General features: G+C 40.2%; 2 protein-coding genes and 1 pseudogene across 2 annotated transcripts; all 3 read left to right on the top strand.

The window, feature by feature from the left end:
* Positions 1 to 34,421: 34,421 nt before the first annotated feature.
* On the top strand, positions 34,422 to 38,079 carry LOC147638465 (uncharacterized). The gene is made up of 3 exons (XM_086795769.1): positions 34,422 to 35,107; positions 35,628 to 35,757; positions 36,225 to 38,079. The coding sequence occupies exons 1-3, from the start codon at positions 34,975 to 34,977 to the stop codon at positions 37,579 to 37,581; spliced, it is 1,620 nt and encodes a 539-aa protein (XP_086651895.1). The 5' UTR covers positions 34,422 to 34,974; the 3' UTR covers positions 37,582 to 38,079.
* Positions 38,080 to 48,744: 10,665 nt separating this feature from the next.
* On the top strand, positions 48,745 to 50,380 carry LOC147638464 (DEAD-box ATP-dependent RNA helicase 31 pseudogene; annotated as a pseudogene).
* Positions 50,381 to 62,539: 12,159 nt separating this feature from the next.
* Positions 62,540 to 63,125, top strand: LOC147638463 (DEAD-box ATP-dependent RNA helicase 31-like). Its single transcript, XM_086795758.1, has one exon. The coding sequence runs from the start codon at positions 62,545 to 62,547 to the stop codon at positions 62,896 to 62,898; it is 354 nt and encodes a 117-aa protein (XP_086651884.1). The 5' UTR covers positions 62,540 to 62,544; the 3' UTR covers positions 62,899 to 63,125.
* The last annotated feature ends 8,964 nt before the right edge of the window (positions 63,126 to 72,089 follow it).

Genomic DNA, 72,089 nt, shown 5'->3' with positions numbered 1-72,089 from the left:
GAACTGATAAAGAAAAATCTGTTATCGGTCATATGTCATAGATCTCCAATCAGATCATTGTTTTGTTTAAGAAATTGTTTTCCGAACCTCTTAAGTCTTAGGATCTCGTGGAAGATATCAAAATAAAAATTTAATAATATATAATTTTTGGCAGAATCATGAGACGAGGAATTCGTGGCTGCCTCGTCAGCCAGACCCTCTCTCTGAAGAAGATGAACTTGACCTTGATGTTCGCAAGGCTCTTCATAGGACTCAGCTCTAGGACCCTTCAAAGGAGAAGGGGAGAACCTGGGCGAGACTGTGGAGAAATAGGTGGAAGCCATGAAAGAATATTTTGATGTCACAGGCTACAATGAGCGGAGAAAAATGGCTATTGCCAGGCTGAAAATAGTGGAAACAGCCAGGGTGGCATGGAGGAACCGCTCTGACACCAACTGTCTCTGGACAAAAATACTCAGTCCTGGAATGACCTTAAAACCTATTTGAGAAAGGGATTTTGTTCCCCTGGATTTTTGGAAATCAAAATGAACGAATTCTTAGAGCTAAAGCAGGGGAGCAAAACCATCGAGGAATATCACCACGCCTTTGCTCTTCTACTTAAATATTCACCACCTCTAGATGAAGAGCAACTCATGTGGCTAGGTTCATTCGGGGAATGAACAAACCCTTGGACACACTGGTCAAAAATGCCAAGCCAGTGTCCATGGCTGAAGCTGTTAGAATGGCAAAGGACTTTGCCAAAGCTTTAATCATAAAAGTCCCGCCAAAGCCAGCTCCCTCATCCTTCAAGAGATTTCAGACACACCGAGAAGTTCTTCCAACTTTTTGCCTCCAAAGAGACACCAAGGTCGTAACCAGAATGTGGAGATGAGAAGCTTTAGAAATGAAGGAAGAACTTTCCCCCGAAGTACATTCTCCTGAACTCCGGCTCTCTCCAGAATGCAAAGGGAAGACCTTCGAAGCCAGAACAAATGCTTTGGATGTCAAGGACTTGGGCACCAGCTCAAGGATTACCCATCTCCTTCTGTGGCCCAGGAAGCCAGGGTCCCAAAGTTCCGAGACAGACTCCTTCTTATGAGTCCAATCAGGATCCCCAGCTCCAAAATCAGGGTAACCCCAGAAGAGTGCCAGTTCAGCCTCCTGCAGCCTCCATGCAAAGTAGTCTCCGAACTCCGTCCGAGAATTGGAATAACCAAAGAGAGAGAGTTCCACCTTAGACTGCAGTAGCCAGAGCAGTCACTATAGCTGAGGAAGTGGAGGAAGAGAAAGGACAAATCTATGCAGTAATTGAGCATCGGGGGAATAACCATCAATTCTTAGTCCTCCAGACTCTAGCAGAGTACCAGTGTAAGAAATTCAAGCTTTCGATTGATTCAGGCAGTACTTATTCTTTTATTTTCCCAGGATGTCTGCGTAAATTAGTCCTAAATCAAAAATCAGGGAAACCTATGCAAGTGGAATTAGCCAATGGTGGGAAGATTCTTTTCACTCACCTTGAGACTGACCTTATTCAGTTTAGCTTAGATGGGAGCATAAGAGAGTGCCAGTTCAGAGTCCTACCCCCTGGGAATATATGACGGAGTTCTTGGAATGGATTGGCTCCAAAAGAATCAGGCTGACATTCGTTGTCACAAAGGAACCATCTCTTTCCTAGACCTTCACGAGAGTAAAGTTCAAGGAATTGGAATTTCTAGATCTCGAGTGCTGCAATTAGTCAAGGCTTCCAAATTATTAAAAGGGCTCAAAAAAAGGCAAGCTGTGTATGTTGTTAAAATGAATCCGGTAGACATAAAATGCAAGGCTAAAGAACCAGAGTGGTTAAGTGAGTATGCAGATGTATTTCATAAAAAGCTGACTGAGATGCCTCCCTCTCTTGAAGTAGATCATGAGATCAAATTAACCCCTGGAGCTCAGCCAGTAGCCCAACATGCATACAAAATGCCAGTCCCTAAAGCCATACAACTTAAGGAATAGTTAAAATAACTGTTAGAGCAGGGATTCGTCAGACCCAATGTCTCACCTTGGGGTGCGCCTATTCTCTTTCAAAAGAAGAAAGATGGAACATTAAGACTCTATATTGACTATAGAGGACTGAATCAATTAACAATTAAGAATAAGTATGCTATTCCTAGGATTGATGAACTTCTAGATAGCTTAACTGGTACCCAAGTGTTTACAAAGATAGATCTCAAATGCAGGTACTACCAGATCAGAATCAAGGAGCAGGACATCCCAAAGATAGCATTCAATACTTGCTTTCTATGGGCATTATGAGTTCACAGTCATGCCGTTTGGATTGACTAATGCCCCGGCGACATTCAATCATCTTATGCAAGATATTCTCAGAGAATACTTCGATGATTTTGTTCTTGTCTTCTTTGATAATATCTTAGTATACTCAAAGAATGTTGCAGATCATGAAGATCATGTGCACAAAGTCTTGGAAATCCTAAGGAAACACCAACTCTTTGCAAAGAAGAGCAAGTGTTCCTTCTCTGTTGAACAGGTGGAATACTTGGGATTGGATTTCTCCTGACCCCGCAAAGATCCAAGCAGTAGTTAAATGGCCAGAACCCAATTCAGTAAAGGAAGTTAGAAGATGCCTAGGGTTACCGAATGGTATAGGATCTTTATACCTAGGTATGCTCAGATAGCATCCCCTTTAACTAACCTTCTCAAGAAAAGTACACTTTTTCAGTGGACTGGAATGTGTCAGAGTGCCTTTGATAGGCTGAAGACAGCCTTAGTAACCAACCCTATCCTTAAATTGCCAGAATTTACCAAACCCTTTGAGGTAGTTTTACTGATGCAAGTGGATTTGCCTTAGGTGGTGCTCTAATGAAGGAAGGTCATGCAGTGGCCTAACGAATCTAGAAAACTCAGAACACATGAGAGGAATTATGCCGTCCATAACTTGGAGTTACTCTCAGTACTGTATGCTCTGAAGTTGTTGAGACATTATCTTTTGGGACAAAGATTCACCTTGATGACAGATCATCAAAGTCTGAAGTGGATCTTCACCCAAAGGGATCTCAACATGCATCAAAGGAGATGGATGCTGAAAGAAAGTAACAGGGGTGGGTTAGTCCCTCACCAAGGGAGTGGCTCATGAAGGAGTCACCACTTAGCATCTCACAGGAGAAGCTCACCACTGATTCTTGGAACAGATAACATTATCATGAATGAGCCATAATCCCATTTACATTGGTATTTATACTCCACCCAAGAGTTCACACCTACTTACTAGTTGTCCATGGCCTTGGGCCCATAATGCTTTCTTACAAACCATCCCTTCCCCAATGGTTTCGTCCTCGAAACCTCAAATGAATACCCCAAATTCGGAGAAGAATGTTCCATGTGGCTGAATTTACACCAACCCATATTGCTCTATCAATGCTTCATATCCCTCCAATGCTGAAATAGGTTGCCATGAAGCTTCTTCCTTAGGTAAACCTTTCCATTGAACAAGATACTCCACCAAGGTACGAGTGCGAAGTACCTTTTTCCTTGTACCCAAGATAGCTTCTGGAATGTATTCAATCATTCCCTCTTCATTCATTGGAGGTAACTCAACCATTTGATCGATCATACCCACATATCCTTTCAAGTGAGAGACATGAAACACATCATGAATCTTTGTTGTAGATGGAAGTAAGAGTTGATATGCAACCTCCCCAACTCTTCGTATCACTTGATAAGGACCATAATAGCGATGAGCTAGTTTGGTGTTGGTGCTTCCCTTCAAGGACGCATATCTTGACTTTGGTATTCTCAAAAGAACCCAATCTCCCACTTTGAATTCCAATGGTCTTCGATGAACATTGGCATATTGTCTCATTTTCTCTTGTGCAACCTTCAAATTACTTTTGCATTGTTGCAACAAAGCTTGCATCCTTTCAGCTTCCTCCTTGGCATTATGGTTAGAAGTCTCATATGTACCCACCAACATAGGCAAATTGACCTTGTAACCATATAAAGCCTCAAAGGGTGACATGCCAATGCTCACATGATATGTTGAGTTGTAAGCAAACTCAGCCAAAGGTAACCAATCATCCCATGTGCTTTGAGTATCATGACAATAGTGGCGTAGATATGTTTCCACCCATTTGTTTACTCTTTCTGTTTGACCATCGGTTTCGGGATGATAGGCGGTGCTTGGAGTAAGCTTGGTTCCCATATATTCAAACAATGTTCTCCAAAAAGTGCTCATGAATTTGACATCGCGATCACTCACAATTTGTGACGGCATGTTAAGATTCTAGAAATGGGATTAGTCATGGTGAAGGACATAGATTAAGCATAAGAATTAAGGTGGATTAAACCACACTAAGAACTCCATGACTAGAGAGAGAGGGAGATTGCACACTCAACACTATTCCCTTGTATTGCATATCACAATGAACCATACAATGATATAGGCTCTCAAGCCTTATCCCACTTTACACATCATCATCCATGTGGCAACTCCTTTTCCACTTCTTTTAGTCAACACTCACACACCATACAATATTACATGTGGCATTCCATCTCACCACAATATCTTGCACTTCTAGAGTGCTTTCCCACATACACACAACACCGCGATTATATCTCTCAACACCCCCTCTTAATCGAGGTGTTCCACAACTCACCCATCATCCATCATCCATACAATGTAGCATTGCACAACCGCAACCGCTACCTCTCAACACTCCCCCTCAATGATACATTGGAGTGTCCATCATCCAAACATGTGTGTTCGTGTCTACCATTTAGACACCTAGTCCATTTTGAGCCGACTCATCGCTCACAGCGGAACCACTGAGTCCGATTTGAACGTAGAAGTTCACCAACCCATGCGCATGCACCTCACACGTGCATCGCTCTTGCACACATCACAACAACTACCATTTCGAGCTTCTAGGTGAGCTCGGGCAGCGCGACCCTCATACCATGGATGATTACAAAATTTTGTTTTGAGCTTTAAACTCACGACCCTCATAATCATGGGTGAAAAGATCACAAAGCATTTTGGCCATATAGCCGGGCAGCGGACCCAATGTTTGAACAACAACCACATTCTTCATGTGAACAAGGCATACACCTTGGTGGTGTGAATGCACCCTTTTATTTGATAAAGGGTTAAAATGAACAAAAAAACAAAAAGAAATTCAATTTCTTTATTGTGGCTGCGTCTGACGCCTGCGAATCTGACATGCAAGCTGCAAGCTGCAACTCGACGTCGCTACCTTCAATCCGCGTGCGAGCACAGACGACTGTGGAGGACTCTGCATTACTTTTGCAGGGACCCACTCTGGTCATCGTATTCTTCAACAAGCTCTCGTATTCTTCAACAAGCTCTATTATGCTGCTTTTTGAGCTTCCATGGCGACCTCCATTCTCTCTGGTACAGATACTGCCATATCCAATACTTTGGCGTTCTTCTCTAAGTGTATGTGCTGTCTTATGCCCACTCCTTTTTGCTAACTTGATCTGCTGCCCTCGTATCTATTGTACTCCCTCTGCGGGCTGATGTCATCGCCAGGCTCAATCGCTATAGTTGCTCTTGCTCGCTTTCCTTCTTAGCTCCAACTCTTCCTCGTTGAGCTACAGTATCTCTGCATGTGCGTTCTGCTGCGCTGCTTGAGGCTGCTATGCCTAGTGGAATCACCTCCTTGCTATCTGAGTTTAGCAATGGCGCTTGTACAATTTGCTGCTGCCGATTCATCTTCCGGATCTGCTCTTGGAGCATGCTACAGAGCAGCTATCTGCTCGGGCTGCTGGCGATGCTCTATCTGTACACGCTCTGCTTCTGCACAGCGTTGTTGCTCCTCTTGCTTTGCTGAACTTTCAATATTCATACCTGCAACCTCATTTGCCACGTAGGTTCTTGTAGTCACCATTCTTTCATATTCCATAACAAGCCATTAACATGGCTCAACCAACCTCCACAATGAGGTTCAATGTGACCACTAATTAGGCCACCACGAGCTCCCAATTGAGCTCAAAATTTGCATGCTCCTCCTCTTTGCATGCTAAACTTTCAAGGCTGCTTCTTAACACGGTTTCTCTTGAAACCAAAGGTGCCAAAATAGAATAAATGGCCTTCATTGGCCTCCAAATCAGCATGCTCTTCCTTCAATGCATGCATCCATTCAAGGGTGCTTTTCATTTTGGTTTCTCTCAAGAAACCAAGGTGCAAACCAATGTGAAAACTCCAAAAGCTTCCACCAAACATTGCCCATCTTCTATGAGCAAAACCATGAGCATCACTCTTTCCAATGTGCTCAACCATGGACTTTTTCCAAGCCCATAACCGCTTGTCCCTTCTTAGACAAGCATTGCACCTCTTACACTCTTTGCCCAAGTGCAAAGAACCATGGGATCTACAAATCCCACACATAGCAACCCTTCTCAAATATGAACATTCTTCCATGCTCAAACACAAAACTTTGAGGCAAAACTTCACAAAACCAACCTTCTTGAGGCATAATCAGCAGCATATCTTCTCTTGGCAGCTTTTCCTTGACGGTGATGAAGACTCCATAGCCTTCATAATGCTGAAATCTCCATTTTCAGCTTCCTTGATGATGAGCAGGCTTTCCTTGTTGCAAAACTCCATTTGCAACTCTCTTGGGCAGCTTTTATGCAACCTCCTTGTTGCAAATCTCCTCTCAAATCCTCACAAATACAAATCTCCTCTCAAATCCTCACAAATGCAAATCCAAATGATAATATGAGTGTGCATAATTTTTTTTTTCATAATAACTGAAAATAATGCTTAATCAAAGAAACACACAACCAAACTAATATACATAATAATCACCCATGACCAAGAGCCCATTTGGCTCTGATACCATGTTAAGATTCTAGAAATGGGATTGGTCATGGTGAAGGACATAGATTAAGCATAAGAATTAAGGTGGATTAAACCACACTAAGAACTCCATGACTAGAGAGAGAGGGAGATTGCACACTCAACACTATTCCCTTGTATTGCATATCACAATGAACCATACAATGATATAGGCTCTCAAGCCTTATCCCACTTTACACATCATCATCCATGTGGCAACTCCTTTTCCACTTCTTTTAGTCAACACTCACACACCATACAATATTACATGTGGCATTCCATCTCACCACAATATCTTGCACTTCTAGAGTGCTTTCCCACATACACACAACACCGCGATTATATCTCTCAACACGGCATACCATGCAACTTGAAAACCCCATCAACAAATTGCTTGGCAACATTTTGGGCTGAATATGTGACCTTGGAAGGAATGAAATGGGCCACTTTGGTCAATCTATCCACCACAACATACAAGCTGTCCCACCCTTTCTTTGTGCGCGGAAGGTTAGTAATGAAATCCATTGATATATGACTCCATTTGCCTTCGGGAATGGGCAATGGCTGAAGCAAACCTCCCGGTTTATGTGTAGGATCCTTGTTCAATTGACATGACCGGCACCCACTTACATAAGCATGAATGCTCTTCCACATCCCCTTCCAAAAGAAACTTTTCCTTATTGCATCAAAGGTTTTGTAGACACCCAAATGACCAGCCATAGGAGTACAATGCATCTCTTCCATGATCTTCTTGATAAATGATGAAGTAGGAACCAAGTAGACTTTTCCTTTGTAGTAGAGGAGACCATTTTTTAGCTCATAATGGGGCAACTCTTCACATACACCTTGCTGTAATTTCTGCACTATTTGTGAGGTTTCTTCATCAAACAAGTACTCTTCTTGTATCTCCATGATCCAATCTTTATGCACCTCAGAAATAGCATACAATGAGCAGGCCCACATACGAGACAAGGAATCGGCAACCACATTTTCTTTGCCCTTTGTGTATGTGATTTCAAAATCATAGTTTTGTAGTGTTGCTACCCACCTTCTTTGCTTAGGAGACAAATTGGGTTGTGTGAGGAAATACTTCAGCACCCTATGATCACTTCTCACATAAAAATGACTCCCATATAAGTAATGGTGCCATTTCTTGATAGCATGGAGTATAGCAATCATCTCTTGCTCATACACATGGAGTTCTCTTTCTTTGTCATTCAGCTTTCTACTTTCATAAGCAATGACTCCATGGTCTTGGTAAAGTACCGCACCAATCCCTCTTCCACTTGCATTCGCCCTTATTGTGAAAGGTTTGGTGAAGTCTGGACATACCAAAATAGGTGCTGATGTGAGCATCTTCTTCATATCTTCAAAGCTTTTGTTGGCAATGGCATCCCAAAAGAAGGTTTCCTTCTTCAATTTGTCCGTCACATTGGGGCTGTAATTTCTGCATAGTGGGCAATAAAGCACCTATAGAATGAAGATAACCCCAAAAATCCCCTCAACTGTGTAGTGTTTGAAGGAACCGGCCAATTCCTAATACATTCCACTTTCTTTGGATCCACACAAATGCCATCCTTGCTCACAATGTGACCCAAATATTCCACCTCATGTGCCATGAAGGTACATTTTGTCGCCTTAACATACAACTTGTTTTGCCTCAAGACCTCCAAAACCTCTTTCACGTGCTTCAACAAATGCACTTCCTCATGTTTGCTATAGATAAGTATGTCGTCGAAAAAGACCAATACAAACTTGTAGAGGAAAGGTTGAAGCACTTTGTTCATCAATGCTTGAAAAGTTGCCGGTGCATTGCATAATCCAAACGGCATAACCATGAATTGGTAAAGACCCCTTTCTGTACGAAATGCTGTTTTGAACTCATCACCACTTTTCATCCTTATTTAATGGTATCCGGAACGCAAATCAATCTTTGAAAAGCATGTGGCACCCTTCAACTCATCCAAAAGATCATCCACCCTTGGTATTGGAAAACGATTTTTGATGGTGATCTTATTCAAATCACGGTAATCAATGCACATGCGAAAAGTACCATCCTTTTTCTTCACAAGTAGCACCGGAGAAGCAAAAGGAGATTGACTTGGTTCAACCCATCCCATGTCAATGAGTTCTTTGACTTGCTTTGCCACCTCTTCCTTTTCAACCTTTGACAAACGATAGGGAGGCTTGTTGATTGGTTTGGCATTTGGTTCCAAATCAATAGCGTGATCAACACTCCTCTTTGGCGGCATTGATTTTGGCATGGTAAACACATCTTCATAATCCTTGAGTAGCTTAACCATGTCCACATTTTTGATGCAATTCTTTTTGCTATTATCTTCCTCTTTGCAAAGCTGTAGTACATAAACATAGCCCTCTTTCTTGAACTCTTTCTTCATTTGAGTAGCATTGATCATGAAGAGCTTGGACCCTTGCATTCCATTCAATGTAATAACCCCTCCATGATGCACAAAACTCATGAAACTTTTCTGTAAGTTCATGGTAAAAGAGTTCAAAGTGGACAGCCAAACACATCCAAGTACTATGTCAATTGGTCCCAACTCAATCACCAAAAGATCAACTTTGCAAGAGTAGCTCTTGGACAACTCCAATTCTGTACTTTGACACTTCATATTGCAACCCATTGAATCACCATTGGCCACTTGCACCATGTGCTTGTTTGGTAAAGAAGTTGGTTGCATTTTGAGAGTGTTCAAAGACCTTTTATTGACAAAACTATGCGTGCTTCCAGTATCAATGAGTGCATATGCTGTTCTCCCATTCACCTTGATCTTCAATCTCAATGTGTTGGCACCCTTACTTCTCGCATAAGCATCATGAGAGATTGTACACAAGGTAGTATGTGCACTATTATTTTCATTCCACACGCATAGAGGCATCCCATCATCCATTTTGTCATGAGCAAACTTTCGTTTCCCACCCGGATCAAAAGGAAACTCGGGATTTTCTTCATCAAAACCATCATCATGAGAACCTCCACCCTCATGAGGATCTCCCCATCCTAAGGCATCATTGCATTCAAGGAATTCCTCCTCCTCATGATTAGCATTGTCCTCAGTGATAATGTAGCTTATGGAAATATCCTTGGATTTGCATACTTTGAAGTGATCCTTGTTCCATTTTTCTCCACATTTGAAACATAGACCTTTGAGCCTCATTTCATGCAAACGGTCCTCCTTGATAACCTTGCTTTTTGAACCCCCATTTGCTGGCTTGGACTCATTGTATGTAGCTTTGTTGGACATAAATGGTGGTTTAAATGGAAGTCTATTAGACCCTCTACCATACACGGTAGGAAATCTTGGAAGATTAGGTCTTGTGTTTGCATGAGAACCCATGTCAGTCCTTGTGATCACTTCCCCTTTGATATTCCCTTTGCTAGCCCACTTTGTCAAATACTTCTCTTCATGAATTTCTGCAAGCATCATTGCCTTCTTCAAAGTGGCGGGTTCATGAGACTTGACATCACCACCAATAGGAGCTTTCAAGCCCCTTATATACTTGACAACAAGATAATGCTCATCAAAGTCGTCCAAGTATAATAGAAGCTTTAGAAACTTATGAGAATATTCCTTCACGGTAGTGATTTGCTCTAGCTTGTCCCATTCCACAATGTGATTGTCCCTTTGCATGCGAGAAGTAAACTCTTCTGCCATGTCATTCTTGAATTCTTCCCAAGTAGTGATGACATAACCATGAGATTGCTTCCTCCTCCACCAAGTGTGAGCAAAACCTTCAAGATGAAGTGAGGCGAAGTAGACTTTGGCAATCTCGCTCCTTGGGCTGATTTCGAAGTAGAGATCCATCTTGTTTGCCCACTCTTCAAAGTCTTCGATAGAATTTGATTCTCCTTTGAACTTATTAAATATGATTTTGTCCTTCACAGCATTGTCAAAATCACCATGCATTCTTGAACCCCTCTGCCGTGCTCTTGGATCATCAAATCCTCTTCCTTCACCCAAGTGTCTATGCATTTTCTCATCTTCCAATTCCCAATCACCTGCATCTTTAAATCCCTTCTGTTCATACCCTCTTCTTGCATCTTGCATAAAGGATGAAGTTCTTGGAATACTGGCATTGGATCTCTCATAAGAACCATCACCCATAGGTCTCTTGCCCTTGTCCATGTAAGAAGAATGTGGCATCATTTGAGGTGGCATCATTTGTCTTACTTTGTTCTCTTCTGGCATAGAAGGCTTTCCATCATGTTTGGCATCATAATGTACACCATCCATTGCATTCATATCGGCTTCTTGGTTGAGCTTGAGAGGAGCCAATGCACTAATGGCTTTCTCCAAGTCTTTTAACCCTCTTTGCATCACGTCATCCAGGTAGTGGTGTCGCTTGTCGAACCGTTCCATTAGGTGTTCACCAAATTGTTGTTGCCGATTTGTTTGGTTATTTTCAATCCTTTGAAACATACTCTCCATAGCCATTAACATCATGTCCACTGTTAGCGGAGTAGTTCCCAAAGATTGAGGCATTTCCACTGGCTGAGATTCATCTGGAGATGGTGCTTCTATGGTTGAACTTTCTTCATTCCTCATTGATGAACTCGTTGCCATCATTGCTTCCGGTTGTCTTTGATCATTTTCATTCCGGGCTCCCTTGTTTTGACCTCCTCTAGTCATTTCCATGCGCGTAATGGATCCCTCCTTGCAAAGACCACTTACTTGATTTTTTGTTTCTCTATTCAAACGGTATCCGATTTGGGTGATCTTTATATCGATGCGAAGCTCTTGACGAGACGAATAAGAATCCCCAAAAATAGATCTGAAAAAGTCAACAGCCTTTGACCAGTCAACTGTACCGACTGAAAGTCAACTCTTGATGTTAACCGCTCAATTCTTATCCGATTTGGGTGATCTTTATATCGATGCGAAGCTCTTGACGAGACGAGTAAGGATCCCCAAAAATAGATTTGAAAAAGTCAACAGCCTTTGACCAATCAACTGTTCTAGCTGAAAGTCAACTCTTAACTTTGACCGCTCAATACTACTCCGATTTGAGTGATCTTTAGCTTGTTTGAAAGAGGTTTTCGGGTAGATTGAAGAGCTTTCAGGACAGATTTGAAAAGCTTTTGAAAAACCCTAGAAATTCAAGGATTTGTCCTGGCTGCAAGTAGGCAAATTTTGCAAAAATTTTACCATGGTCTCCCCTCTTTTTGCACCAAATCTCAATCAAATCAAAGCATCTCAATCAAGTATTAAAATCCTTATGCATTTGACCACTGTAAGAAAATCAATCCTCAATCATTTTTCCATCTGAGCATGTGACCTTATGGCATCAATTTTGTCCTTTTGCATAAGAAGTCGATGTAGAGGATTTGCTAGTTTGCTCAAGTCGAATGAAGTGGTCGATGAAGCGCGTCGATGCTTGCCGATCTCCCGGCCAAGCACTTCTCACCCCTTCACCAAGTTTACATCCAAGGTGAAGGTTGAGGCCATTTCTTTACCACCAAGTACCTAATCCTCTTCCTTACCGCGTTACCCGGCACTAACGACAAGGAAGATTCAAGACATTCTCCCCTTGGCCTCTCCTCCAAATGCCAAGGTACCCTTACTTCATTCTCAAATGAATGAGTAGAGTTGACTTACAATTGATTTATAGCATGACTCATGCTCATTTATATCATAATACATGGTTCATAGTGCTTCCTTCATCACATCCACTCATGGCAATGTCAATACATTTCCACATACATCAACAACATCCAAGTGTCACGGAGCGGTGATCTCGGGTCGTGTTCTGGGCGCGAGTTCCTGCTCTCGGGACTAGAAAATCCAGTACAAAAGTGAAAACAGAGAGCACTTGCTGAATCCTGCACCTCAAGACCTATAGCTCCTCTCGAAGAGGACGACGAGCCGGTCGTTTTGAGTACTAGAACTCCAAAAACGGAGTTCGTATGAGAGTGTTATGACCAAAAACGTGCAACCGGCAATGAAAAACGGTGTCACCAAAAAGTGGGCTTCCAACCCAAAACATTTTATTCAATCCCCCAAATGTGCCAAAAGCTATGCTCACTTATGCCAATATGCAAGGCATAGCATTGAATGGCTATGTGTAGCATTCAAGCATTCATAATGCATAAAGAGCAGCATGAATGGCCATGATTAAAGTCCAATTTCTGAAAATTAGTGTTTTATGTGTAATAAAACCCTAATTCACTCCATAGCTTGAAAGAATGCTTCAAAATTGTAAGGAAGTGATGGAGCAACTCACCAATGTCACCTGGGAAGCCTTAATGCTTGAATTTGTTGAAGGAGATGAAGATTAGGGTCACTTTGGTGAAAAACGTGGGCAGCTTTGGTAGTGATTTTCAGCCACATTGGGAGCCCCATTGCTCATGGAAAATAGGTGAAATACTTCATAAAACATTGCTAGATACATGAGAGACTCAATGCCCTTTGCTCATGTTGAGATTCCATGGCTAGGGTTTGCAAGAAAGCTCCCAAACAAAAAAACGTTTTTGATTAACAACTGCTAATCAAGATTAGAAATTTTTCCCAATTTGGTCCACTCATTCAAAAAAAAAAGGTCCATGTGCTCAGATTTGAACCACAAACTCTACCTTAGCCATATCCCCTTCCCCCATGAATCAAATGAAGCAGAAATTTCACAAAATGAGAAGAAGAAAAGAAAAATTAAAAATCATGGATCAAAAGCCATGCTCTAATACCAATGAAAGAAAGTAACAGGGGTGGGTTAGTCCCTCACCAAGGGAGTGGCTCATGAAGGAGTCACCACTTAGCATCTCACGGGAGAAGCTCACCATTGATTCTTGGAATAGATAACATTATCATGAATGAGCCATAATTCCATTTACATTGGTAATTATACTCCACCCAAGAGTTCACACCTACTTACTAGTTGTCCATGGCCTTGGGCCCATAATGCTTTCTTACAATTGATACCAATGAAAGAAAGTAATGGGGGTGGGTTAGTCCCTCACCAAGGGAGTGGCTCATGAAGGAGTCACCACTTAGCATCTCACGGGAGAAGCTCACCATTGATTCTTGGAACAGATAACATTATCATGAATGAGCCATAATCTCATTTACATTGGTATTTATACTCCACCCAAGAGTTCACACCTACTTACTAGTTGTCCATGGCCTTGGGCCCATAATGCTTTCTTACAGATGCACACCCTGCAAGAGTTTGATTTTGAATAAAGTATCGATCAAGGAAAGAAAATGTGGTTGCAGATGCGCTCAGCAGAAGAGCCTCCTTGCTTGCAATTATAGTGGTATCAATTCCATTGATCAATGAAGCAAAGGAGAATATCATGCAAGACAAATTATTTACCCCTATTGCTACCCTTCTGATGCACGAAAGCAAGACTCCTCAAGAAATTCTTTGCCCCTATTGCTACCCTTTTGATGCACGAAAGCAAGACTCTTAGGAAATGAGTTGAGTTCTTGGATACAAACTGGATGAAGGATGCATGTATTTTAAAAATCGGCTATGTATCCCCAATGATGCGAGAATAAAGGGAAGAATTTTGAGAGAATCCCATGATAGCCTGATAGCTAGGCATCCAGGGTTTATAAAAACCTATATGTTTGTGAAGAAAATCTTCTTTTGGCCAGGACTCAAAAAGGATGTACTTGACCATGTAAGGAAATGCTTGATGTGCCAAAGAGTTAAGATAGAGAGAGTCAAGATGCCAGGGAAACTGCAGCCTCTAGACATTCCACAGATGAAGTGGGAATGCATCAGTATGGAATTTGTCACTGGATTACCTTCCGTGCAATCAGGTTATAACTTCATTTTTGTGGTAGTTGACACGCTAAGCAAAGTTGCCCATCTGATTCCAGTGAAAGAAGCATACTTTTCAGTGGATGTTGCCAGAGTTTTCCTTAAGGAGATCTTCAGATTGTATGGTTTACCCAGGAGGACAGTAAGTGACCGAGATCCCAAATTCACATCGAAATTCTAGACTCCCTTCTTTGAAGCAGTAGGAACTTTCTTGGATCTCAGCATAGCCTATCACCTCGAAATAGATGGCCAGACGGAAAGGGTGAATCAAGTAATTGAAGATATCCTTCAGTCATGCTGCAGAGCAGGGAACCCAAGAAGTGGTTAAGCCATTTGCATTTGGTCAAATTTGCTTACAATGCTTCTTATCATCGGAGCACTGGGATGAGTCCTTTCAAAGCTTTGTATGGACAAGATTGCCTTACACCGTTCTCTTGGTGTGACCCATTGATCAGAGTCGAAATGTTGAGACAAATGCTTGATGACATGGACCAACATATGCAATCAATCCGTAAAGATATAAAGGTAGCCCAAGAGAGGCAAAAGTAGTATATGCAGATAAAAAGAGATCAGAGAGAGAGAGAGTTTGAAGAATTGGATATGGTCTTCATTCGAGTACGACCAAAAAAAAGTTCCTTATCCTTAGGGAAGTACAAGAAGCTCTCTCCCAGATACGCTGGGCTGTATGCTGTCATAAAGAAAGTGGGTGATCTAGCCTACAAACTTCTTTTGCCTCCCCATCTCAAGGTACATGATGTATTCCATGTCAGTTTTCTTAAGAAGTATGTAACTAGCCCGAATTACGTGCTTGACGATGAGCAATTGATCTCTTCGACTCAAGGCTAGATGGTACTCCAACCTGAGGAAATCCTTGACGTTCGGGAGAAGATTCTCACGAGCAGAGTCTTCAAAGAATTCTTAGTAAAGTGGAAGTTCTTCCCTCTAGAAGGCGCCACCTGGGAGAAAGAAGAAGAGTTGGCGAAGGATTACTCCCACTTTGCGAGATGAGGACATTTGGCGTTTTTCAAGTGGGAGAGGAAGTAAGATTCCTCCTCATCCTCAATATCAAAAAAGCCTCTACTTCAATCCATTGTAATCATTCTATGTTTCTCAATATAAGAAAATATCATTTTTGCCTAGTGAGATAGAAATTTCTAGAGGGTGGTAAATAAATATTGGGATATTGTTGGATAAATAAATTCTACAAATATCAAAAAATGTTTTCCTACAACAGAAAATCAAAATAGATTTTCCAAGGTGCAATTGGAATCAATTAAAATTGATTCAGTGGACCTTAGTCTAAGGGTCTAGATTTTTGATTTTTTTTAATATTATGGTCCAATTAAGGTTCTTATGGACCAATAAGATTAATCCAAGTGTTAGGACAAGATAAATCCAAAGAATAAAAGAAAATATCCAAAAATGAGTAAATGCCCACATAAGATGAAGAGTTGACCAAATACTAGGTTTATTATTTAAAAATTATGAAGTATTAATAGAAAAATGAGATATTTTGGAGTAATCATTCATTTTTGACACATGTGTAAGGAAAAGGGAGACCTTCAAGGAGGCGCCTACTTCACATGCTTGGATGAGTTTAAAACTAAAAAATAATAGGATTTTTTTATCTCTCCTCTCTCGTGGATCAAACCAAATAAAAAAGGGAGCTAAACTGGTCCAAATCTTATCCAAATTCAGCCAAACTGAAGTTGGAAAATTCTAGAACTGAGTTGGACTCAGTTAGTGGCCTCCCTCTCCTATAAATAGACCCTCATTCCTTTGTATTATTATCTTTAAATTAAACTATACCAGTACTATTGTAAACTAAGCTTAATTTCTATTATCCTCTAAAAACCTCTACAAAATTAAAGAGATTGGAGTTCTCTCTCTTCAATCTTCCTTGGTGAATCCTACAACATACCAAACCAATTGATTGGTTGGGGGCCTCTACTGTGATGATCAACAAAGAATTAAGTAAATTAGAAGGTAAAGTGTGCATTATTATCTTTTTCTTATTAAAACTCCAAATGCTTCTCTTCTCAACCCCTCTCAAGCTTGAGAAGCTTTAATTTGAATGGCTTTTGATTACTATTGAAGTTCTTTTATGAATTGTAATAAAGAAACACATAAATTTTCATTTATGCTTAATTTTAATGATTTTTAAGCATTTCTCTCTCCCCCCCAAAGAAAGGTCATTCCTATGACCTATTCTCAATCCAAATGAAGCTTCTCATGAAGCATTTCTCTAATCCAAAAGTAATTACTATGCTTGTCTAATTGGAGGCCAAAATAATGGCTTTTTAATGCTTTTATGATATTTATTTCATAGAGAAATTATGAATCAATCCATAATTGGATAATGATACAATTAGTGGTCATTCTAATCATATCAATAATATCAAACTTCATTCTTTCAATTAAATTGAGAATTATCAATAATAGTAACGGAGCTATGGTAAAATTTATGTAAAATAAACACATAAAACATTTTCATTCATAATATGAAAAGAGAACTTCCTACCATATTCTAGGAATTATCATCCTAGATTAATTGAATGATTCTCATTGTAATCATGGAGAAAATAATTTTTATGTTTATGCATAATTAGCAAATTAGGAAAAAGAGAAATTTCTAGTAATTTATTTTTATGTTAAAAGAGTAATCCCCATGACATTGGAAATCCATTTTTTCCAATGATTTAGAGAAAAACAAATTATAATGCTAAAATAATGTATATTTTATGAAAGATTTTAGTTAAATTTATCTTTTTGTATAGATAAATTTTTATGATGAAAGAGAAATTTTCACCATATTGAAATTCAAATATTTAAATAAGGAAAGTATAATTCCTAGTGCAAAAGAATTAATGAAGATTTTTATTTAAATTTTAAGAGAAAAATTTAGTTAAATTTATCTTGGATATTTGAATTGGTAAAATCACTAAGTGGTTATTTACCCAAAAACTAGATGTTTAGTTGAAAGGAATCTTGGTAGAACTAAACTGAATGAATTTAGTTAGACAAAGTAAGGTCGGACAGTAAACCTAATTGTCCTTCTCTCGAACTGAGTCAGACAAAAATCTCGTGACAGTTAAATTTATCTTTTTGCATAGATAAGTTTAAATGATAAAAGAGGAATTCCCACTATATTGGAATTCAAATGTTTAGATGAGAAAAGTGGAATTTTTAGGTTAAAGGAATTAATGGTTGTTTTTATATAATTTTAAGAAGAATTTTAATAGATTAATTTATGGAAAAGAGGAATTCCCATGATAATTGGATTGCACTCATTGAAATGAGAAAAAAGAAGGATTTCAAGTTTATTAAAAAAATAGATATTGATATTTTAGTTAAGAGATGAATTTCCATGATATTTGAGAAAAGATGGATTTGAGTTAAATTCTAATGTCAAAAGATGAATTTCCATCATAATTCTACCTAATGAATTAAGATTGAGAATTTATGTGGGAAAAAGAATATCTTGGATATTTGAATTGGTAAAATCACTAAATCGATATTTACCCAAAAACTAGATGTTTAGTTGAAAGGAATCCTAGTAGAACTAAACTGAATAAATTTTGTTAGACTATGTGAGGTCGGACAGTAAACCTAATTGTCCTTCTCTTGAACTGAGTGTCAAAAAAAAACTTCGTGACCAATTCCAGTTACTAAATCCAAAGAATAGACTACCGGAACTAATGTAGTTTTTCCCTGACCAATCTCACCAAGAATCTAGTCAGATAAATGGATAAAATGACGAGTAGATTACCCTCATGAGAGATCAAGGATCCTCATTATGAAACTGGGAATTATTGGAAAAAGGGTCTTTGGAATCGATCTCAAACTGGAATCTCACTTGCATTGGAAACTTTGTTTTTCATTCAAAGGACTGTTTTATGCCAGAATGCTAGAGGAAGCATTTGGCTTATGTTTTTCTAAGAGGAGGTTCGTTGGAATAGGTGGCGGGGAGTCGTCAAGGGACGTCGCCTGCGGCAAAGCCTACTGCGAGACGAGGACTTGACCAGTCTCGGTACGGTTAAAATGGTGCACTTCGAGTACGATGGGTGAGGACCGACAAAGTGGTCCCTGAGTGAAGTGCTAGGACACTAAGGAGGATTCTAGAGGGTTCTGACCACACGATGCACGGGCTCGCGGTTGCTAGCACACCCAGGCGTACGTCGAGGGGAAGATATCTAATGGACAAAAAGAAAAGGTTTTTGGGAACAAAAATTTGATACTGGATCTTGTTGGTTGGCCAGCTGGTCTTCAACGGAGAGCTCAAAGGATGCATTTTTGTAATACAATGGACTTGGAATTTTGAAAAATGTTGATAACAAATATGATGATTTTATTCAAGGATTGTCTTAAAGCCAGTCGAATCTGTTATAAATGGCAATTTCATATTGGGTGTGTACGTGGTATGCCTATTTGATTTTTGCATGAATCGCCTGGCTAGGGGGCCTGGGAACTCTTTTCCTCCTTACCCAGGCAAGAACCCAATCAAATATTTATAAAGGAATCCCGCCAATTCAGTGGTCGGGTGGTTGGCTTACCCATGAGCCGGATGGGGTTAGGTTGGATCAAAGGATTCATGAGAAACAACTAGATAGGATTACTTACGTTAGTCAGTTTAAATCCTGAAGAGACCTTGTTTTGTGGGAGGGGATCATCAGAAATGAGGAAAAAAGTGGTGATTCCATGGACCAAGTGCAATCTCTTCTTGATCTGACCATGTGACTTCACGTCCGGTCAGATCAGTTTAATTTAGTCAAGTTTTGACTCGTTAGAGTAATCTCCTAGTTAAAAGATTTTTCCCCTTCCTGGCGGAATCGCCCATGGCTTTTGGGCGAGGGGAGTCTTCCGGGCCCAGTCTCGGAGGGACTGCCCCCCGGGCTAGCCTCTCGTCCCGGACATCCACGGGGCAAGGCCCTGAGTGTGCAGGACCCCCAACCCGCGCGGGAGGCTGACGCTGTTTCCGTTGCCATCGGCAGGAGCCCCGGGCCGGGCAGGCAAGGACCTCACAGTAGATGGTATCAGAGTGTTGTTGAAAGCTAATAAGGATAAAAAAATTCTTATCAGAAATTGATAATAATAAACTCAGAAAAAGCATTTTTCATAATGTACTTTCATTCCATAAGCTTCTTTGATGAAGAATTTTTAATCAAAGAAATTGTTTTCATAGATGGAAGTTCCATACTTATTTGGCATTCTTGACCTCACCCAATCACAAGACATGACTGCATTCGCCTTTGAGCATCTCATCTCTTCCGCGTCAACACGAACAAGCCGAGCAAGACTCGCACGATGCCATTTTGAGGATTTATATTTTCATGACCCAATGGAGAGATTGCAACATAAGTGGTTTGCAGGGCTATATGTCCACGCCTCTTGTGATCGGCATGCAATGCTGAGATAGAACCTCTCATTTTGGCAATGATTTTGTTAAAGCTAAAAATGGTACATGGTGTCATTCTATATCATTCAATGCCTCAGAATTTCAGACTTTCATACCAAGTCTATAAACTTTTTAGTTGCTTTATTCCTAAGAAGAAGATAATAGCTCCCTTGTCAGTAAGTGAATGTTTATATCAGGGCATGGCTATAGCCCAAGTACCGTCGTCTTATGCGTCTCCCTAGGAGATTTTGAATTCTGGAGCCGAGCTGCTCTATGTACATATTACAACTTTTATATAATAAAGAAATGTTTTCTAGAGAAAAATTCCCTGTTGTATAAGTGATTGTTTATGAATGAACTGATAAAGAAAAATCTGTTATCAGTCATATATCATAGATCTCCAACAAGATCATTGTCTTGTTCAAGAAATTATTTTTCGAACCTCTTAAGTCTTAGGATCTCGTGGATGATATCAAAATAAAAATTTAATAATATATAATTTTTGGTAGAATCATGAGACGAGGAAACTGTGGCAGTCACCTAGACCTTCTCTCTAAAGATGATGAGCTTGACCTTGATGTTCGCAAGGCTCTTCATAGGACTCAGCTAGGACCCTTCTTGGGCGAGGTTGTGGAGGAATGGGTGGAAGCCATGGAAGCATATTTTGACGTCACAGGCTACAATGAGCGGAGCAAAATGGCTCTTGCCAAGCTGAAAATAGTGGAAACAGCCAGGGTGGCATGGAGGAACCGCTGTGACACCAACCGTCTTTGGACAGAAATACTCAGTCCTGGAACGACCTTAAAACCTATTTGAGAAAGAGATTTTGTCCCCCTAGATTTTTGGAAATCAAAATGAACGAATTCTTAGAGCTAAAGCAGGGGAGAAAAACCATCGAGGAATATCACTAGGCCTTTGCTCTTCTACTCAAATATTCACCACCTCTAGATGAAGAGCAACTCATGGCTAGGTTCATCGGGGAATGAACCAACCCTTGGACACACTGGTCAAAAATACCAAGCCAGTGTCCTTGGCTAAAGCTGTCAGAATGGCAAAGGACTTTGCCAAAGCTTCAATCATAAAAGTCCCGCCAAAGCTAGCTCCCTCATCCTTCAAGAGATTTCAAACATCGGAAAGTTCTTCCAACTTTCCGCCTCCAAAGAGACACCAAGGTCCTAACAAAAATGTGGAGACGAGAAGCTTCAGAAATGAAGGAAGACCTAGTACATTCTCAGGAACTCCGACTCTCTCCAGAATGCAAAGGGAAGACCTTCAAAGCGAGAACAGATGCTTCGGATGTCAAGGACTTGGGCACTAGCTCAAGGATTGCCCATCTCCTTCTCTGGGCCAAGGAAGCTAGGGTCCTAGAGTTCCAAGACAGACTCCTTCTTATCAGTCCACCAATCAGGGTCCCCAATGCCAAAATCAGGGTAACCCCAGAAGAGTGCCAGCTCAGCCTGCAGCCTCCATGCAAAGCAGTCCCCAAACTCCCTCCTGGAATTGGAATAACCAAAGAGAGAGAGTTCCACCTCAGACTGCAGTAGCCAGAGCAGTCACCATAGCTGAGGAAGTGGCGGAAGAGAAAGGACAGATCTATGCAGCAATTGAGCATCAGGGGAATAACTGTCAATTCTCAATTCTCCAGACCCCAGTAGAGTACCAAGGTAAGAAATTCAAGCTTTTGATTGATTTAGATAGTAATCATTCTTTTATTTTCCCAGGATGTTAGCGTAAATTAGTCCTAAATCAAAAATCAAAGAAACCTATGCAAGTGAAATTAGCTCGTTGGTGGGAAGATTCTTTTCACTCACCTTGAGACTAACCTTATTCAGTTTAGCTTAGATGGGAACGTAACAGAGTGCTAGTTTGGAGTCCTACCCCTGGGAATATATGACGGAATCCTTTGAATGGATTGGCTCCAAAAGAATCAAGCTGACATTCATTGTCACACAAAGAAACCATCTCTTTCCTAGACCTTCACGGGAATAAAGTTCAAGGAATTGGAATTTCTGGATCCCCAGTGCTGCAATTAGTCAAGGCTTCCAAATTATTAAAAGGGCTCAGAAAAAGGCAAGCTGTGTATGTCATTAAAATGAATCCGGTAGACATAAAATGCAGGCTAAAGAATCAGAGTGGTTAAGTGAGTATGCAAATGTATTTTCTAAAGAGCTGACTGAGATGCCTCCGTCTTGTGAAGTAGATCATGACATTGAATTAACCCCCAGAGCTCAGCCACCAGTAGCCCAACATGCATACAAAATGCCAGTCCCTGAAGCCATAGAACTTAAGGAATAGTTAAGACAACTGTTAGAGTAGGGATTCGTTAGACCCAGTGTCTCACCTTGGGGTGCGCTTGTTCTCTTTCAAAAGAAGAAAGATGGAACATTAACACTTTGTATTGAATCAATTAACAATTAAGAATAAGTATCCTATTCCTAGGATTGATGAACTTCTGGATCGATTAAGTGGTACCCAAATGTTTACAAAGATACATCTCAAATGTGGGTACTACTAGATCAGAATCAAGGAGCAAGACATCCCAGAGATAGCATTCTCAATACTCACTATGGGCACTATGAGTTCACAGTCATGCTGTTTGGATTGACTAATGCCCCGACAACATTCAATCATCTTATGCAAGATATTCTCAGAGAATACTTGGATGATTTTGTTCTTGTCTTCTTTGATGATATCTTAGTATACTCAAAGAATGCTATAGATCATGAAGATCATGTGCACAAAGTCCTGAAAATCCTAAAGAAACACCAACTCTTTGCAAAGAAGAGCAAGTGTTCCTTCTCTGTTGACAGGTGGAATACTTGGGATTCATAGTGTCAAAGGATGGGATTTCTCCTGACCCCGCAAAGATCCAAGCAGTAGTTGAATGGCCAGAACCCAAGTCAGTAAAGGAAGTCAGAGGATTCCTAGGGTTAACTGGATGGTATAGGAACTTTATACCTAGGTATGCTCAGATAGCATCCCCTTTAACTAACCTTCTCAAGAAAAGTACACTTTTTTAGTGGATTGCAATGTGTCAGAGTGCCTTTGACAAGCTGAAGATAGCCTTAATTAACAAACCCTATCCTTAAATTGCCAGATTTTACCAAACCCTTTGAGGTAGTTATTGATGTGTCAAAGTGCCTTTGACAAGCTGAAGATAGCCTTAATTAACGAACCCTATCCTTAAATTGCCAGATTTTACCAAACCCTTTGAGGTAGTTACTGATGCCAGTGGATTTGCCTTAGGCGGTGCTCTAATGCAGAAGGTCATGCAGTGGCCTAACGAATCCAGAAAACTCAGAGCAGATGAGAGATATTATGCCGTCCATGACTTGGAGTTACTCTCAGTAATAGTGTATGCTCTAAAGTTGTGGAGACATTATCTTTTGGGACAAAGATTCACCTTGATGATGACAGATCATCAAAGTCTGAAGTGGATCTTCACCGAAAGGGATCTCAACATGCGTCAAAGGAGATGGATGCAGACCTTGCAAGAGTTTTATTTTGAAATAAAGTATCGATCGGTGAAAGAAAATATGGTTGCAGATGCGCTCAGCAGAAAAGCTTCCTTGCTTGCAATGACAGTGGTATCAAATCCATTGATCAATGAAGCAAAGGAGAAAATCATGTAGGACAAATTCTTTGCCCCTATTGCTACCCTTCTGATGCACAAAAGCAAGACTCCTTACGAAATGAGTCGAGTTCTTACAAACAGGATGAAGGATGCATGTATTTTAATAATCGGCTATGTGTCCCCAATGATGCAAGCCCATGATAGCTTGATAGCTGGGCATCCCGAGTTTATAAAAACCTATATGTCTATGAAGAAAAGCTTCTTCTGGCCAGGACTAAAAAAGGATGTACTTGATCATGTAAGGAAATGCTTGATGTGCCAAAGAGTCAAGGCAGTGAGAGTCAAGATGCCAAGGAAACTATAGCCTGTAGACATTCCACAGAGTCAAGGCAAAGAGAGTCAAGATGCCAGGGAAACTGCAGCCTCTAGACATTCCACAGAGTCAAGGCAGAGAGAGTCAAGATGCCAGGGAAACTGTAGCCTCTAGACATTCCACAGATGAAGTGGGAATGCATCAGTATGGACTTTGTCACTGGATTACCTTCAGTGTAATCAAGTTACAACTCCTTTTTTGTGGTAGTTGGCAGGCTAAGCAAAGTTTCCCATCTGATTCTAGTGAAAGAAACATACTCTGCAGTGGATGTTGCCAGAGTTTTTCTTAAGGACATCTTTAGATTGCATGGTTTACCCAGGAGGATAGTAAGTGACCGAGATCTCGAATTCACATCAAAATTTTGGACTACGTTCTTTGAAGCAATAGGAACTTTCTTGGATCTCAGCACAGCCTATCACCCCAAAACAAATGGCCAGACGGAAAGGGTGAATCAAGTAATTGAAGATATCCTTCGATCATGCTACAGCAGGGAACCCAAGAAGTGGTTAAGTCATTTGCATCTGGTCGAATTTACTTACAATGCTTCTTATCATCGGAGCATTGGGATGAGTCCTTTCAAAGCTTTGTATGGACAAGATTGCCTTACACTATTCACTTCCGTAAAGATATAAAGGCAGCCCAAGATATGCAAAAGTAGTATGCAGATAAAAAGAGATCAGAAAGAGAGTTTGAAGAATGAGATATGGTCTTCATTTGAATACGACCAAAAAGAAGTTCCTTATCCTTAGGGAAGTACAAGAAGCTCTCTCCTAGATACTGTGGGTTGTATGGTGTCATAAAGAAAGTGGGCGATCTAGCCTACAAAGTGCTTGTGCCTCCCCATCTCAAGGTACATGATGAATTCCATGTCAGTTTCCTTAAGAAGTATGTACCTAGCCCGAATCACGTGCTTGATGAAGATGAGCAAATGATGTCTCCGACGACTCAAGGCCAGATGGTACTCTAACCTGAGGAAATCCTTGATGTTCGGGAGAAGATTCTTAGGAGCAGAGTCCTTAAAGAATTCTTAGTAAAGTGGAAGTTCTTCCCTCTAGAAGACGCGCCACCTGGGAGACAGAAGAAGAGTTGGCGAAGGATTACCCCAACTTTGCGAGATGATGAGGACATCTCACGTTTTTCAAGTGGGAGAGGATGTAAGATTCCTCTTCAACCTCAATATCAAATAAGTCTCTACTTCAATCCCTTGTAATCATTCTATGTTTCTGAATATAAGAAAATATCATTTTTCCTTGTTTTGCCTAGTGAGATAAAAATTTCTAGAGGGTGGTAAATAAATATTGGGATATTTTTGGATAAAAAATTCTACAAATATCAAAAAAATGTTTTTCTAAAATAGAAAATCAAAATAGATTTTCCAAGGTGCAATTGGAATCAATTAAAATTGATTCAGAGGACCTTAGTCCAAGGGTCCAGATTTTTGATTTTTTTTTTACTATGGTCCAATTAAGGTTCCTATGGACCAATAAGATTAATCCAAGTGTTAGGACAAGATAAATCCAAAGAATAAAAGAAAATACCCAAAAATGAGTAAATACCCACATAAGATGAAGAGTTGACCAAGTACTAAGTTTATTATTTAGAAATTATGAAGTATTAATAAAAAAATGAGATATTTTGGAGTAATCATTCATTTTTGACGCATGTGTAAGGAAAAGGGAGACCTTCAAGGAGGGGTCTACGTCACATGCCTGGATGAGTTTAAAACTAAAAAATAATAGAATATTTATATCTATCCTCTCTCCTCTCTCCTCTCTCTTGGATCAAACCAAATAAAAAAGAGAGCCAAACAGGTCCAAATCTTGTCCAAATTAAGCCAAACTGAAGTTGGAAAATTCTAGAACTCAGTTGGACTCAGTTAGTGGCCTCCCTCTCCTATAAATAGATCCTCATTCCTTTGTATTATTATCTGTGAATTAAACTATGCCGGTATTACTCTAAATTAAGCTTAATTTCTATTATCCTTTAAAAACCTCTACAAAATTGAAGAGATTGGAGTTCTCTCTCTCTTCAATCTTCCTTGGTGAATCCTAAAACATACCAAACCAATTGATTGGTTAGGGGCCTCTACTATGATCAAAGAATCAAGTAAATTAGAAGGTAAAGTGTGGATTATTGTCTTTTTCTTATTAAAACTCCAAATGCTTCTCTTCTCAATCCCTCTCAAGCTTGAGAAGCTTTAATTTGAATGGCTTTTGATTACTATTGAAGTTCTTTTATGAATTGTAATAAAGAAACACATAAATTTCTATTTATGCTTAATTTTAATAGTTTTTAAGCATTTCTCTCTCTGCCCCCAAAGAAAGGTCATTCCTATGACCTATTCTCAATCCAAATGAAGCTTCTCATAAAGCATTTCTCTAATCCAAACTAATTTCTATGCTTGTCTAATTGGAGGCCAAAACAATGACTTTTTAATGCTTTTATGATATTTGTTTCATAGAGAAATTATGAATCAATCCATAATTGGATAATGATCCAATTAGTGGTCATTCTAATCATATCAATAATATCAAACTTCATTCTTTCAATTAAATTGAGAATTATCAATAATAGCACGGAGCTATGGTAAAATTTATGCAAAATAAACACATAAAACATTTTCATTCATAATATGAAAAGAGGACTTCCTACCATATTCTAGGAATTATCATCCTAGATTAATTGAATGATTCTCATTTTAATCATGGAGAAATTTATTTTGATGCTTATGCATAATTAGCAAATTAAGAAAAAGAGAAATTTCTAGTAATTTATTTTTATGTTAAAAGAGTAATCCCCATGACATTGAAAATCCATGTATTCCAATGATTTAGAGAAAAAAAATTGGAATGCTAAAATAATGTATATTTATGAAAGATTTTAGTTAAATTTATCTTTTTATATAGATAAATTTTTATGATGAAAGAGGAATTCCCACCATATTGAAATTTAAATATTTAAATAAGAAAAGTATAATTCCTAGTGCAAAGGAATTAATGAAGATTTTTAATTAAATTTTAAGAGAAAAATTTAGTTAAATTTATGTTTTTGCATCATAGATAATTTTAAATGATAAAAGAGGAATTTCCACTATATTGGAATTTAATGTTTAGGTGGAAAAAGTGAAATTTTTTGCTTAAAGAAATTAATGGTTATTTTTATGTAATTTTAAGAAGAATTTTAATAGATTTAATTTATGGAAAAGAGGAATTCCCATGATAATTGGATTGCACTCATTGAAATGAGAAAAAAGAAGGATTTCAAGTTTATTCAATAAAATAGATATTGATATTTTAGTTAAGAGATGAATTTCCATGATATTTGAGAAAAGATGGATTTGAATTAAATTCTAATGTCAAAAGATGAATTTCCATCATAATTCCATCTAATGAATTAAGGTTGAGAATCTATGTGGGATAAAGAATATCTTGGATATTTGAATTGAAAAAATCACTAAATGGATATTTACCCAAAAACTAGATGATTAGTTGAAAGGAATCCTGGTAGAACTAAATTGAATGAATTTAGCTAGAGTATGTGAGGTCGGACAGTAAACCTAATTGTCCTTCTCTCGAACTGAGTCAGACAAAAATTGCATGACCAATTCCAGTTACTAAATCCAAAGAATAGACTACCGGAACTAATCTAGTTTTTCCCTTACCAATCTCACCAAGAATCTAGTTGGATAAAATGGATAAAATGATGGGTAGATTACCCTCATGAGAGATCAAGGATCCTCATTAATGAAACTGGGAATTATTGGAAAAAGGGTCTTTGGAACCGATCTCAAACTAGAATCTCACTTGCATTGAAAACTCTCTTTTTCATTCAAAGGATTGTTTCATGCCAAAATGCTGGAGGAGGAATTTGGCTTATGTTTTTCTAAGATGAGGTTCGTTGGAACAATTGGCGGGGAGTTGTCAAGGGACATCGCCCAGGGCAAAGCCTGCCGAGGTCTTGACCAGCCTTGGTACGATTACAATGGTGTGCTTCCAGTATGATGGGCGAGGGCCGACGAAGTGGTCCTTGAGTGAAGTGCTAGGACACCTAAGGATGATTCTAGAGGGTTTTGACCAGGCGATGCACGGGCTCGCGGTTGCTAGGACACCCAGGTGTATGTTGAGGAAGATATCTGATGGACAAAAAGGAAAGGTTTTTGGGAACAAAAATTTGATACTGGATCTCGTTGGTTGGCCAGCTGGTCTTCAACAGAGAGTTCAGAGGATGCATTTTTGTAATACAATGGACTTGGAATTCTGGAAAATGATGATCGAAAATATTATGATTTTATTCAAGGATTGTCTTAAATCCAGTCGAATCTGTTATAAATGGCAATTTCATATTGGGTGTGTACGTGGTATGCCTATTTGATTTTTGCATGAATCGCCGGCTAGGAGACCTGGGAACTCTTTTCCTCGGTACCCGGGCAAAAACCCAATCAAATCCTTATAAAGGAATCGCACCAATTCAGTGGTAGGGTGGTTGGCTAACCCATGAGATGGATGGGGTTAGGCTGGATCGGAGGCATCATGAGAAACAACTGGATACGGTTACTTACGTTAATCAGTTTAAATCCTAAGAAGACCTTGTTCTCTATGTGGGAGGGGATCATCAGCTGTGCCTCAGAAATGAGGAAAAAATCGGTGATTCCATGGACCAAGTGCAAGTCTCTTCTTGATCTGACCATGGGTTTTGAGGTTCGGTCAGATCAGTTTAATTTGGTTAAGACTTGACTCGTTAGAGTAATCTCCTAGTTAAAAGATTTTTCCCCTTCCTCTGGTAGAATCCCTTCCGGGCGAGGGGAGTCTTTTGAGCCCGGGGACCGCCCGGTCAAAAGAGGGAGACCAAAAAGTGTGACTTCTACCTGGTAAAATCATCCCACAATGGTGGGTACACCCCTCGGAAAGATGGTGCTCCTAGAGAAAAAGAATTTTGAAAAGATGGTGCTCCTAGAGAAAAAGAATTTTGAAAAGATGGTGCTCTTGGAAACCTAAAAAGTCCCTAAAAAATGGAAGAGGGTAGAGTGTAGAAATGTTACTTATATAGGAATGTAGAAATCAATGATAGTGTAAAAAATGCTATTGACAAATCTATTGATAATAAGATCGAAGATGTGTTGTTGATGAAGATGATGGCCATGTCTGCACACCAAATGCTTTTACAATGCAAAAAAATCAAAATCAAGCAAAAGTGGTCCGAACTGACACTCTCTCAAAATGTCTATGAAAACCCTAGAGCATGTAAACGAGCCCCAAAATGTGCCCAAAATGCACAAAACTTTGTTAACATCACACTATAGTATATCTTCTCCACCTAAGAAAATAGGTCAATTTGAGACAATCAAACGAGTAGCTCAAGAAGAAGGTGACAATGGGGTGAGGGCCATTATTATTAGCCTACATCTACACATCACTACTATATAATGGCTAGAGATATTTATGGACACAATGATGTAAAGATTCATTTTTATGTCTGCTGTTTGAGACAAGCTTCTAGTTATTTGTGTGTGAATTTATGATGCCAAGAATCTTATGAGAAACTAAGAAAAGCATACGCATTAGCTCCAATCCATAGAGCACCTAAATGGTATGTGATCTTTCATGTTTACATTGATGCTTTATCATTTTCTATTGGGTGTATACCAGCTTAACTTGGCAAACACATCATGGATTTTTCTTTGAGATTTACTAGTATACAACTTAATGATTCAAAATAGAATTACACCACCACAAAGAGGGAAGGGTTGGGAATGGTTTATGCAATAAAAAAACTTAGATATATTATTTGTTGGTAAACATATTTTATGTTCTTTATTATGCCACCAAGCTCTTCTTTATTTGGTAAACAAGCCTTGTATCCCTAGACACTGTAGCATTATATGGTAGTGATGTGTGTGAACACACTTAGGACCGCTAGGGCACTTTTTCCCTCACTATTAGGTTTTTTCCCCCTGTGCGTATGTACACCCTCTTATCTTCTCATTTTGGGGTGTGTACTTATCTTTTGTATCTGGCACACATTTGTTTATTCTAATCTGGTGAGTCTGTGTGCTCTCAAGCTTCTCTATCTTGTGTGTGTGCATTGTTGCAACCGTAACCCTAATTCCAATAATTGGTATCAGAGCTAGCTTCCTTGACACTTGATCTAGTAGTCTACCTCTCTCCTCACACAATCCTATTTTTCTGTCTCCGATTGAGATACCCTCTTAGGAGAAGAAAGTGTATATTGTAGTGTGTTGTATACAAAGTATACAACATTTTCAGGGTCCGCGGCGTGATTTGGACACATTTCGGGTGCGTTTTGGGCACCATGAGTGAATATAGGGGTGTGGAAAGATTCTAGGAAAATGTGCCCCCAGGGGAGGTGTCACAAATCAAGGAGAAATCAGTGGGAGTGGGTTCTCGGAACCTTGTGGATGTAAAAGCTATAAATTGAGGCATTGGCCTAATGAGAATTTGCTGGTTTTTAAGTATCCATGCCTATATTATACTATTAGATTAATTGTACACTAATCTTTCTTTAATCACCTTGTAATTACTTGTTGCTAATCATGTTGATTCTTGCATTTGATCCACCATAGCTCAAGACATTGTTGCAAGTTCAACATGGTATCAGAGCCAGCTTAGCATTCAGCTACTGTTTTAAGCCTAATCACTCTCTTAATTACTAATTAGATGCTAATAGTCTTATAAGCCATTTTTTCTAGCTTCTGCAACAACAGTACCTACACTTGGTGGGAGCCTAGATCTCTCCATCCACATAGCTCCATTGCCTACTACAAGATTCACACACCCATTTTTCAACACTCTAGCACCTAGGCATGGCATCTCAGAATCGCAAATCGCCGATAGATGCAGCCGGGAGAGACATCAATTTGTAAGCGCCTTTTCTCTCAAGCAAAACATAGATCCACACTTCCACAAATGGAATTAGTCTAATTTCTCTTAGACCCAGAGGTTTTCAAGGGTTCTCTACACGCCTATGATCTCAGATTTTTGAAATTCGTCAACGAGAAGTGGCATCAAGCTCTGGATCAAATCTACAAGTGACTTTGGTAAAACAGAGATTAAGCATTTAATAGTTGGTCAAATCTTATATTTTTGGGCTTGATCTTCTACTAGACTAACTGCTATTGATGCCCTTAAAAGGATTTGAGCTCATTTGAACTCTAAGGCACCAGATCTGGCCTCCCCATACACTCTATTTTTTGCACACAAAATAGGAGACTAATCTCACTAATTAGTGATTAACTAGCACTAATCACTATATTTTTGGTGCAATTGATGGTTCAAACTTACCATTGGGTATCTGATATAGATATCTATCACTTTAGATTACAATTTGAAGTTGGTTTGATGTCCCAACCATCCAGTATAAAACCAACTATCCTTGGCTTTAGGTAATTTTTTGGTGTATTCATGCTTGTAAACTTGTTGTAATCATCATTAAACACCAAATTAGAGTTGTAAAAGGGCAGACACTACCCTTGAATCTTGAATTGGATCAAGAGGTAAGACCCCCTTCACATCATCGTGAGCATTGCACAAGAAGTAGCTAAATTCAACGGGGAGTAATTCCATACATGGCAAAAAAAAACCATGTATTTGCTCATGAGGAAGAATCTATGGGGGTTAGTTGTTGAGGGAAGAGATGAATGTCCAGAGGAGAATGGAGAGAATGAGTGGAAGAGCAGAAATGAGAAATCATTAGGACTCATTGCACTTAGCTTAAATGATGAAATCATTCACCACATTGGAGGGATATAACAAGGTAAAGATGCATGGGATGAACTTAACAAATTGTTTGGCACTCAAGCTTATTGGCACTCAAGCAGCAAAGAATTCAAAGATAAATCTACTATTATGCACTAATATTGCTTTAATAACCTTCTAATTACTTGCTAATCATGTTGATTCTTGCATTCGATCCACCATAGCTCATCAAATTGCTACAAGTTCAACATATATAATGAGGTAGGTACTGGTTGCTAAAGGCCTTTGGAATGTGGTCAGTGGTAGTGAAACTTGTCTTATTTTACAACTACCAGTGCAACCAGGTGTTGCAGGTATATCTAAAGTAGAATGTGATACAGATGTGGATCCTCCACATGCACCACCAATACCTCCCATGTGGATCCTCCACATGGGTGGTGCATGTGGGTGCATGTGGATCCTCCACATGCACCACCAATACCTCCCATGCTGCCCAAATGAGATGGGATGGAAGAGATACATAGGCACATGCATTGCTTGCACTTTCTATGAAGCGAAGCATTATTCCTCATATTCGCCATGTAAGACTTCAAAACAGGCATGGGATGCACTTGTTAAATTATACCAAGTGCACAATGAAGCACGGGTTGCATATCCATGTGCAAACAGTTGGAGTCTAAGCACATGAATGAGGGAGACTCAATGGATAGCTTCTTGACCAAGATCAAAGATTTTAAGGAGCAGCTCGCTAGTGTGGATGAGATATATCTTGATAGTACATTGGTGCCCACAATTCTCAATGCATTGCTAGATTCTTATCAGAGTTTTGCCTCTACCCTTATACTCATGTGTTATGGGCTACCTCACCTCCAAGAGGGAACTCTACACATTCACCTAATGGTGGATGAGCAATAGAACACAACCATAGTGGGGTACTTACCAACGCTTCGATCTCGAGTCCCTTGAGGCTTCCAAGCTTACTTGTAAAAAAAATGAAAGAAATCTTTCAAAATGGATACATTCTTTTTTAATCCATAGATAAGGGACGTTATTAAAATAATATCTATGGATACATTCTTTTTTAATCCATAGATAAGGGACGTTATTAAAATAATATCCTTTTAAAATGCAATTGTTGTATGGTGCATTTGGATTGACTGATATAGTGAATAAGATACAAAATATACACTTGCTCTCTATGGTGCATTAGATTGAGTGTCTCCAAGACCTACTTTTGATATAGCGAATCTTTTGAAAGCATTCGAAAAAGCAAAACTTAGACAAGACCAAAATTGAACAATGATTTGGAGGAGGAGAAAGGGGAGGGTTTGTTGTCTTGTTTTGTTTTTTTTTTCTTTGTAAATTTTGAGGCAATAATATTACCCTTCTTTTGGAACAAGGTGACAAATTTTTGTAAATTTGGAGGTAATAATATTACCCTTCTTTTGGAACAAACTACTTTACTTTATTTAAGAGTTCACAAAGCAATGGCCATTTCTCCTCCTCCAACAAAAAGCTAGAGTGCCCCCAAGAGATCTTGTAGCCCAGTATAATGCAAGCCTCCATGATTGCCTCAGTGGTACACCCCCTTGGGGTTTGCTTTTCCAAAGTGCCCCCTTTCTTTCCAAATGTAGCATCTCAGTGGTTTATATTTAGCTGCATTTTCTTATTTAGTAAATCAACCCAGCTACCTTGTCCCAACATTCATGTTCTATTTGTATTTCTGTGTGATCATTCTTGGGTTAGTGTCCCCCTCTTTTGAATTGCTTGTCATATACCCCCGGCTTTAGTTTTAAGAGTAAAAAAAAAAACCCAAATGTATCATATTCTCATTGGTTTGTAATTGGCCTCATTTTCTTATTTAGTACATCAACTAAACTACCTTCTTGTCCCAACATTGATGTTCTATTTGTTTTTCTTTCAAATTTTTGTGTAAACAAAATAGAAAACCAAAAAAAAGAGTACAATAAACTTGCACATGGGCAAATTTTTGGTTAATGAACAAGGAAGAGGTGACTTGAGAATAAAATAAGGCTAAAATGATTACCTTTCAGTTTCAAGAGCTTACCTTTTCCCTCTCAAGAAGCAACTGTATGATTGAAGACTTTTTGGGGGTTGGGCCTACCTTTTATAAAGAAAATGCAAATTTTAATGTCCTTTCCGTTACAAGTACTCCCTAGCTTAAAGTTTTGGATTATTTATATGTTTAAAGCTTTGGGTTAATTACAGTACTCCCTATCTTAAAGCTTAATTATATGTTAAAAGCTTTGGATTAATTACAGTACTCCCTAGCTTGAAGCTTTGGGTTATTTATATATTTAAAGCTTCCATTCCCTTACAACAACACAAACGAGAGTTGGCTGAATTATATCATCTCCTGTAGCTTAAAGCCTTTGATCAATCGTGAAAGGCTCCCTTTTCTTTTACAGAAGCATCCACATGAATTGCATAAAGTGTTAGTTAGGATGGAAAAAACCATTAGTTAAGAATGCTTATTTCAAACGATTTTAGTAATGCTCCTATCCTAAGCTTTAATTAGAGCTAATCCGCAAACCAAGAGCTCTCCTCTGAGCTCTGTCTCTCTCACACACACACTTACACACACACAGACACGTGCCCTCCTCTCACACACACATTTACGTCCCTCCTCTCTCTCTCTCTCTCTCTCTCACACACGCGCGCGCGCGCGCGCACACACGCCCTCTCAGTCATCTTGAAAACTAAAGAGAGATGGCCTTTTTGCCACGGCCCACGTCCACCAGCATTTCATAATCACCTTCTTTAGTGTCACGTTACAAGCAGTTGCCCTAGAAACCGCACATTTGCCTTAGAAACCACATGTGTGTTACAGAATACCGATCCCAAAACCTTTGTAGGCTGTCATTTAAGTCCCTGAGCATGGCCTCCTGATTACTTACCTACATCTAATGTGGTGTGATGGAACTCAGCTCCAGACAATATGGAAGGTTACAGGTAGATTGGCTGCCCAGCTGGTAGAAGCTTGGAAGGTTACAGGTAGATAGGCTGCCCAGCTGGCCCAAGCGAGTGCGGATTCGGGAAGCATTGAAGCAAATATAGCATTTACACACACACATTCAATTCATAGCTCTACAGTCAATTCATAGCTCTACAGTCAATTCATAGCTCTCTCTCTCTCTGTGTCTCTCTCTATATACACACACACACACACACACACATTCAATTGATAGCTCTACATTTTCCCTTATATAATGGGTAGTCTCCTGATGTAACAGTGTTGTACGTGCTTGTGTTTCTTCGAGTTGTATTGTTGTTCACTCAAGTATGGGTCGCCATTCCTGCTGCCAAAAACAAAATGTAAGAAAGGGCCTGTGGTCGCCTGAAGAAGATGAAAAACTTGTTAATCATATCACTAGTTACGGCTATGGCTCCTGGAGCTCAGTTCCTAAACAAGCTGGTAAGTAGCTAGTTATCTAGGTATTCACTACATTTATCAGCACAGAATGTACTTAGCTACAATTTAAATCATAACAGATCGTTCGGTTTTGTGATCAACCTGCAATCCGAAACTTATTATCAGTAATTGTTTACACCAAACTGCATGTTGGATGTTTGCCAACAACGTGATCGATGCTGTGATTATTGATCATAACAAAATTTGGTTGATCTTGACATTAATTACAGAATGCGATCTAGAATTGTAAGACTTCTTAATCATAGTCAGATGTTATAAATAATTTTAAAATTAAAACGGCGTCATGATTAACCATGGTAAGGCTTAATCATGCTGTAAGATTTGACATTAATCAATTAGCTAACTTTGAGTGTGGGAAATTCTTCAATGCTACTGTTGTTCAAGGGAGATTTAACATTTACGGTTAGGTGGATTTAAATAGTTATAAGCTAGCTTAATTGAATATTGTATTGCTTGCATGTGGGTCGATGACTTCGGCTCTGATAATTGGGATGGTTTGCAGGTCTGCAGCGGTGTGGAAAGAGTTGTCGTCTGAGGTGGATGAATTACTTGAGGCCGGATTTGAAGCGTGGCATGTTCTCTGCTGCTGAGGTGAAGCTCATCACAGAGCTTCACAAAATGCTGGGCAATAGGTAATTGTTATTCCACTAATGAACCTCTAATTCTCAGAATCGGAGCTAATTCAGCATGCCCCTTGTTTTGTAGGATTCTCATTATTATATATTGACATGAAAGACAGCTACATGCACATATTTCCTAATCACTGCTAAATAATAATTATGTCGTAATTAATAAATCCAGTTCGTAGTTGGGATTTTAGGTCATAGTTAACCTAATGCGTTCTGATCTGTGGGTATCGAGCGTCTGTGCATGTGGACGGGCGGGTGATTTGTGCGAAAAAAAGACGAGAGCTAAATGAGTGAAGTTAGGGGCATTATGACGTTTATGATTAGCTAATTCTTCGCAATAATTCGGTTTAAAAATATGACTGGACTATTGAGCCTAATCTATACTGTAATACCCATATACATGATCGGTAGTTCATTTGTAATTAGACCTTAAACTTAGATTAACTTGCTTGGCTTAATTGTTGGCGCAGGTGGTCTCAAATGGCCTCTCATCTTCCTGGAAGAACAGACAATGAGATTAAGAACTTCTGGAATTCATATGTTAAGAAGAAGTTCAAGCAAGGTGGATTGGACTCAACAACCCACGAACCCATAATTACAATTAATGAAGGTCAGATTAACTCTGCTAATCCCAACACAGGGACAATTAGAGCCTCACAAAAATTAAGCCGTATTAACGCAGGCATCATGCAAAGCAGTGTGCGGATTAAGACGCCTAATCCAGTGTTTAATGTGGAAGATATTCATGACAGCAACATAAATTGGAGCGAGCAGGCTTGCCAATTTCTATCCAGAAAACGGTTAGGAGCACCCCCTGCTGCAGTTACATTAATTAATGATCAGAATAGCGCTAGCTCAATCAAGGAGGTCCGTGCAGAAAAGTACTACACTAATACAGTGTCCAGGATAACTGGGGATTTTGAAAGCTTAAATGAGACTGCGAAATCATCGCCCGCTAATACAGTTCCCACTTATTACAGTACTAACCCTGATGTAATTAAGTCGGAGCTACTGGAGAACACAGCTAATCATGGTAATCATCATCTACCGCTCCTTCAGCAAGACCAGTTAATGCCAATTAGCTCAGTTAATCATGCTTGTTTCACACATAATCTAACAGATCAAGCCCATAAACTTCCCACATTGGAGAATAAGCCAGCTGATGATCTCCCAGAGCCCTCTCATTATGTCATGGAATGCTCTCAAAGTTTTGAATGTGATTATCAGAGTGCTGGAGTAGTATTCGAAGGTCTAAATTACAGCAAAAAATCAGATCAATTCGCTTGTCTTTCAGCTAAAAATGCATACGGGCAATTAGCAATCGCAAACTACCTGGATTTAGAGCGAGATTTGGGTTTTGATGACCATAATTCACCCTCTTCTATTGACACAGGACGCATTTTAAGTAGCATTAATAACAAAACGTGCTACTGGACTGGCTTGATCTCTCCGACAAGTAGTGATGATCAGCATTTGATTATGGAGCAGAAGGGTTTTGATTATGATTGGGCAGCTAATTCACCGAGTAATCCAGAGCCCAATTCTGAATTAACAATTGATCAGCATCTCCATGGAGAAGATCATCCCTCAATAATAATGCAGTCCTCATGGCAGACGCATGTTGATCAAGCTATCAACTTGCCCCAAAGCTGCATTAACACTAAGCAAATCGAAGATTATGAACAGGTAATCAAGCCTTCTATGCAGTTTGACACTTGGCACGATCAGCTACAACAAAACGGTGAGTTATCAGATTTAGATGGCAAACACAAGGGTGTGGCAAATGTGTCTTCTGATATGCAGTTCAGTGTTAATCGGGATAATTAACTTGCTTCAATACAAACAGAGGCCAGTTAATTGCTTGATCGGGTTGAGGATGGGCTGGATTAGAGATCAGATGGTGCCGCGATTGTTTAACAGGAGAAGTCATGCTAATTACTGGTCGATTTGATGCGCTTGTTTTCAAGCTTATCATTGGATTAAAGAGATGGTGGTGGCGGCAAGGTGATCTGCAAGCTGTTTCACATCCGATCCAATTTGTGATTAATAATGTACATAGCTGGTATTACCATGACGTTATTACCTTATTACCCCCACAAATTTTCACATTACAGACATATTGTTTTACTATTTAAGGTCTGGGGGCACAAAGATTCATATTTGGATCGAAATAATGTAATTCTGAGAGGGATTATATCACATAGGTCTACAACCATTCACTGTGTAAGACAAGGTGACCAACTTGATTAGGATCTCTTTTCAGTTCCTATATTATACTTTTTTGTCTCTCACTTATGTAATGTAATTTCATTTAATTTAGTTTAATTCAGATTCCATGATTCCTACATGATATAATTCTCCTGTTCAAGATGGTAAAAAGCATAAAGAATGCAGTAGTTTCATCACATATCTTATCTCCTTTAGCTGCGACTGGAAGAGGTGTGTTAACATTATTACCATGTACTGCATTGGTGCTAACAGCATCACCTTCAAAGTGGGTGGCACGTAAATTGAACATTGTGGAGAGTTATTCTTAGAGTGCTACAAGATGAAATGGGTAATTGCACAACAAAAGAGATGTCTTCTTCTTGACCTTTGGAGTAACCCTTTGTGTTGCATACACCCTGATGTTAGCAAAAATAAGCATGTTGTTATATAGGTGACTCTTCAGGAATGCTATGATAACACAATTAAGGGGAAGCATTTGCCAAGTATCTCCTTCATACATGAATTGCAAACACTTCAACATTTTAGTAGCAAATTGATGAACATCAATCGAAAATTAAAAGTGGTCATTTATCGGATTTGTTTGTAGGCATGATGTCACCCTGTTCTTCTCGCCCTTCAATTTGGGGCCTATGCAAGTCAATGTATGCATCTTCAATACTAGAAGCACCATCATAGTCATGTTTTTCTTTGTGCTTTTCAATTGTGGGCTACAAGTTGTTGCTTGCATCTCCTCTACTCTCGGTGGGAGATAGCCTTTGCTTTTGTCTTTGTGCCCTTCCATTTCGGGTTGCAGATCTTTGTTTTCTGTATCTCGAATATTAACAGTGATTCATGAAAAATGTTCACGAGTCGTTTGCAAAGCTATCTTGATTTTTCACTAGTCCTAGATGTTGATCAATTTTACAATCTTTTGGAGACATTAAAGAGAACTCTTTTTATAACTTTTGCAAAATAAGCATAGTTTAGCTTCTTTTAAAAAATGTACATATTGCTAATTTAAAAGTAAAAAAAATTTACTTTTCATGTCAAATAACAAAATGAAAAAAACAAGGTCAATGACAAGATCTAATATTCTTTAAAACTACTAATAATTCACGCATGTCTATGTAATGTATAATACATTCTTTACTTAGAATTACAAAAATGTGTTTTTTCTTCTACAAGAATTTAACTAACTTCATCCCAATCATTGCTTTTCATCCCAAGAGCATATATTTGATGTTAAGATACGAAGGTATCTGGAGTCCATGCCCATAAAAGAGGCTTATTAAAAGAAACGATTTCTCTAGATTCAAATACAAAACCAACGATCCAAACGGTCAAATTTTAGATCGTAGATAGTGAGTACTACAATTTATTAGTTTACTTTATTTTGATCTAATAGTTCGATTTAGAGTTATAGTCTTTGCAAAAAACAATTTACATTTTATAACAGTTAGATTTTGAACCATGAAAATGACAATAGTTGTCGTTTTGAAAAATTGATGGTGGAAATTTGGATTCTAGAATCCACTTTGTTTGACAAAGTGGATGCTCACCAGAGGTAGAAATTATGAGACAAACCTATGATTTTAGACATTTTAGAATTGGGGGAGACTCAAGCTTCTCTTCCTTTGTGAAACTTAATGATCATAGCTTTCAACATCAATTCAAGATTGAGGAGAAAGACAATGAAATTAGGTTATGGTGCAAGTACTATTCTAATTCAGGTTCTTAAAGAGGGTTTAAAGTTTTTTCTCTTTGTCCCTAAGCATCCAGTTCCATGGCCAAGGTACATGCTTCTATCTTCAACAAACGAGGCTCTTAAAGCTCAAAAAAGAAACTGTGTAATTGATCATCTTCGACAATGCTTGGTAGAGATTAAAGAGACAGTAGATGTTGCACATGCGTATTTTCCAACAAGCTTTTTAGAGTGGTGGTAAGGTTTTATTTGCAGAATAGGAAACACTTATCGAAGATCTAAAAAATGCTTCGTTTCAGAGGGAAGTTGAATTTATTTGGCATGAATGTCAAAAAGAGAATCTTGCAAATGATGCAAGGGGTTCTGTACCCATGTCAGAAGAATTTCTGTCATAGTTCATGGAGAAACAAGAGAGTCCTATGTTGGTGCAAGAAAGTTAACTAATGTCGGCAATAAAAAAAAGGAAATGTGGAAAGGAAATATAAATAAGCTCAATGTGGGAAACATGGTTGCTATGCTTGCCCCCCACCACGGAGGCCGAGAATGGCTATCTGTTCTAGCTGGAAAAAATCACTAAAGTTCATGAGTAGAACAATCATGTATGTGTAATAGAAGTTTATTAGTACAGAAAAACAAGGGATAATGTATTGATACGGAGATATGATCTGGAGATGCTTGAAGGGAGCATGACGGGGAGAAACTCATGTGATCAATGTCAGATAGATAAGCTCAATTTGCAAGATGTAGAAATCCTTGTTTACGGGTTCACTTTACAAAAGTATGGTCGTCTACGCCATAAAAATGTAAAGATCTTGATGAAAAAAGTGAAAGAATTATTTTATGGGGCATGAGGTCTCAAGATGTTCCATTTTTGGCATTGTAACAGTTTTTGGGAGTAAAATCCAAGGTTTTTGGTTTTGAAAAACATGTTATTCTATACATGGTTATTCTTTTGGTGATGTCAATTGTTGAAAGAAATTGTGAATCTAGCTATTTATTGACGTATTTTTTATATGGATTTTGACCATTTTTTCCAAAACGTGTGTTTCTTGTAATTTTTAGGTGAAAATTGAGGTGAGGTGTAGTTTTGACGATTTTGTTGTAGTTTGAAATGGTTAGTTGTTTTGATTCATGCAAGAGAGAGAAAGCCCTTAAAGTGTAAAATTTAGAGTCCAATTTTTTCTAATGAAAATTGTACTTTATTTTTTAAAATTTATTACATTTTTTTCTACTCATTCATCACTTCTTTAAGAATATATGACTTGGTAAGATAAAGTTTACCAATATCAATATTATATGTGTTTCCAATATCTAACTTAATAACATGATTATTACCAATCGCAACATTAAATATGTTTCCCACCGATATCTAACTTAGTAGGAGGATTATTACCAATATCAACATTAGATGTGTATCCAAAGTAAGGATGATCTAGCTTCATCACTTCTTTAAGAATATCTAACTTGGTAAGAGGAATTTTACCAAGATGTGTTTTTGATATCTAACTTAGTAAGAGAAACATTACCAATATCAACATTAGATGTGCTTCCAAAATAAGGATGATCTAGCTTGGGATTCATGGCATGCTGATCCTTACTAAGATGTAACTTCTCAATAAAAGGACATGTGTAGCTTTTCATGCTTGATTGGCACAAATAGATTTTGGAAGGACATATTTCAACCATGTACTTGTGGCATCCCTATAAGTCTCCTCTCTTCAATAAATACCATCACTAGATTAATATGGAAGTCCTTGTCTAGCATAGAACATGATTAATCATAGAGCTTGATGAAGTTGAGTTGTAGTTATCCTTCTTGCCACCTTTAGGTACTATGGGCTTCTTCCACCTTTAGGTACTATGGGTTGCTTGTGTTATGAGTTTCTTTGTTTCTATGTGAATGTAAGTCCAACTTGAAGATAGGGGGGTAAACATAGCATGGTACATGATAAGAACTAAGTAATGTTTTAGAAAAAAGGTCATAATGCAAATACAAACATCAATTAAAAATTTGAGAGTATAACAATTGATGCGATGTGTACGCATGCTCTAAAATTGATGCTATAAAGGGATGATGCATGTTGCTCTGTGTGTGTGTCGCCTCTCCGTCTCTCTCTCTCGTACGTGTTAATCAAACAAGTGGCTGTCTCACATGCTTGCACGCGTTAATCAAACGAGTGGTCCTGCAAGCTGTGCATCTATCAAATCCAGTCGTGTGCCAAAAACGTGACGCATGAACTGCGCCCAATTTGGAGGGCCTGGGCTGTCGGTGGACTCGTCTTAGCGTCGCTTTGCTTAAGCTAGTGAGGCTTAAACGACGACGACCCCATGTACCCACACAAGTCAGCTTCGAAGAAGACGACCTAATTGTGAAAAGAGCTGCAGGACCTCACCACCACGATCCCTTTCTCCAAGCTTTCCAGAGTATCAATGAATCGCTCGTGACGACGGGCCGATGCTCAGACGCCGACCACAAATAAAAAAAGGTGAGCGCAACGTTCAAAAAGGGCACTCAAGAAGAGACCGGACACCGGCCGTGAAACGTAGACGTTACTATTGCGCAACCCCAGGTGAAGATATAGGGTACCCCCCCCCCCAAAAAAGGGTGCCTTTCATATGGTCGTATTCCTTGTATGTCGAGATTCAAATCCCTTCTTCACGGTATTTCAAGTTCAACATAAACCCAAAAGTAAATGTCCTCTCCATAATTACACTAGACAAAAAATTAGCATTAAAGTGCTTTTTTTTCCCGGAAGTCCCTTTCAAGGAATGCAATGCAAGCATTGCATCACTCAGTGTGAAAGTTATCATCCTTGCTCATTTATAAAACATATAACAACAAAGAAGAGTGCTCACAGAACAGGGCATCAAGAGACTATATCTATAGACGAGCAAGACAAGGTAGCCTCAAAGCTGGTCAAGGAAGATGCGGCGGGTGGTGGAATGGTCAAGGATGATGTGGGGATTCACTCCTTCAATGAGAATCCGGTTGAGGGGCCCACTGTCAAGACTAAAGACCTTTTTGTTCTACCACCAATCAATAAATGAAGCTGATAGTAGTGATAAGAGGATATCGATAACAAAGAGGACAGCTCTGACAATAATGATGATAATAAAGGGGAACCATCATTGGCAAGAACGGAACCAGAGGAGAGCACATGCATAGACGAGAGCATGTAGGAGGCTGGTCAGAGTACATCTAGTGAGAGCGGTGGGAGAAGAGGCCATGGTGTAGAGAAGGGGAATTTGTAGGATGTAGCCAAACCATAGGGTAACACAAAGGAAGATGATGCTAATGAGTCTATGGCAACTGTGGTATTTGAAGTGCAGACATGTATGAAAGAAGCAGCAGAAAGAGGTGCACTAGACAAGGACCTTGCATTAGAAGTGATCAAAGACATATCAGAAAGAGAAGGGAATGTTGCGTTGAACAAGGAAAAGACAGTAGGAGCTGGGTGTATTAAGAGACTAAGGTTATGTAGAAGGGGAAGAGGAAGGTGTGAGTGTGAAGGGACTTAAGGTCCACTAGCTCATCTATTTAAAGATGAGGCCATGAGGCATTTTGTGTGTGAGCAAGGCCTAGTTGTATTCATAAACAACTTAATAAGCAAGATATTGTTCTTGTACTTTTTGAGTCTCTCCTCTCCACACACTTGATCTAGCATGAGCACCACGTTTTCTCAACAGGGTGTTGGTTGTATAAGTTGGCAGAAAGCCAACTTATACAATTATTCATACTAAACTTATGATAGATACAGGAACATCAAAAGATAATAGTACAAACAGATAAAAAGACAGGTAATTAGAAAACCATCAGTGTGACTGCGTATAAATAAAAGACAGGTAATTGGAAAATCATTAATGTGACTATGTATATATTATTGCTTCTCTGAATGAATGAATGAGTACATAAGCTTTGCGCTTTGCACCATAAGATGCTAACAGGTGTGATACAAAGTGTCACATACATTTAGTATGCCGGTTGGATCCTCATAGCTATTCGGTAAATAATTATTGAATCACTAAGGATAAAACTAAGGAATTTTGTGTTTTTCTTGATCCACTACTTCCTCCTTCGCTGGATGATATCAAATGTCCAGATACTCTACAACCACCACTTTTCTTCCAGAACCAATAACTATTCCAATCGGTGTGCTTTGGATTCTTTGGAAGATAATCGGGCAAACACTACCACTCTTAAGCTGGGTGTACCACAAGTTCCATTAGTCTGTTCTGCTGTGACTTGTAAGCTATCCACTCGTCGGGGGGTTCACTATATGTAAACCCCCTATATTATGTGTGTTCAAGGCCTATTTTAAAAACCCCTTATCTGTGAGTTTTTCATAAATAAAACACACCCTTCTTCTATTCAACCAGTGAATACCCCCTTTAAATGGTACCCTTCTGTATGTAAAAAATGTGTAAAATAAGGAGTTTAAAAATCCTTTCTATTGAACCCACGTGCTAAGCTTACATATTTATGAATGACTGCCCCGAGGCTGTCCAGAACGCCCAAAGTGTGAAATTCAACTTTTGATCCCAATTTGTCCAATTGTCATTGATCACTTTCTTCAAGATTCTCAATAAGATTTTATTGGAAGATTCAACCTGACCATTGGCTTGTGGATAATATAGTGTGGACTTCTTATGCATAAACATATGGTGTTGAGTTAATCTTTAAATTACTTCATTCATAAAATGTCCACCCTAATCATTTACTAGTTAATTCAATTAGGCACCCAAATATGGTCATAATCATTTCATAAAGAAATTTTGTTACAAAATTGACTTTATTATCTTTTAATGCTTTGGCTTCCACCCATTTGGTACAATAATCTGTGGCTACTAAAATATATTTATTGCTGATTTACTGAGCTGACGGTTTAAATGGTCCAACAAAATGCAGACCCCATTTTTGAAAAGGTTCCATTGGGAGCACTGGATTGTGGGGCATCCAGTCCAATGCACATGTCTAGCCTAGTCGTCTCGCTAACAAACGTCACACTATGCAGAAAGTTTCCATGCATCTTTAATCACTAGAGGCCACCATAATCTAACTTGAAATATTTTTCGGCCTGTTACTTCTCTAGAAAAATGCATATGGCCCGCCACTTACACCTTGGTGTGCTTCCATCAATACAGCTTGTTTCTCATGTGCTTGTACACATTAGCACATTATTTAATCACAATGCCCATTTTGTACAATTGACCCGCAATTACCATTTTTTTAAAAACTTTGGAGCGCTAAATGCTTCCGAAGATCTTTGGTCATGCCTTCTCAAAAATTTCCTTCTGTTAAGAACATAAGCATTTCCAGATGATTGACTGAAACCATCCAAGAAAGAATACATTTCATGTCCTAGCCGAGGGGGAGGGGAGGAAACTAGATCAAGTGGGCTTGCCACTTGCCTCCACAAGATCAACCTCCAGCACACATTTAAAAGGTGCCTAAGAAGTCTAAGGTCACCTTGAACCGCATGAATAATGAAATCATAGTCTAATGGCTTGTAAGTATTAAAATCACCAACATAAGAAGGTAGTGTGCCTACAACTTATGTAGATCTCATCTTCCAACACCCACTCTTGATATACATGCATACGTCATAGGGTGTGTAGACCAAGACTCACACAAAGTGAAAAATACAAAGATTTTTTCCCACTGGCAATCACACAAATACAATTATCCAATGACAATAATGAAGACCAAAAACTTTACACCTTTAGAACAAGGTGTGTGCACAGTTTGCTTCATGCTTTGTAGGTGCTTCCTTCTTGCCTTTAGCTTCATTTTCCTCATCTCTCTTCTTCTTGTAGCAATCCTTGATGACATGGCCCCTTTTTTTGCAGTAGAAACAAGACCTTGAAGTCTTGAACTTTTTCTTTTTACCATCCATCAAAAAAGTTGTCTCGCTTGGGTGTTGAGAGGTTGTTGTATCACTAGTAGGAGAAGTAGCTGAAGTAGAGGCTTTCCTTCCTTCCAATCTTGTCTCGTTGAGAATGAGTGAAAATGGTACAATGACAAGTGTTATATTGGGTTGATTTGCAATGACACTAACACATTGCTCATATGTTGTAGGCGTATGATCAATGACAATAACACATTGCTCATTGCTCATATGTTGTAGTAATACTTTCAAGAAGAATGAAAACAACCTCTTCTTCTTGAACTACCACACCCGCTCCAGTAAGCCGGTGTATTAAACACTTTATGCCATGAATGTTAGAAGCCATTGTGGTCTTCTCCTCTTTCTCTAATCTGTATAAGTGTTTCCTTAAGAAGAGACGAGATGCAACATTTACTTGACCCAAAATCTCTCTTGACCTTAGCCACACATCATTAGAGGTAGGGGAGGCATTGATTTGATGTGTTTGACTATCACTTAAGACATTGATTTAATGTGTTTGACTATCACTTACGACATTGATAATGTATGAGAGGTCTTTTGAATCATTTCTCTCCCATTTTGTAACTAGATTAGGATTCCTTGCATTTCGTTTCCTTTTGTGGATGTGAATGAAGAGATGAGAATGAGATATGAGGATATGTGAAAGGATGTGATGTGATGTAAATGAGATATGAGGATATGAGGATATGAGAAAGGATGTGATGTGATATAAATGGATGTGGATATGGATGTGATAAGATGTGGTGTGATGTAAATGGATGTGGATATGGATGTGATAAGATGTGGTGTGATGTAAATGAATGTGGATATGGATGTGATAAGATATGATGTGATGTAAATGGATGTGGATGTGGAGGTGATAAGATTGGATGTGGATGAGATGTGATGTAATATAAAGGGATGTAGATGTGAATATGCTGTGATGTGAATGAATAAGTTGTGATGTGATGTGAATCAAGATAGATGTGAATGGATGAGATGTGATTTGAATGGATGTGATGTGATGTGAAGTAGATGTGATGTGATGTGATGTAAATCGAGATAGATGTGAATGAATGAGATGTGATGTGATGTGAATCGGGATAGATGTGAATGGATGAGATGTGATGTGATGTGATGTGAATCGAGATGGATGTGAATGGATGAGATGTGATAAGAATGGATGTGATGTGACGTGATGTGAATCGGGATAGATGTGAATGGATGTGATATAAATAGATGTGAATGGATGTGATATAAATAGATGTGAATGAATGAGATGTGATGATGTGAATGGATGTGATATAAATAGATGTGAATGGATGAGATGTGATGATGTGAATGGATGAGATGTGATGTGATGTGATGTGAGATGGATGTGATGTGAATCGGAATAGATGTGAATGGATAAGATATGATGAGAATGGATGTGATGTGAATCGGGATAGATGTGAATGGATGAGATGTGATGTAAATAGATGTGAATGGATGAGATGTGATGTGAATGGATATGATGTAAATAGATGTGAATGGGTGAGATGTGATGTGAATGGATGTGATGTGGATCGGGGTAGTTGTGAATGAATGAGATGTGATGTGATATGATGTGGATATGGATAGATGAGAATGGATGAGATGTCATGAGCATTGATGTGGATAGATGTGATGGGATATAATATATTGTGATTGGATAGATGTGATGGGATATAATATATTGTGATATGATGTGAATATGGATAGATGAGAATGGATGAGATGTCATGAGCATTGATGTGGATAGATGTGATGGGATATAATATATTGTGATTGGATGAGAATGGATGAAGGACGATGAGAATACATATGATTGAATGTGGATTAAGCAATGTGAATTGATGTAGAAGAATGTAGAATAACGAGAAATGATGTGGAACAATGTAGAAAGCTCGGGGGGGTCACTCACAAAAAAATGTGAATATCAGGTGCGTTCAACAGAAGCATAATTTTAATTTATGAAACTTACAGAAATATATTTACATAAGGGTATGATTTAAAAAAATTTCAAAAAAATTTACAGATTCATAAAGAAAAGGGGATATTATATAGATTAAAAAATTCACAAATAAGGGATTTAAAATATAGGCCTTGAACGCACGCGATAGGGATATTTTACATATAGTGACCCCCCCGAGGTAGAAAGATGAGAGCTCATTAGAAATTGTATTTATGACCTGTTTTTAAATGATTGTTTTATGTCAAGAAAGGTGGGAAAGCATTTGACCATCTTGTGAATGAGGTCGTGGTGGAGACCAAAGTAATAAAGTTGCAATAGCTGATGGAGAGTCAACGGAGGATTTCTTGCATAGCAAGGTCGGCCGAGGTCTTGACCAGCCTCGGTTCGATTTGAATGGTGAGCTTCCGGTACAGTGGATGAGGGACCAAGGAAGTGGCCTATGAGTGAAGCACTAGGTGACCTGTGAAAGGATCCTAGAGGGTGCTGACCTAGCCACCTAGACACCTCAAGTCCATTTTTGAGCCCACTTTCTCAGAGGTGGAACCACTAAGTCCAATTCGAACATAAATGTTCGGGTGGGAGCTAACCCTTGTGCACCCCATCTTCTACACATTAACGCACCACATCAACAATCCATTTTGAGATCCATGATCTTGGGTAGGGCACCCACGTGAAGCTAGCTGCTTGCACATCCATCTAGAAATCCATCAATACATGCATACATGAGTACATCTACTCATTTTGAGCTTTTGGTGAGCTCCGGTACCGTTACCCTCATACCATGGGTAAAAAATACAATGCCTTTTGGACCCTTTTGGCATTTCAACCATGGGCTCCATTCCTTAGCCCAAACATGCTTATCCCCATTTGGACAAGCGTTGTCGTGCCATGGCACGTCTATGGTGTGAACCCATGCATATGAGGCCATTAAATGCAAATTCAGATGCATGGGATTGAGTGCCATGACTTGAGTCATTATATGATGCCTAAGTACATATGTTCATATTGTAAATGAGGTATAATAAGACGAGCTGAGGCTGAGCCAGGACTCGAAGCCTCTGTACATAAGTGTGGTGTGAATCATGAAGTTTTTATGCTTATGGTGAACCTTGAGGTAGCACGAATTATCAATAAACCAAAAGCAGCATCACTTTCTTACGGAGCTAACAAGAAAGAAGGATTAGTTGCAGTTTTTGATCTTGATGGAGGCACAAGGAAGACTGGTGGACCACATTCAAAGAAGCCCTGAGCTAGCCAGGCAATTAAAATCGGTAAAATTGTTTGTATTGGATGAAGCTGATCACATGCTAGACATGGGTTTTCGAGAGAGTTTGCACAAAATCATGTAAGCATTGCCCTCTCAGAGGCAAACCCTTCTATTTTTTGCTACCATTCCGAAAGAGGTGCACAACATTGCTAAAATTGCGTTGAGAAATTACCATGTATTTATTGATGCTGTTGGGAAGAACAGTCAGGATACCCATGCTAAGGTGAAGGAGCAATATATCATGGTTCCTCTTGAGAAACAGCTCAGAGTTCTGTATGCAGCACTTAGGGGACACATGGCAGCTGATCCCCAGTACAAGGTGCTTGCGTTTTGCACAACCGCCAGAGTAACAGCCTTCATGTGCAAGCTTTTTATGGAGCTTGGTTTCAACTCAAGAGAGATACATTCAAAAAAGGATCAACGCTATCGCACTCGCGTATCAGACGAGTTCCGTCAATCCAAAGGTGGCATTATTCTATTCACGTCTGATGTGTCAGCCAGGGGTGTTGACTACCCTAACGTGACACTCGTTGTCCAGGTTGGTGCACCATCTGATTTTGAGTAGTATATCCATAGGCTTGGAAGAACAGGACGAGCCGGCAAAAAGGGTGAAGGTTTACTCATTCTTGCTCCTTGGGAAGATTCCTTTCTGTAGAAATTAGAGAAGTTACCTGTCACACAGCTGCCAGCTCCGAAGCTAAGCTCACAAGTCAAGGAAAAGATCCTTTCTACGGCTTCTCGGATAGATTCAAAGATCAGAGAAACGGCTTACATGGCATGGCTTGGCTACTACAGGTCAATGAAAGGCATTACACTAGAGAAGGTGATGCTGATGCAGAAGGCAGTAAGGTGGAGGAAGTGGACTAATTGAACCTTTTAAGAGGTAACTGGATTACAGTATAGCCCGCGGGTCAAGGTGGCTTCGTGCATGGGAAAAATATGAAGGTATTAAAAAAAAAAGAATATCTGAATTTTAAGCGCAGCGTATTTTCATTTTGGGAAATTGCAATTTTTGGGCTGCAAAAGCGAAGGAAGCCCGGATCCCTTGGGGGGAAAAATGGGAAAGAACCAGAAAATCAGAGAGACGAGGGAAAAATATGCAGAAAACGGGAGTGAAGGAAAAACCAGAGTTGGAATTTTGCAGAATATTTCGTTTTGTGAAGTTAACTTCTGTTCAAGCCTTGTAGGGGTTTGAATTAGAGAGGAATTGAAGCTTCATCCAGTGATACGCTTCCTGAAAAATTCAAAAAATGAAGTGATGCGCTGCTGAATTCATGCAAAGGACGAAGAGCTGAAGCCTTGGAGAGATGCCTGGGTAATCGTGAGGAAGCTGAGGCTGCCGTTTATGAGTATAAGCTGCTCTGCTGACGTTGACTGAAGCCGAGGAGTCACAGGTAAAGAGTTTTGTGAACATATATCCAGGTGCGGTCAATGGATGGACTACTCGTTATGATGTGAATGATGAGAAGGCAGTTGAAAGGGCAGGAGAGGCTCAACAGAAAATTCTAGAGTGGTTTGGAGATTTTAGAAGTGCAGGTGCTATGGATATTGTAGAGGCTGATGCATGCTAGCTGGGAGACCGCTCTTATCCATGGATACAAATATAAAGTAAACTTGTTCTATCTTTGGATGTGCATAACCTATAACATCAATGTATAAAAGGAGTAGATATACAATCCTTGAAGATATCACTTGATGGGACTTAACGAGTTGGATCTATGATGCATTGATGGATTAAAGTTGTTATTCAAGCATGATGCTACCCAATAAACATATGTATCAACAGTTTGGCAGTTGCTCCATTGATGCTCTTATGGGTTGTATTAGGTCCCTTGCCTTACAAGGGGGGGTGCTCCTTTTTTTGTGTACATGGTGAGTGGTTACTTTAGTTTGGATAAAGGAAGGTTCGTGAGTCTACAGAGGTGAGAGAGAGTGAAGCCCCGGGTTCAGCTGACAGCTTCTGTTGGTGGTGCCCCTTGAAGAGTTATATGTTTTGTTTCCTTGCTGGGATTTGAAGCTACTCTCACAGCCAGAAGTCTCACACTTTCCCAGCGATACCACCCACGTCAAGACAGCTTTGGTGAACCCGACGTGAAACTGCTGGGGTGAGAGTGTGGTGAAATACACAGGGAAGCTATGGCTGAGAATCCTGAGGGACATGGGGTTCATTTTGACCCCGGGGTTATGCAAATGTTTCAAATGTTTACTATGTATATGCAACAGCAGCAAGCTGCTGAGAGGGGGCAAATTTCCACGACTAAAGCACTGCAGTCAATTGTGAAAAAGGTGGATCAATTTGATGGTAAGGACATCACAAAGTACCTGCACAATTACACAAAGGAAATGGAGCTAAACAGGGTGACTGAGGAGGATATGGTTGTTCGAACCTTTGAGCTGGTATGTGTTCCTGAAATAAGAGAGCGCATAAGAGGATTACAGGCAGCACATGGTGGCAGAAATTGGGAGGAGTTCAAGCTTGCTTTGAAGGATGATTATTTCATGGAGGATTCTGAGCGGGTGACCAAGCGAACTTTCTTGGAATGGGTCATAAAACCCAGAATGGGAATTTCTGCCATAGAGTTGCTAAGAGAGTTTGAGAAGCGCTATGCCCAGCTGAGCGCACAACCTTGGACAGGGAAAAAACAGAGCTCTTCTTACAAGCAGCTGGGAAAGATCTCCAAGAAAAACTGGAAATTCTCCTTGAGGATAAGAATATAGAGCAGGGGCTAAAGAATGATTGGAATGATGTCGAGGATGCGGTCACCATGCTAGCAAAGCCGCAGCGAAGGAGGGGTAAAATGGTGATGAGCTCGGCAACCCCTATAACTACTGTTACCCCTGAGAATCTACCAAAACTAGCTGCTGCAATCCCAAAGGTAGAAGGGCCGATGGAAGAGCTTATTAAGGGCATGTGAGACCTAAAATTGAAGATGTCTAGGATTGAAGAAAAAGAGCTACCATTAGGGCAGGCTTCTATGCAAAGGCCTCAAAGCAAAGAAGGGTTTACATTCAGATGTATATGGTGTGATGACCCAGAACATGCAAAGAAAGACTGTGCTAGCTATAAAGAAGCCCTCAGAAATCAACTTGTGTTTTTCAAAGATGGGAAAATCCACCTTACAGAGACTGGTCTTCCATTAAGTACAAACTTTGGAAAAGGAGGGATGAAAAAGCTGGTTGAAGACATGGTTGCTGGACATGCCATCTCTATGGTTGAGGCAGCAACCTATGGGTTAAAGGTTGGTCAATCAAAACAGGAATTTGAGAATGATGAAGACTATGAGAATGAAGATTTTTGGCCATCAACAATGGAGCTAATTGCTTCAAAGAAGGTGTCTAAACAGGCTTTGCATTAGGCAGGTGACTGTATACGTCTTGAGACTGGCTGGGAAGAGCCTGTGGATTCTTTATCTGTTCATGCCTACATTGCAAAATGCCAGAATAATGAGGCACAGGTAGAGGAAAAGCGTAAGAGGGAAAATGAGGAAGGAGGGTCATCAAAAAGGGTCACCCGTGGTAGTGAAAAGAAGGATCCTGGGCCATCACATAGGCCTCCGCCGCATAGCAAACCTCCACAGGAAGTATCAATGGAAGAAGTGCCAACAAAAATGAAGCATGAGAAGGAGAAGGGTAAAGGGAAAAGTCCACTCTACAAGCTTCAATCTGATGTTGAAGCCGCAACAATAGACCTCAAAAAGGTGCTTGAAGAGAGGATTCTAAACAGTAGGGTGGAATTTACACTAGGGGAAGTCTTGGGGATTGCAAAGAAAGAATTCTATGATGAGATAATTGATATTATACGAAGGAAAAGGCAGTCCATAATTGAATCTATTCCATCACAAGGGGAGACAAGCACTTCCAAGATTCATGGAGTACAGGTACAACAAAAGGAAGAGAGAGAGAATGTGGTGGAATGTAATCACTCTGCTGAAGGGGCAGGACAAGTGCGCTTTGTGGATGAGGATGATGAAAAAGAATTTCTTACAAAGAGTCATTACTCCAGGAGCCATTGGGCAAGGGCCACCACTGAAACCCTTGTCAAGATAGGTGACTTGGAAGAGCCGTATGTCGCTCTAATCGACCATGGGTCTGAAATAAATCTTATGGCTAAAAATCTCTACAACAAATGTAAGTGGCCAATGGATGTAGATCATGGGTGGATGATTAAAGTAGCTAATAACTCATCTAGAGAGCTCTATGCAGCCTGTCCAAATGTAAGGGTAACTATAGGGGATGTGAAAGATGATCAGAACTTCTTTGTTCAGGAGATGTCATCGTATCCCCTCATCCTTGGGCAACCCTACATCACAGCTGTGAGGATGGAAACAAAAGTTTTGGATGATGGCTCGGCAAGTGCAAGAATAAGGAGTAAAGATGGCAAGAAAGCTATTCAGTTCTTGACAGTTTGCATTAACCATGAAAGGAACCGTGAGTCTCTTCAAGCACAGTCACTCCCAAAGATAAATAGAGAATTCATGAACTATAGGGAGATGAGGGATTTTGGCCAGGTGCCATCGTAAAGCGGGATTCCAATGGTACAAGGGAAAATGAGTTCTCGCAGGACTCAATCAATGTAAATAACTTTTCAGAAAATTTTCAGGGATTTTCTAGCCATGGGTCACTGGTCTTTGTAAAAAGCAAGGATTTGAAGCGTGGCATGCGTCGACATGTACAAAATGAACAAAAAAGTCTTGAGCAGTGTGGTCTTTTGGAGAAGAATGAGTTTATTTCAGGGGTGCTTGATGAGGTGTCATTTGTGGATACTATGGGTGTGCTTTTTCCTATGGAAAGGGTATGCTTACAGGGTGGGAATGAGATGATAGAGGTGTCATCTGTGGGGATGTATGATATAATCTGAGAATTTGAGGGGATGGAATGTAAAAACATGAATTGTGAGATGGATGCTCATGTTGATACAAAGTATAAAACGGTTGCAACAAAGAAGGTGAAACCAGTTGCCTTGCCCTTGCCACCAGGAAGCAAGGAGAAAATAGATGAAGCCTCTATGCAACCGAATCTCAGAGATCCGAAGAAAATTGGGCATAAGTTTACACAGGAAACCCTAAAAGAGCTGAAGATTGGTGAAAAGGATTTTCTGTTGCCAGTTGAAAAGGAATGCTTTGAGGAGATGCTTGTAAAACATGGGAAAGCCTTTGCTTTTCAGCTGCATGAGATAGGCTTGAAAAGATGCAGGGGGGAAGAGAGCTTGAGCTCTTGCAAGCACACACACACACTCACAAAACCCTAATAGAGAACACACAAGGTGAGAGGCTGAAAATCTTCTTCTTCTCTACTCAACACTCAACACACCATATACAAGATAAGAGTACACAATAATATGAAAGGTACTCAACCAAATACATACACGGGTTCTCTATAATGTGAACCCGACTAAATGAGCTGGCGCTATAACTATGCCAGTCTCTAGAGTGGCTGTCACACAGCCTGTCATCCCACTGGCCGCATATCACCCAAGATCTCACCAACCATGCCAGTGGTGTAAGTGTGGGGCCTATCCCCCAGGCGGGTCATCAGTGGCCACCGCCTCACTAGAGCTCGATATCTCAACACTCCCCCTCGAGCTCAACTCCATCTCATGTACACCAAGCGAAGCCTTGAATCTACGGAGCTTTTCTGTACCCAATGCTTTGGTGAAGATGTCAGCTACCTGATCCTCTGTGCTGACATAAACCAGGTGAAGGTCTCCTGCCAAGACTCTCTCTCTGACGAAGTGGTAGTGGACCTCTATATGCTTCATACGAGCATGAAAGACTGGGTTCCTGGCCAACTGTATACTGCTAATGTTGTCACAGAAAATGACAACTTGTCTATCCACTGATAGACCCAAATTTGCAAGTAGCTTTCTCAACCAAGCTACCTCACATGCTGCCATAGCAGCTCCTCTGTACTCGGCCTCTATACTCGATAGAGCAACCGTAGGCTGCTTCTTGCTACTCCAAGTCACAGCAGCACTCCCCAAAGAAAACATGAATCCACTGGTAGATCTTCTATCTGAGATACTACCAGCCCAATCAGCATCTGTGTACCCATGTACACATATCTCTGTCCCAGTCTCATAGAATAGTCCACAATGCAAAGTAGACTTCACATACCTCAGTATGCGTCTCACTGCATCCAAATGCGGTTTCCGTGGAACCTGCATAAACTGACTCACCAACCCAACAGCATAGCTCAAATCTGGTCTGGTGATCGTCATGTAGATCAAACTTCCTACTATGCGTCTGTACATAGTAGGGTCCTCCAAGATCTCTCCTGAATCTGCACTCAACTTGCCATTCTGATCTAATGGCACACAAATAGGCTTACAACCTGTCATACCATACTTGGACAACATGTCCAAGCCATACTGTCTCTGCAGTAATCCAATACCATGTGGTGACCTAATCACCTCAATGCCCAAGAAATATCTGAGCTCCCCCAGATCCTTCATCTCGAACTTCTGTCTAAGCAGGATCTTTACATCAAAGATCTTTGCATCATGGTCACCCGTAATGATCAAGTCATCTACATAGATGACAACAAGCACAACTCCTCTATCACCATGTCTCACATACAGCGAGAAATCTGCATTGGCTACATGAAAGCCAATAGTGACAAGATATTCAGAAATCTTGTCTGACCATGCTCTTGGTGCTTGCTTTAAGCCATACAAGGCTTTCTTCAACCTGCAAACATGCTCGGGGTGACCCACATCCTCATAACCAGGTGGCTGCAACATATACACCTCTTCTTGCAAATCCCCATGCAAGAATGCATTCTTTACATCCATCTGATGTAAAGACCATTGCTTTGACGCAGCCACTGCTATCACAACTCTCACCGTTGCCATCTTGGCAACTGGGCTGAAAGTTTCCTCATAATCAATCCCATATGTCTGCGCATATCCTTTGGCTACAAATCTAGCCTTGTACCTGTTTATGCTTCCATCACTGTTATGTTTAACTTTGTACACCCACTTGCATCCAATGGCTTTCTTGCCTTCAGGCAATTGCACTAAGTCCCAAGTTTCATTTCCATATAGTGCATCCATCTCCTCATCCATAGCTTTCTCCCAACACACATTTCCAACAGCCTCATCAATGCATGTGGGCTCAACAACCTGCACAACCTTTGCCATATATGCATAGTGATGTGCCACATAACCATCATAGGTAAATCTCTGCACAGGATTTCTCACTCTCCCAGATCTTTGCAGCTTCTCATTCATGGCTTCCATAGCCTTCTTTACACCAGGTGTTCTCATAGCTCGGATCCCAAGCTCCTCATCAAGGCTCATATCTGAGCCACTAGACTCTCCATCAACATGAGAATGCCCTGCAGAAATGTCAGGCATACCAAGGGGCTCAACCATTTTCTCTTTTCCTTTACGTGATGTAGTAATCACATTTGCAGGGCTCGTATTATGACGCAGCCTGCCACTCCATGGTCTATCAACAGACCCACTAGATGAGGACTCTCCTGGTCCACTCAAAGACTGTGATTGCTGACCTGCATTCTGTGCAACCACACTTCCACTCACATCAGCCCCAACAGCTTCTTTTTCAGCAGCATACCAGCTGCTCATCTCATCAAAGACAACATCCCTGCTTACTCTCAACTCACGTGTAGGAGGGTTATAACACCTGTATCCCTTTTGCTCAAGGGAATATCCAATAAACACACATTTTTCAGCTTTCGGATCCAGCTTAGTTCTCAGCTCATCTGGCACATGCACATATGCAATGCATCCAAAGACTTTCAGATGAGATAAATCTGGTTTTCTGCGAGTAAACCTTTCCTCTGGAGTTACATCATGTATGGCTGCAGTTGGAGTCCTGTTCATGATGTATACCGCTGTAGAAACAGCCTCAGCCCAATAGCAATGCGGCATATTCTTTTCTTCCATCAATGCTCGCGCAATCTCAGCAATGTGCCTGTTTTTCCGCTCAGCAACTCCATTTTGCTGCGGAGTGTATCTGCATGTATACTGTCTCCGAATACCATTCTTCTTCAAATATTCAGAGAACTCATTGGAGAAGTACTCTCCCCCTCCATCTGACCTTAGGCACTTTACATATTTCCCTGTTTGCTTTTCAACCAAAACTCTGAAATTCTGAAAGTGAGTGAACACCTCACTCTTCTCCTTCATGAAATATACCCACACTTTCCTTGTGTGGTCATCAATGAAAGTCACATAGTACCTGCAGCCTCCCATAGATATGGTCTTCGTAGGACCCCATACATCTGAATGCACAACATCTAGTGCATTTCTGCTCACATATCTGTTACGTGGAAACACATGCTTTGTTTGCTTCCCAAATTGGCATGCTTCACATATTTTCTGCATACCTTCCACTTTAAATTTTGGCAGCCCTGTCACAATTCCTTTTGTCTGCATAGACTTCAATCTCTGCACATTCACATGACCAATCCTTTTATGCCATATGTCTGTGTCTGCAACAACTCCTGAACCATTTGCAAACATTGCAGCACTCATTTCAGGCATGTCTACATCCAACGTAAACATTCTGCCCACTCTGTTGCCTTTGGCAACCAACCTGCACTTGTCTTTAAAATCTTCAACATAACATCCATCAGGGTTAAACCGAACCTGCAAACCCTGCTCAATCATCTGGCCAACTGAAACCAGATTCTTTGTTATGTTCGGTACATGAAGTACATCTGCAAGGTACTTCACTTTGCCATCCTGCATAGATAATGGCACATCTCCAATGTGGGCAATTGGATGAGCAGTGTCATCCCCTGTTTCCACAAAACCTGGTCTTTCCGGGTTTTTCATCTCCTTGAACCACTCCCCATGACTCGTCATGTGGTTCGAAGCGCCTGAATCCACATACCATACATTATCTTTTTGTGCTGCATCAACATTTTCAGACATGGCATTCACGACATGCTGCATAACAAACAACCTTTCATTGTCCTCATTATTTCTGCTTGAGGAGGATGCATAGTTGTTTTGCTGCACTTTCCCATTTTGCATGTCCGCCTGCTTCTTATAACATTTTGACTGCACATGTCCAGGCTTACCACAATAATAGCATTCACGTGCATCATTATACTGCCTTTGCCAATTTCCACGGCCTCTTTGACTCCCCCTGCCTCTGAATCTGCCTCTTCCACCTGCGTGTTGTTGTTGTTGTTGATTCTGGGACTGTTGTTGTTGTTGTTGCTGCTGCTGGCCATAATTCTGATTACCTGTTCAACCACCTCCTTGACCGTGTCCACGGCCTCCTCTACCTCGTCCTCTTCCTGAACTCGTGTAGAAGGCCTGTTGCTCTGAACTATTTTTGCTTTGTGAAGACTGTTGGTCTTCACCCAAGTTCTTCTCTTCGATAATCAGCATAGACACCAAATCTGTAAAGTTGGGAATGTTTTCCCGAGTCTGAATGGACGTCTTGAACACCTTGTATTGTGGCCCGAGACCACGTAAACAGACTTCCACCTTGTCATCATCATCTACTGACACACTAATAGATGCAAGGGATTCCACAATACCCTTTATCTTCAGCGCATAGTCATTCACAGACATGCTCTTTTTCTCCACAGTATGAAGTTCATTCTTCAACTGTATCTTACGTGCCTTGGTATTTGTTTCATAGAGCTTTACCAAGGTGTCCCACGCCTCCTTGGGGGACTTGGCATCCTGAATGTGCCCAATCATGGTGTCCTGTATACTAATGGATAGCCAATACATAACCTTCCTGGCTCCTTGGTTCCAGTCTTTAAACTCTTTCACATCTGCAGCAGTAGGATTTATGTCCGGTATCTCCGGTGCCTCTTCATGTTCACCTTCTATGTAGTCCCAATAGCCTTTTCCCATCAGGAAATTAGTCAACCTGAACCTCCAAGCATGGAAGTTATTCTTATCCAGCTTCTCAGCCACAATCTGTGTTATGCCATCATTAGACATCTTGCCAAACACACAATTTTACCAGAAACTGCACTCTGGTTTTTCCTGCACAACTGCTGTATTTTCTGCACAGCGGTACTGCAGTCCACTCAAATGTCACAACCAGTGACCTCAATGTGCATACATACACCCAATGGCAGCTGTAGACCTCTTTGCAGCACCCACAGTGTCTGCACAGTCAATCTGTCTTCCTGCAGTACTTAAAACAGAGTTCTGCAGAGAATCGATGACTTACCCGCAGTGCTCGAAATCGCCTGCTTTCTGAAAAACAGAGGTCCAGACGCGCCCGAAACGCGTTTTCGGCCCGAAAATTTTAGTCCAAAGGATTGTACCGTTGCCCTATAGCTTTACTCCCGCGAAGAAAGCTCCTCAATCAGAGATCGTTTGCCGGTGCCTCCCGTAGAGCTCCCGACAAGGGTGTAGTCACCAACACAACAGGGAAGAGTAGTTGAAGCTCTTACCCTCGTACCGCTTCTTGTGGTTCTCTTGCTTGCAGCTCAGCCCTTAGCACGAACCAGGCTCTGATACCATGAAAAGATGCAGGGAGAAAGAGAGCTTGAGCTCTTGCAAGCACACACACACACTCACAAAACCCTAATAGAGAACACACAAGGTGAGAGGCTGAAAATCTTCTTCTTCTCTACTCAACACTCAACACACCATAAGAGTACACAATAATATGAAAGGTACTCAACCAAATACATACACGGGTTCTCTATAATGTGAACCCGACTAAATGAGCTGGTGCTATAACTATGCCAGTCTCTAGAGTGGCTGTCACACAGCCTGTCATCCCACTGGCCGCATATCACCCAAGATCTCACCAACCATGCCAGTGGTGTAAGTGTGGGGCCTATCCCCCAGGCGGGTCATCAGTGGCCACCGCCTCACTAGAGCTCGATATCTCAACAAGGCTGTGTTGATCCAAGCATAATAGCGCCAATGGTGATCTTCACTGTTCCACATGTGCCCTGGAACCTGCGGCCAATTCCAGTACCAAAGGCTCTCTTGCCAAAGCTGATGGAATTACTAAAAGAAAAGATCAGGATGGGAATTTTGGAACCATCATGTGCTCCATACTCCAACAGATGGTTTACCGTGCCAAAGAAAAATGGAGCATTGCGCTTCATTCAAGACATGCAACCTATAAATAAGGTCACAATCAGGAATGTGGGAGCAGGTCTGATTGTGGACGAGTTTGCAGAAGCATTTGCAGGGAAAGCTATATACTCTATGGGTGATCTGTATTCGGGATATAATCAGTTCCAGCTGGATATACAAAGCAGGGACTTGACCACAATGAAAACTCCTTTGGGATTGGTAAGGATGTGTACCTTACCACAGGGAGCCACCAACTCAGTGGCGCATATGATGAATGGAATGAATAAAGTCTTGCGAGACTTCATACCACAAATAACTATGCCTTTTCTGGATGATGTGCCAATAAAGGGCCGCGATGAGAAAGATAAAGATGGGGATTTGGATTCGAGGGGGTGCCGCAAGTTTGTGGCAAATCATATAAAAGATTGTGATATGATTCTATCCAGGCTTGAAGAGGTGAATCTTACTTTGTCTGGATTGAAATCAATGTTTGGGGTTGGTGAAGTGCTAATCGTGGGGCATCTTTGTAGTACTAATGGACGCCGACCTTGTCCAGCCAAGATAGATGCAATACAAAGAATGGAAGAGATATGCATTAATGTTACAGAGCTAAGGAGATTTCTTGGTGCATGTGTCTTTTATGTTATATGGATCCCACATTATGCACATGTAGCAGATCCTCTTTATCAACTTTTGAGGAAAAATCAAAATTTTTTGTGGAGTGCAGTACATATTAAAGCTATGCGGAAGCTGAAATGTTTGCTCCAATCATCACCTACTCTAAGGAAGGCAGATTATGAGTGTGGCAGGCCTGTGATTGTTACAGTTGATACTAGTCCTACTGGGATAGGATGGGCAGTAGGGCAAGATGATGAGGATGATCACAGGTATGTAATCAGATTTGGAGCAAAGGTATTAAGCATTCGTCAGCGAAATTATCCGCAGATCAAGAGGGAGTTATGGGGAATAGTCACTGCTCTAAAATGTGAAAAAGAATATCTTATTGGGGCATCTGTACTTGTGGAAACCTGATTGCTTGCCACTCCTTGGGATGATTGCAAGCTGCACCACTCCAAATATCACTATGCTTAGGTGGATTGCCTATATCAAGTCACTAAATCCTGAGTTTGAGCATATTGCAAGAAAAGATAACCTAGTTGCAGATATGCTATCAAGAGCCAGGTATGAAGATGAAGAAGGGATGATTAGTGACATTGATGATGTAGGTATAAAATTCTATACTACTGCATATACAAAAGGGGACCATACTTGCTTAGTTATCAAATGCACTTGAGTCTTTTACTGAGGAAATGTATGAGAGAGATTGGTTGCTTATTGGTCAATACTTGAGTACTTTGACAAGACATGGAAGCATCCTAAGCAGAGGAATGCTATGCCACAGAGAGTCATATGTGATAAAGAGACTCAAGGGGAGCTCATGAAAGAATTCCATGAGAGTCTCTGGGCTAGACATCGAAGTGTGTGGGCCACCTTTACCAAAATAAAGGAAAGATATTGGTGGAAAGGAATGTACAAGGATGTTTCCCAATATGTGGAAACATGCATGATATGTCAAATGTACTCAAATGTGCGACATCGTGATGGCTTGCAACCAACCTATCCACCTACCATGCACTACAAATGGGTAGTGGATCTAGTTACAATGCCTTTGCGAATTCAGCAGATGCGGTACATAGCACTTGCAAGAGAAGATTTGACAAATCAGGTGGAAGGGGTGCTCTTAGAACAAAGAGTACGGAAACAGTATGCAAATTTCTCTTGGAAGATGTGATTTGCCGGTATGGTTGTGTTGGGAAAATAACAGCTGATAGGGGTGAGCTAGATGTTGAAGAAGCAAGGGAATTCTTCTCTAGAATTGGCATCAAATTGGCCCTAACATGTGCTTACAACCCTGAGGGCAATGGTAAAAGTGAGCGAGGACATCCTCCAATCATTAAAGCTTTGGCTAAGGCATGCAGAGGAAGAATGCGAGAGTGGCCAAGGCTGCTACCATATGCTTTGTGGGCTGACCATACAACTCATAGCTCAGTGAGACAGGACACATGCCTGCAGAATTAATGCCATGGCACATCTATGGTGTGAAACCATGCATATGAGGCCATTAAATGCAAATTCAGATGCATGGGATTGAGTGCCATGACTTGAGTCATTATATGATGCCTAAGTACATATGTTCATATTGTCAATGAGGTATAATAAGACAAGCTGAGGCTGAGCCAGGACTCGAAGCCTCTGTACATAAGTGTGGTGTGAATCATGAAGTTTTTATGCTTATGGTGAACCTTGAGGTAGCACGAATTATCAATAAACCAAAAGCAACATCACTTTCTTACGGAGCTGACAAGAAAGAAGGATTAGTTGCAGTTTTTGATCTTGATGGAGGCACAAGGAAGACTGGTGGACCACATTCAAAGAACCCCTGAGCTAGCCAGGCAATTAAAATCGGTAAAATTGTTTGTATTGGATGAAGCTGATCACACGCTAGACATGGGTTTTCGAGAGAGTTTGCACAAAATCATGTAAGCATTGCCCTCTCAGAGGCAAACCCTTCTATTTTCTGCTACCATTCCGAAAGAGGTGCACAACATTGCTAAAATTGCGTTGAGAAATGACCATGTATTTATTTATGCTATTGGGAAGAACAGTCAAGATACCCATGCTAAGGTGAAGGAGCAATATATCATGGTTCCTCTTGAGAAACAGCTCAGAGTTCTGTATGCAGCACTTAGGGGACACATGGCAGCTGATCCCCAGTACAAGGTGCTTGTGTTTTGCACAACCGCCAGAGTAACAGCCTTCATGTGCAAGCTTTTTATGGAGCTTGGTTTCAACTCAAGAGAGATACATTCAAAAAAGGATCAACGCTATTGCACTCGCGTATCAGACGAGTTCCGTCAATCCAAAGGTGGCATTATTGTATTCACGTCTGATGTGTCAGCTAGGGGTGTTGACTACCCTAACGTGACACTCGTTGTCCAGGTTGGTGCACCATCTGATTTTGAGCAGTATATCCATAGGCTTGGAAGAACAGGATGAGCCGGCAAAAAGGGTGAAGGTTTACTCATTCTTGCTCCTTGGGAAGATTACTTTCTGCAGAAATTAGAGAAGTTACCTGCCACACAGCTGCCAGCTCCGAAGCTAAGCTCACAAGTCAAGGAAAAGATCCTTTCTACGGCTTCTCAGATAGATTCAAAGATCAGAGAAACGGCTTACATGGCATGGCTTGGCTACTACAGGTCAATGAAAGGCATTACACTAGAGAAGGTGATGCTGATGCAGAAGGCAGGAAGGTGGAGGAAGCGGACTAATTGAACCTCTTAAGAGGTAACTGGATTACAGTATAGCCCGCGGGTCAAGGTGGCATCGTGCATGGGAAAAATATGAAGGTATTAAAAAAAAAAGGATATCCAAATTTTAAGCGTAGCGTATTTTCATTTTGGGAAATTGCAATTTTTGGGCTGCAAAAGCGAAGGAAGCCCGGATCCCTTGCCGGGAAAAATGGGAAAGAACCAGAAAATTAGAGAGACGAGGGAAAAATATGCAGAAAACGGGAGTGAAGGAAAAACCAGAGTTGGAATTTTGCAGAATATTTTGTTTTGTGAAGTTAACTTCTGTGCAAGCCTTGTAGGGGTTTGAATTAGAGAGGAATTGAAGCTTCATCCAGTGATACGCTTCCTAAAAAATTCAAAAAATGAAGTGATGCGCTACTGAATTCATGCAAAGGACGAAGAGCTGAAGCCTTGGAGAGATGCCTGGGTAATCGTGAGGAAGCTGAGGCTGCCGTTTATGAGTATAAGCTGCTGACGTTGACTGAAGCCAAGGAGTCACAAGTAAAGAGCTTTGTGAACATATATCCAGGTGCGGTCAATGGATGGACTACTCGTTATGATGTGAATGATGAGAAGGCAGTTGAAAGGGCAGGAGAGGCTCAACAGAAAATTCTAGAGTGGTTTGGAGATTTACTTTAGAACTGCAGGTGTTATGGATATTGTAGAGGCTGATGCATGCTAGCTAGGAGACCGCCCTTATCCATGGATACAAATATAAAGTAAACTTGTTCTATCTTTGGATGTGCATAACCTATAACATCAATGTATAAAAGGAGTAGATATACAATCCTTGAAGATATCACTTGATGGGACTTAACGAGTTGGATCTATGATGCATTGATGGATTAAAGTTGTTATTCAAGCATGATGCTACCCAATAAACATATGTATCAACAGTTTGGCAGTTTCTCCATTGATGCTCTTATGGGTTGTATTAGGTCCCTTGCCTTACAAGGGGGGGGTGCTCCTTTTTTTGTGTACATGGTGAGTGGTTACTTTAGTTTGGATAAAGGAAGGTTCGCGAGTCTACAGAGGTGAGAGAGAGTGAAGCCCCGGGTTCAGCTGACAGCTTCTGGTGGTGGTGCCCCTTGAAGAGTTATATGTTTTGTTTCCTTGCTAGGATTTGAAGCTACTCTCACAGCCAGAAGTCTTGCACTTTCCCAGTGATACCGCCCATGTCAAGAAAGCGTTAGCTCATAATACTCTTTGCTCACTTTAAAAGAACCATGGGATCCAAATATCCCATGAAATATTAACCCTTCTCATGAGCAATCTCTCATGCTCAACCCAAAAATTAATGAGGCAAATAATCACAAAATACCTTCTTTGGTAATTAGCAGCTTCCTTGTTGACACCGAAGACTCCATAGCCTTCATACTTGATAAAAATCCTTATTTCAACTTCTTTGATGATGAGAAGGCTCTTAATGTTGCAAAACTCCCATTTGCAACTCTCTTGGGTAGCTTCTTTGATATTGATGAAGACTTCATAGTCTTCATATTGCTAAAATCTTCATTTTTAGCTTCCATGGCAGCACCATAATCTCCAAATCTCCATGAGCAACTTCCAAGACTCCAAATGCAATCCATGATGATGAGTGTGCATAATTTTCTCATAATAGAAATCCTAAAATAGAAACTATGCTTAATCAAATGAACACATAAACTAATACACGTACATAAGCACCATGATCAAGAGCCCATCCTAGCTCTGATACCATGTTGACAATCCTAATATGGGATTGACCATGGTGGATAAACATATAATAAGCATAAAGATTAAGGTGGATTAAAGCACGACTAGATAGAGATAGGGAGATTGCACACTCAACAATAACTCTATTGCAATATGTTGTAAACCATACAATGATATAGGCCTTCTAGCATTATCCCACTTTACACATCATCATGCCATTGGCACTCCCTTTTCCACATTCTTTTATGTGGCTCTCAATGAAATATCCTTGCCCCCTCTGCGCAGTAGTGGAAGTAGCACTTCTTGCGCGGGACAGAGCCTCTCACTTGGGGCCTCGCCCACGTATATCCGGACAAGAGACTATTCCCTCGGTTCTTCCAAAACTCAACCCGAAATAACTTCCCTTGCCCAGAAAGCACGGGCGATTCCTCCAGGATATTTTATTCTAACGTAGTCAAGGTCATCACTAGCTAAACTGATCCGACTGAACCCGTAAGTCACATGGTCAGATCAAGGAAAAGACTTGCACTTGGATCATAGAGACCAATGCTTTTTTCCTCATTAGAGAGGCACAGCTTTTGATTCATTTTCATAGAATAAGGACTGTCCGAGATTTACTTCATCTATCGTAAAGTCTCATTTCAGGGATCCATCAGTCCAGCCTAACCCCATCGAGTCCCATGGGTTAGCCAACTGCCCAACCACTGTAGTGATAGAATCCGTTTAGGAATTTGGTTATGTTTTGTCCCGGGTACCAGGGAAAAGAGCTCCCAGGCCCCCTAGCTCGCACTTCATGCAAACTTCAAGATAGTCACACCACTTACACACCCAATATGAAATTGTCTGTTTCACAGATTCAGCTAACTTTAAAACAATCTTTTAATGAAACTATAGCATCATTGATCATAATCCTCCAAAATATATGTTTGAATTCTAGTTTCCAATCATTCCTTCATCGGTGTACCTATGCCATCGTTGGCAACCAGAACGCTCACCACCAGTCCACTCAAGGGCCTTTTCAATAGTTCCTAGCTCATAGTACCCAGAAATATATTCACTTATCCAGATGGACTCTTCGTGTTTGAAGATCAGCAAGATCAACCAACAGATCCATATAAAAGATCCATGGATTCATCCGTTGAGGACCAGCAAGGTCAATCAACCAGATACATGGTTGAATTGAGAAAACAACTCTTACTTCTTGTTCCAATATCTTCCTCGACGCACGCGTGGGTATCTTCAGTGACCCAGAGCCCGAGCAGCATATGGTCGGCACACTTTAGGATCCTTCGCAGGTCACCTAGCACTTCACTCATAGGCCGCTTCCTTGGTCCCTCATCCACCGTACAGGAAGCTCACCATTTAAATCGAACCGCGGTAGGTCTCCACGACCTCATTCACAAGATGGTCAAAATGTTTCCCCAATATTCTTGATACAAAACAATAATTTAAAAACAGGTCATAAATACAGTTTCTATAACGAACTCTTGTCTTTCCACATTGTTCCACATCAATCCACATTACTTAATCCAAGTCCAAGCATATGTATTCCCATCGTCCTTCATCCAATCACATCATTTTCCATCTCATCACATCTTTCCACATTTATACTCATCACATCTCATCCACTCGTATCTACCCATATCAACATCTCATCACTCACATCACATTCATTCACATCTCATCCATTCATATCTACCCCGATCCACATAACATCACATCACATCACATCCATTTCACCTCACATCTCATTCATTCACATCTATCCCGATTCACATCCCATCACATCTCATCCATTCACATCACATCTCATTCATTCACATCTATCTCGATTCACATCATATCACATCACATCCATTCACATCACATATCATCCATTCACATCTATCCCAATTTACATCATATCACATCACATCCATTTCACATCACATCTCATTTATTCACATCTATCCCGATTCACATCACATCACATCCATTCACATCACATATCATCCATTCACATCTATCCCAATTTACATCATATCACATCACATCCATTTCACATCACATCTCACCCATTCACACTTATCCCGACTTACATCACATCACATCATATTCTTATTTTTATGCATAATTTTAAATAATGCAAAAAGAGGAATTCCTATCATATTCTAGATTTAGATATTTTATGCTAAAAGAATGATTTTTATAATATTTATGAAAAATATTTTTTTGTATTTATGCATATTTATTTAATTAAGAGAAAAGATGAATTTTTTATAAATTTATTTTCATGCATGAAAATTTAGATGTAAAAAGAGAAATTCCCAGGATATTCAAGATTTAAATATTTAAATGTTAGAAGAAGAATTTTTGGCATATTCCTAATTATGGATATTTTTATTTATTTAAAAGAAAAATTTTCATTTTATTTTTAAGTAGAAAAAGGCATAAATTAATTTACATATAAAAGAGGAGTTTTTACCATAATTTCACATAGAAAATTATGGTATTCTAAATGTTGAAGAATAAATTGATGAAAAGAATATTTTAAGATATTTCTATGCGGATTAATTAGTAAAATGATACATATTCATAATTGAATTATTTGGAAAAAGAGTTATTTTTATAAAATCGCATGATTCTCAAAAAGAACTATTTTTGATCTATTGTGGTGAAATAGAATGAATTTTTATAAAATTGGATTTTCCCTTTGGTTGGAAGTCACCGTTAATTTATCTGAAGAAAATCCTTAGAAATCAAAGTTAGAAGTAAACCAAATAGATTTTGGTTAGACCATGACACCACGAGAATGGTGGGCCAGTAAATTACTCGCCCATCTCTCGAATCTGAATCAAGCAAAATCTCGGGACCAATTCCAAATCTTGAAAACAAAGAATAGATGACCGACTGATTTAGGAAAGTTCTCTTAGACCGATATCGTCGAGAAATGAGCTGGAATTCATTAAAATTGACGGGTGGATTACCCTGACAAGAGGTTCATGATTTTCATTAAGAAAGTCTGGTTTTGAAAAAAAAGGGTTCTTTTTTGGGATCAAGCTCAAAACGGAAAAATTCTTACTTGCATAGAAACTCTATTTTTGAAAAGGACTGTTTTATGCCAGAATGTTGGAGGAAGGATTTGGCTTATGTTTAACTAAGGAGAAATTTGTTGCAACAGCTGGCAGGGAGTCGTCAAAGGACGTCACTCCTAGCAAAGCCTACCGAGGTCTTGACTAGCCTCGGTATCATTAAAATGGTGTGCTTCCAGTACGATGGGTGAGGATCGATGAAGCAGTCCCTGAGTGAAGTGCTAGGACACCTAAGTAGGATCCTAGATGATTCTGACCAGGTGATGCACGAGCTTGCGGTTACTAGGACACCCATGTGTATGTCGAGGAAGATATGGATGGACTGGAAAGGAATTATCTATGTGAACTGGAATTCAAGATTAGATCTCATTAGTTGACTAGCTGGTCTTCAACAGAGAGTTTGGATGATATTTTTGTAAAACAATGGACTGGATATTTTGGAGGATTATGATCAGTAATACTATGGTTTCATTAAAAGATTGCTTTAAAGACAGCCAAATCTGTGAAAGGCAATTTCATATTGGGTGTGTAAGTGGTGTGACTACCTTGAATTTTACAAGCGCCGGCTAGGGAGCTTGGGAACTCTTTTCTTTTTGGTACTCGAGACAAAACATAACCAAATTTTTATATAAAGGGATCCCACCAATACAGCGGTTGGGGCGGTTGGCTAACCCATGGGCCGGTTGGGATTAGGCTGGATCGCTGGATTCCTGTGATACAGTCACTTACGTCAAGTTATGCTAATTAGAATAAGTCTCTAGAAGATTCTTGTTCTGTGGGAAAGAATCAGCGGTTGTGCCTCTCTTAAGGGGGGAAAAAAGTGGTGACTCTATGAACCAAGTGCAAGTCTCTTCCTTGATCTGGCCCTGTGACCTATAGGTTTGGTCGGATCAGATTGGATAGTTAAGGCCTTAACCTATTAGATAAATCTCTTGTTAGATGATTTTCCTAGTGGAATCCCCCGTGCCTTCCGAGCAAGGGAAGTTTTTTCGGGTTCGGTTTCGGAGGAACTGCCGGGCTAGTCTCTTGTCCGGATATTTGTGGGCGAGGCCCCAAGTGGGAATCCCTGCATGAGAGGCTATTGTTTCTATCGCCAGTGCCCCGGAGGAGGCCGCATTGAGGGGGCGGGGGTCTCACAGCTGGTATCAGAGCCTTGTTGAAGGCTTAAGAAGGAAAAATGAATTTTATTAGAGATCTATAATAAAAACGCAGAAAGAGCATTTACATATGGTTTTTTCATTCCTTCAGCTTCATTAATGAAAACTTTACAAATCGATGAATCGGATTTTGTAGATTAAAGTTCCATGTTTATCTGGTATTCTCGATCACACTCCATCTCAGGATATGACTGCTTTCACCTTTGAACATATCCTCTCTTTTGCTACGTCTCGAAGGAGCAAAGAGGAATTATATTTTCCCGACCCAGTGCGTCAGCATAAGTGGTATGCAGGGCAGTATTCATGCCTCTTGCAGCCAGCGCCGCGCCTGATGCTGAGGGAGAATATCTCTTTGACCATGATCTTGTTGAAGCTAAAGGTGGTTCATAGTGTGATCCTGTATTGTCCCACGCCTCGAGATTTCAGACTATCTTGCCATATTTATAGACTTCTTAGCTATTTTGTTCCGAAAAGAAAGATTGTAGCACCCTTAGTAGTAAGGGAACAGTTGTACCATGGCATGTTTGTAGCCCAGTATCGCCGTCTAATGCGTTTCCCATGGAGGTTTTGACTTTCTGGAGCCAGGATGCTCTATGTACATATTGCAACCTTTATATAAATAAAGAAGTGTTTTGTGGAAAATTTCCAGTTATATAAGTGATTTGTCTATTAGATGACGAGTTGAAGAAATAAGATCTATCCCTCGGACGTATGCCGCAGATCTCCAATAAGATTAATTATCTTGCTTAAGTAATTATTTTTGAACCTCTTAAGTCTTAAGATCTCAATGACGAAATCAAATAGAAATTTAATGATATATCATTTTTTGGCAGAATCATGAGACGTGCGAACCGTGGCCGCCAGCTAGATCCTCTCACAGATGAGGAAGAGCTTGGCGAGGCTGTGGAGAAGTGGACGAAGCAATGGAAGAATACTTCAATGTCACCGGATACAACGAGAGGAGTAAAATGGCTCTTGCAAGTTGAAGATAGTCGAAACAGCCAAAGTGGCATGGAGAAATTATTATAAGACAAACCATCTGGATCAAAACGTCCTCCCGGATTTTTGGAAACCAAGATGAATGAATTCTTGGAGGTGACTCAGGAGAGCAAAATTATTAAAGAGTATCACTAGGCGCTCGCTCTCTTTCTCAAATACTCTTCGCCACCACTGGGACAAAGAGCAACTCATGGCTAGGTTCATTCGAGGAATGAACAAATGAATGGACACCCTGCTCAAGAATGCCAAGCCAGTTTCCATGGCTGAAGCAGTAAGGATGGCCGAAGGACTTTTCAAAGGCCTTTATTGTTAAGGTCCCGCCAAAGCCAGCTCCCTCATCCTTCAAAAGGCTCCAAACACCAAGAAGTTTTTCTAACCTTCCACCTCCAAAGAGACATCAAGGTCCCAATCAGAACCAGGAGATGGGAAATTCCAGAATTGAAGGAAGACCTTTTTCCCTCCAAACTCTTTTCCAGGAACTTTGGCTCTTTCTAGAATACAGAGGGAAGAGCTTAGAGACAAAAACAGGTGTTTCTATTGTCAAGGGTTTGGGAACCAGCTCAAGGCTTTCCCAACTCCTTCAATGGACCAAGGAAGCCAAGGTCCCAGAGTTCAGAGACCGACTCCTTTGTATCAGTCCAATCAGGGTCCCCCTCGCCAAAACCAAGGCAACCCAGAAGAGTGTCAGCTTAGCATGTAGCCTCAATGATGCAAAGTAGCCTCAAAACTCCCTCCCATAATTGAGGAAACCAAATAGAGAGAGTTCCACCTCAGACTGCAGCAGCAGCCAGAGCCGTTTCACAATAGCTAAGGAAGTGGAGGAAGAAAAAGGACTGATTTATGCTGCTATTGAGCATCAGGGACCAAATCGTCAATTCTCAGTCCTCCAAACTCTAGCAGAGTAAAAGGGTAAGCAATTCAAGCTTTTGATTGATTCAGGCACAGTACACACTGTTTTATTTCCCTAGGATGTCTGCGTAAGTTAGTCCTAAATCAAAAATCAGGGAAACCTATGCAAGTGGAGTTGGCCAGTGCAAAGATTTTTTTCACACACCTTAAGGTAGACCATATTTAGTTTAATCTAGATGGAAACATAACAGATTGCCAGTTCAGAGTTCTACCCTTGGGTATCTATGATGGAATCCTTGGAATGGATTGGCTTCATAAGAATTAGGTTGACATTCATTGTCACAATGGAACCATCTCTTTCCTTGATCTTAATGGAAATAAAGTTCAAGGAACTGGAATTTCTGGATCCCTAGTGCTGCAGTTAGTAGTCAAAGCTTCTAAACTATTAAAGGGACTCAGAAAGAGGAAAGCTGTCTATGTATTTAGATGAATCTAGTAGACATAAAATTTAAGGCTAAGGAAATAGAATGGTTAAGTGAGTAAGCCGATGTGTTCCCTGAAGAGCTAACTTAGATGCCTCCGACTCGTGAAGTAGATTATGAGATCGAGTTAACCCCGGGAGCTCAGCCAGTAGCCCAACGTGCATACAAGATGCCAATTCCAGAAGCCATAGACCTTAAGGAGCAGTTAAGACAATTTCTAGAGCAAGGATTCATAAGACCTAGTGTTTCACCTTGGGGCGCGCCCATTCTCTTTCAGAAAAAGAAAGATGGAACGTAAAGACTTTGTATTGATTATAGAGGACTAAATTAGCTAACAATTAAAAATAAATATCCTATCTCTAGGATTGATGAACTACTGGATCGGTTAAGTGGAACCCAAATGTTCACAAAGATAGATCTCAAATCCGGGTACTACCAAATAAGAATCAAGGAACAAGACATCCCTAAGACACCATTCAATACTCGCTATGGGCATTATGAGTTCATAGTCATGCCATTTGGATTGACTAATGCCCCAGCCATATTTAATCGTCTCATGCAGGATATTCTCAAAGAATACTTGGATGATTTTGTTCTTGTTGTCTTTGATGACATCCTGTTATACTCTAAGAATGCAACTGATCA

Source organism: Cibotium barometz, chromosome 5 (genome assembly GCF_041138505.1).
Source record: "Cibotium barometz isolate CiBa-2024 chromosome 5, ASM4113850v1, whole genome shotgun sequence".
NCBI classification, from domain to species: domain Eukaryota; kingdom Viridiplantae; phylum Streptophyta; class Polypodiopsida; order Cyatheales; family Cibotiaceae; genus Cibotium; species Cibotium barometz.
Note: the sequence above shows the minus strand (reverse complement) of the source record. Positions and strands in the feature narration are given on the sequence as shown.

Coding starts and splice junctions, on each gene's coding strand:
- LOC147638465 (XM_086795769.1), top strand. CDS start 34,975: ATGGGTCGCCATTCCTGCTGCCAAAAACAAAATGTAAGAAAGGGCCTG. Junction 35,108..35,627: donor CTCAGTTCCTAAACAAGCTG/GTAAGTAGCTAG, acceptor GATGGTTTGCAG/GTCTGCAGCGGTGTGGAAAG. Junction 35,758..36,224: donor CACAAAATGCTGGGCAATAG/GTAATTGTTATT, acceptor TTGTTGGCGCAG/GTGGTCTCAAATGGCCTCTC.
- LOC147638463 (XM_086795758.1), top strand. CDS start 62,545: ATGGTTCCTCTTGAGAAACAGCTCAGAGTTCTGTATGCAGCACTTAGG.